At 39.0% G+C, this 65,336-nt stretch overlaps 1 protein-coding gene and 1 long non-coding RNA gene across 6 annotated transcripts; both read left to right on the forward strand.

The window, feature by feature from the left end:
- Positions 1 to 1,066: 1,066 nt before the first annotated feature.
- On the forward strand, positions 1,067 to 50,743 carry CSNK1A1 (casein kinase 1 alpha 1). Of its 5 annotated transcripts, none has more exons than XM_027545985.1 (11): positions 1,078 to 1,779; positions 2,394 to 2,500; positions 25,862 to 25,988; positions 29,196 to 29,294; positions 31,678 to 31,761; positions 35,663 to 35,802; positions 36,674 to 36,752; positions 37,696 to 37,770; positions 39,785 to 39,891; positions 40,938 to 41,086; positions 48,013 to 50,743. In XM_027545985.1, exons 1-11 carry the CDS (start codon positions 1,657 to 1,659, stop codon positions 48,018 to 48,020), a joined length of 1,098 nt encoding a protein of 365 aa, XP_027401786.1. In that variant the 5' UTR covers positions 1,078 to 1,656; the 3' UTR covers positions 48,021 to 50,743. The 5 variants fall into 5 exon arrangements, with proteins under 5 accessions (XP_027401791.1, XP_027401786.1, XP_027401789.1 ...); XM_027545988.1 differs by having other exon boundaries at positions 40,938 to 41,050; positions 48,013 to 50,740; XM_027545990.1 differs by lacking the exon at positions 31,678 to 31,761 and having other exon boundaries at positions 1,067 to 1,779; positions 40,938 to 41,050; positions 48,013 to 50,740.
- Positions 41,093 to 47,659, forward strand: LOC113895175. The gene is made up of 2 exons (XR_003511774.1): positions 41,093 to 44,695; positions 45,446 to 47,659. It is a non-coding gene; the product is annotated as an uncharacterized LOC113895175 (long non-coding RNA).
- Positions 50,744 to 65,336: the final 14,593 nt, after the last annotated feature.

The raw sequence follows: 65,336 nt of genomic DNA on the forward strand, positions 1-65,336 counted from the left end.
GATGAACCCCATTACTACTTGATCAGCTATCGAGGCTGCAACTAAGTCTACATTTTTGTCCGTTTTTACAAAATTATCTTATTTGGGATAGATTTTCTATGTAAGTTTTCACAACCGAGGCTTTGATTCACTCATCCATCAGGGCTTGATTCATATTGCAAATGAAACACCATTATGCAGCTTTCTTTTCAGATTATCATTACTACCAAGCCCAATTTTCCCAGTTTAAATTTTTCTAAATGAAATTGTGCTCAAGATTTGATTCTCTGACCAATTTTTAGTAAAAAAAATTCTATTGTGTAAAGTTTTAAACGTAGTCAGTTCTATAATGAAGTTATTTCTACCCTGTTTTTCGGTCCAGAATGTAGTTTTCAACAAGACCAAGATACGATTTTTCCACGTTTCTTTGTCGGGGTGGGGGTGGGGGTTGCGAAGAGGATAACCTTTGTATGTGCAAGTTTTTTCACGGCTCTAAATCTTATTTTCTATTGATTATGTATTGGTCACTAACATTACTCGGATTTTTGCCCCCTTTGGGTATCAAGTATCAGTGGGTAAACAACACAAAGACTTAGAGGGGCAGGGTTAATTCCTGCTCTCCCTCTTTTCGTCTCTGTTAAAATAGGGAATCCAACTCTCCCTAAAGCGCAGAATTCTAGTAAGACTCCTCAGCTAGACTGGTAAAACACCAAGCCCTGAACCGCCCGTACAGGCCTGCTTTTCTCTTTCTTTCCACCAGAGGCGACAGCCTCTTTCAAAAGATACTGAACTGGAAAGGGCCGGTTGGGGGGGAGTAGCCCCAGTAAAGATCAAAAGGTTAAAAACCGCCTCAAAGGTCAATACCCAACTCTTAAGGCCTGACGCACCATCTTCCAAGAAAAATGAAGGTGACTCCTCCCTAATACGCTCTGTAGGCTTGGGGCCGCGAGGCCTTTCAGAAAACAGGCGGGTCTGAGGTGATTAACAGGTAGTTCAGAGTGCAAGTCGACGACCGGAAGTGGAAATGGGCCCCGGGCGGGGATGAGAAGAGACCACAGCACGCTTGCGCAGTAAGCAGGGTTGCAGTACGCGTGCGCAATTGGGCGGTGATGGAGTGACGTTCAGAGCGTGGGCCGCGACTCTCACGGATCCGGTTCCGCCCTCCCTCTTGCTGTCGACCCTCCGGGGCTAGCGCTCGCGATCCCTTTCCCACAGTGCTCTGCGCTGTGAAGAAGCGGCTCCCGGGGACTGGGGGCATTTTGTGTTGGTTGGAGCCGGAGTAACAAGATGGCGGCGTCGGCGGAGTGACAGGGGTCCCTCCGGGCGGGAGCCGGCGGCAGTGGTGGCAGCGGTATCGCCGCCCTAGCTTCACCGCTCTCCTTTTCCAGCCCGCGGCGTCGCCGGGAAAGCGGGACAGCGGCGGCCGCCAGAAACAAGTGGCTCAGCCTGGTAACCGCGAGAACTCCTTCAACAATCTGCGGCCTGGCCAAAAAACCTGACAGCATTGGTGATCAGGTTCCCCTTGGCCGATTCTGGGCTCTGTAACGCCGAAAAAGAGCCATCGTTTTCTGTTTCCTGCCGCTCTCCACAGCCTTTCCGTGGTCGAGCCCTAGAGGCCTCCATCCTCCCTTTAGAGGTGTCGGGGCTTAGCCCCAGCCTCCATCTTCGTCTCTCAGGATGGCGAGCAGCAGCGGCTCCAAGGCCGAATTCATTGTCGGAGGGAAATATAAACTGGTACGGAAGATCGGGTCTGGCTCCTTCGGGGACATTTATTTGGCGATCAACATCACCAACGGCGAGGTAAATCACCTGGGGTGGGGTTCACGACTACGCTGCGCCTGTCCTCACTCCCCCGCCCCGCGAACTCTCGGGCCTTTTCCCACCGCACTCACGCACTGGGAAGTCCAGAAGGAGCCAGTTTTCCTGTCTTAGGAACCTCCCCCGCTGTCTTTCCCTAAAAGGAAAGAACCCGAGAGAAAGGTTGGGTATACTAGGAAGTTTCCTAGCTTGTTAAAAATACACCTTAATCGAACTTTAAAAAAACCGTCGTTTAAGGTGAGAGCGGCAGAATCTTATTTCTGGGATCCCCTCGTTTTCTTCCTGTATTTTTAGTTGACTGGGGTTCTTGTTCCCATTAGGCCAGCTCCCTATCTCCTGGTTTACTCATAACCCTCATTACGTTTTCTGGATGAATCATTTTCTTATACTTCAGAGGACGTGCCGCTTTCGTCACTGCCCCCTGAAGAGGCCTTTGAGGCTGGTTGCCTCGTTTTATAATTACAGAGATCTTTCTCTTCCCAGCCTCTCACCACATTCTAGCCGAGAGTTGGAGATGTGCTCATGTTTCCCCCTTTTCCCAAGTGACATTGAATCCATAAGGATGTTGATGCCATCATCCCCTCTTTCCCCTGCAGGAGGTGGCAGTGAAGCTAGAATCCCAGAAGGCCAGGCATCCCCAGTTGCTGTACGAGAGCAAACTCTATAAGATTCTTCAAGGTGGGGTTGGCATCCCCCACATACGGTAAGAATCCTTGAGCGAACAGGCGATCTTCTGAGGGAAGTACAGAATGGGAGAAAATGTGTAAGAGGCAGGCAATGGGACCGGCTGAATCCGGCTCTTGGCATTTTGAGTTACCTGGGTTTCCTGTGAAGCGTAAGTCACCACAATCACGGTAAATTTTAGTTTGCCAACTTAGTTTAGGATTTCAGTTTTTTGTTAACACTCTGCTTCGTTTAGCTTCCGTCATTCTTCCCGAGGCTTTCATTTGCAGTGAAAAGTATGCAGGTCATCTTTGATCCCAACGCGGAAGGGTTGCCTACTGCTTTCTTTCACCTCAGCTGTTCCTTAGGTTTGTCCAGCGAAGTGGATTTGAGGGTGCCGAAGTGACCGGGCTGGGCCAGTTCGGGTTGCTATTGGAGCTGGCTTGGAAATGGCTGCTCTTTTGTTGTGTTTTTGTTCCAACATGTCTTCCTCCTCCGCTTAGAAAATGGCGGAACGACGTGACTCAACCACATATTCCTGCCCTTTTCACTGCTTGGGTTCATAAGTTATGCTTCCTGGATTCCCTCTTTGGCGGCTCCGAGTTGATTAAACCTTTGAAAAGCCTAGAATAAAGCCGCAGGCAGTGGTGAGGTTCAAGGAAAGAGATGGCATAGTGACAGCCTGTTTGTGATCTCTGCAGCAAATGAGATGTGAAATTAAGTTTACTATGCAAAATCTCTCATAGTCTTTTCCAGAAGTGTTAAGTAACTCTGTAAAGAATGGTAATGTTTGTTGCATTTCAGTCTGTGTACGAAATTTTGTGGGAGATGACAAAGGCAGTTTGAGCAACACTATGTTGAAATTGACTCAGTTGTATTAAAAGGAAGCTTAATCATGTAACCGCAGTTTGACAAGTAACTTTAACCTGTTGAGTTACTTGGTCAGTAACTCCTCACGTCTGGGAAATTGTAGCTTTTTTTTGGAGATGGGATATTGGTGAAGGCAAATAGTAATAAGAATAGATGATGACCAGATGAAGACACTGGGTCCTTTTAAATTATTAAAGGATTTTATAATAGTTCGATTTTAAAGATTAAAGAATATCTTCCTAGGATAAAGACTAAAACACAGTTTAAGACCCAGCCCTTTTCCAACAATTATTTAATAATAACATTTGCAAGAAGATCCAGATATAGTGGAGAATTAAGTGGAATGGTATTTACTGTAGCCTCTTTTACTATCCTAGCTTTTATTCTTCAAATCTTGAATTAACTGGATTATATACATTAATTCTGATGTGAAAACAACCAGAGACACACCATCCTTAAAAAAATTTTCAATGGTCATAAACATTTTTAATGGAGAAATTGAATGATACAATTTTCTATTGGTTGGAAGTCAGAATAAATTATTAGGAAGAAAATACCAGGTTTATCTTACAAGATAAAGATTAATGTGAAATCTGAGATGATCAGATTTGAGATTTTTAATGGTTCTCATCCATTAAAAAAACCCTGCTGTGGAAAAATGAAAAACCTTGAGTAAAATACTATCTTTCTTCGTCACAGAATAAAAAAATTTGTGTTAGCCTAAGAATTTTAAATTTCTTTCCTTTTGCATATATTTTCATCTCTCCACCCTGGCCCTTGCTGATTTACTTCCCATTACTAGTTTTTCTTAGAATTAAATGGAAATGCAGTCATGCAGTATGAGGTCATTTGTGTCTGGCTTCACTGACCTAATGCTTTTGAGGCTGGGAGGTTTTATAAATTTCACAAATCAGGTTGAATTTAATGTAAAATGATTTTCACAAAAGCAATAAATATCTGGCATTTTCAGTGCTAGCTCCAAATTAAGTACGTGCAGTTTTATTTGGTAGCTTTTATTTAAGAACAGCACTTATACACCAATGAGGGCAGTAGTTAATATGGTGATTACCCACATAAATAAATGAAATTGACCTTTGAGCAAAATTCTCAGAACTTGAAAGCAGAGGGAATTGTGGAGTTACAAACTGGGTGGAGCTAAAGAGATTAACCTGACTTTCAAGCTAAGACTTCTTGGGAGAGGAGATGGGATTTCAGGATCTGACTGACTCTAAGGAAGAAAGCTTGGTGAACTGGTCAGGGAGGCTGTCCAACAGTGAAGTCTGGCTACTGGGAGTAGTTTCTAAAGCAGAATGTAGTTATTGAATGAGGGTGAGGAAAGAGTGAACTTGTTTTAGGAGTGGTATAGTCCAGGTACATAGAAACAAAAAGTGGATCATTGGTTTTAAAGTATGAGAGAGAACTGTTTGTCCACTGATGTGGGAAGGATAAGAAAGACTTATGCATAAGCTTTCTTTATTTTGGGTGGCAACATCATCTGCTCTGCTTAGTTTGTTCCCCACTATTTCCACATTAACTATATGCGTGTGTGTTTGTGTTTAGTTGCTCAGTTATGTCTGGCTCTATCGGCCCCATGGACTCCTCTGTCCATGGAATTTTCTAGAGAAGAATACTGGAGCGAGTCGCCATTTCCTGCTGTAGGGGATCTTCCCGACTCAGGGATTGAACCCGTCTCTTGTGTCTCCTGTGTCTCCTGCATTGGCAGGCGGATTCTTTACCACTACCTGGGAAGCCCAATAAATACACTCAATAAATATTTACTTGGGAAATACTAAATTAAATTGCTTATTAGCTTTTATTATTATTAAATAAGGCAGTCTATTCCCCATTGTATTAGAAATTTGACACCAAAATTTCTAGACCTCACTAATATCTACCTCCTCCTTCAATCAACCCTCACCCTGAAAGTTGTCTTAAGATTCTATGGGATATTCTAAAAGAAAGGCTGAAAATTACCGGGCTTATATATTATAGCATATCTGCCTTATCAAGTCCTTAGTTTGTAAGGACCTTATTAAGGGATCTGTTGTGCAGAAGCACAGCATCCAGTGAGTATCAAGAGCAAGAAGGGGAGGATGGTGTTCAGTCTCTAGATATTTTTAAGAAACTAAAAGCCTTTGGGACTTGTGAATTGACCTCTGGGAGCTCATTTTAAGTTACTTTGTTTCTGTTAACAACCCTCCTTTTTTTGTGCTACTTTGAACTGAATTCAAATCTGTTGTTCACTTCAAATAAGTTCTCTAAATCCGCCATGTGGTATTGACTGAGTCATCTGGGGTCAGTCAGTCCCTTAATCTTTTTGGGCATATCAGTTTCCTCTTTTTTGAAATAAGATTTTACCAAGTTGGTAATTTTCTAATTTTGTTGGGGTAGAAGTGTGCTGGAAAGAAAAGTTTGGAGAATTTCCTACTCTTCTCTTGGAAAAAGTTTTGCACACTGAGCTTTTTGGTAGGGTTTGTTTTGTCTTTAGCAGTTATTTTATTTTTTTGACTATGCTGGGTCTTCATTAATTGCTGTGCGTAGGCCTTCAGTTGGAGTGAGCAGGGGCTACTCTCTAGTTGCGGTGCACAGGCGTCTGACTTCAACATCTTTTATTGCCGCACACTGGGCACCAAGAGTGTAGGCTTCAGCATTTGCTGCATGCAGGCTTAGTTGCTTCAAGACATGTGGGCTCTTCCTGAACCAGGGATGGAACTTGTGTCCCCTGCATTAGCAGGAGGATTCTGTACCACTAAGCCACCAGGAAAACCCAAGTAGGGTTTTGTTTCAACAAGTTTCCCTACTTAAATAAGTCACTGGCCTAGTTGATCTTAGGACTTGTGGCTATGAAATTTTAAGATTTATTTTCAGATGATGGTAGCTAGAAAGCATTTCATCACAGTTTGGTGTTTAGTCTAGATCTTACCTTTGAATGATATTTTAGTAGTGAGATACCACTCAGGACCTTGAAAATACTATCTGCATCAGGTAAACCATCAGTTACTATTTAGGAGGAAGTAAATTAATGGGGACACTTTTATAGAAAATATGATAAAGAAAGTGGGAAAGGGCATAGGATAATTTTGGTTGTCTGGGTTTTTGTTTTTTTTTAACCCCTCCCCCCCTGTCTTTTTTTGCCCTCTCTGAATGTCAGAAATCCTGGGAGATATTTGTAAAGTATAAGTTAATCCTTACTGTTCAGTGTTAAAAGCAGCTTAAATTTTAATCTTAGCTTTTTGGCACTGAGCATATATCCTGTAAATAAGTTCTAATACTGTTATCAGAGAACAAAGATGACATCTACACTGGGTATGTCTTTGTTAGAGAGATAATGTTACAGATCACCACATGAGAAATGTGATTTTAATTCATAGAGTAACTAAATCCATAGAGTAACTGTGATATACTAAATCTGTGATATCCTAAAGGTACTTACATTGGCTTATGCTGGATTTCTAGTAATGGAATGATGCTTAGATAGCATTTGGAGCTGGATGAAACTTGAGAAATAGCCACACTCGATGATACAGATTAGACTATTGAGTCTTCTTCAGTACTTCTTACTAGATGTCTCCTAACTTAAAGTTTTCTTGGGGCAGTTTTCACCTTTATGTCAAGATCACATTATGTCTGCGTACATACCCCACACCTTTTCACTTGATGCTGCAGACCTATATTGTGCCTCCTTCCTTTATGGCATTTGGTCTCATGCAGAAAAACTGATAAATGTAAGTAACCTATTGTTTGCACTGTTACTCAATTGTGAAAGTGTTACTGTAGCACGCCAGGCTCCTCTGTCCATGGGATTCACTAGGCAAGAATACTGGAGTGGGTTGCCATTCTCTTCTCCAGGGGATCTTCCTGACCCAGGGATACAACCTTGTTCTCCCACATTGCAGGCACATTTTTTACCTTCTGAGCCACTAGGAAGCCCATTAGATCCTTATAATTCTTATAACCCTTTCTCTTCCTTTTGAGTCCATGGATTGCTGGATGAGAACTTTAATGGATGTTATTGATTTGTATCTTAAAGTGGAGTGATACTTGTAAACATTTGTATAGTCCGTGGATTTTACTGCCTTGGCTTTAGTCATTTTTTAGAGCTAGGTCATTTTGTTTCTGAGTATACTTAATCTGTGGGGCTTCCCTGCTGGTTTCGTGATAAAGAATCTGCCTGTCAATGCCAGAGATATGGGTTTGATCCCTCAGTCAGGAAGATCGCCTGGTGAAGGAAATGACAACCCACTCCAGTATTCTTGCCTGGGAAATCCCATGTACAGAGGAGCTTGGTGGGCTACGGTTCATGGAGTTGCAGAGTCGGATATGACTTAGTAACTAGAAAACAGTATCTAATACTTAATATGTATCTAAGATATGATTTGCTAAGGTTTTCTCACGATCTGTCCTGTTTAGCAGAAACTTCAATGTCAAGAAGTCTGTACAAGAGAATTTGAATTTGAAACAAATGTTAACTCATTTAATCTTTTTAACTTATTCCATTTTATTCTTTTTTGAAATATAATTTTGTGTGTTTATTTTTGGCTGTGCTGGGTCTGTGTTGCTGTGCAGGTAAACTTTCCTCTAGTTGCGGAGAGTTGGGCGTTAACTCTAGTTGCGGTGCGCAGGCTTCTTGTTGTGGAGCATGGCCTCTAGGTCAGGTGGGTTTCGGTAGCTACAGCATACGAGCTCAGTGGTTGTGTATGGCACATAGGCTTAGTTTCTTTGAGGCATGTGGGATCTTCCAGATCAGGGATGGAACACCTGCATTGGTCTCTTGCATTGGTAGGCGGATTCTTTACCACGGAGCTACCAGGGAAGCTGTATTCCATTTTGTTTTTAAGATCAGTCCTTGAGTTTTAACAGAATGTTTTCTGAAGCTAAATGAGCATCTTAATAGCTTTCATAATATAAATGAATACCTAGTCTAAATGATGTTTTCTGTACTGTTTTTATATGATACAAGTGGCTCTTAAAAATTGTGAAAAAACTAGTGATAACATATACTGATCCATGTCTTAATGGAATCTTTTTAATGAGATGTAATTTTCATACAGTGTAGTGTATATATATATAGATTAATGTATCATTGAATAAGTTTTGACAAATTCATACACTGTAAGCCACCCTCCTTATTGACATAAAGAATATTTCATTTTTTTTAATACTGCTAATCCTTGGTAGGCGACATTTTGTGACAACATAGGTTTTATATATTTTTTAATTGACCTTGTGAATTATTGTAACATTTTTCTGGATTTGATGTTGATTTGTCAGTATGTACAACTACAAGTTAGTAATATGTTTATCACCATGATGTATACTAACCTAATAAAATGACTGAGTTGGGTTGGTGATACTCAGTGGCGGTTGAGATCTTTACTTATTTTCCTCCTCTGAATAACTAAAATATTGCTTTTTCCTTGTCTGATAGTCATCAGTGGGGTATGTTTAATAGGGACTTCAGAAGTGCTGTAGAAAAATGTTTAGTTGGAGGGTACATTTTGATCTTTATTTTTATTTTTATATTTTATTTTTCTGATCCTCAATAAGAAAGGAAATGGAAAGGGCATTATATTGAGAGTCAATACTTAGGTTCTGTCTGTGGTGTCATCTAGATTTGAACCTTGAATGAATTCTATCATGAATGTCAGCTTTCCTTTATAAAAGGGATTTTGTAAGACTATCTCGGTCTTGAGTTTTTTTAAATGCATTATATAAATTAGTGGCATCCATCCACATGCCAAAAAAAAAAAAACCAACATCCAGGCATTGCCCATGGTCTCATTTAATCATTACAGGAATTCTGTAAGTTGAGTCAGAATAGTTAATTTGCCTAAAGTCACAAAGCTAATGTGATATTTGAATAGACTTTACTGTCTCAACAGTATCAGTGGTTCACAAACTTCGTAGCACGTTGTAATCACTTAGAAAACTTTAAAAAAATATTGACACCTGGCTTCTAACCTCATATTTTGAATTAATTGATTTGAGGGTATGACTTCTGGTTTAATTTAGTTTTGGGGTTTTCTTGGCTACACCATGTGGCTTACGGAATCCTTGTTACCCAGCCAGGGATTGAAACTGGGTCCCCCCCACAGTGGAAGCCCGGACTCCTAACGAGTGGACCAAATCTAGTATTTCTTAAGTGAACAAATGGAAACATGGCTGTACTGGTTGATTTAGCTTTGAATCCTGATGTAGAGATACTGACATATCAAAATGCTGCTGCTGCTGCTAAGTCGCTTCAGTCGTGTCCGACTCTGCGACCCCATAGATGGAAGCCTACCAGGCTCCCCCGTCCCTGGGATTCTCCAGGCAGGAACAGTGGTGTGGGTTGCCATTTCCTTCTCCAGTGCATGAAAGTGAAAGGTGAAAGGAAAGTTGCTCAGTCGTGTCGGACTCTTAGTGACCTCGTGGACTGCAGCCTACCAGGCTCCTCCGTCCATGGGATTTTCCAGGCAAGAGTACTGGAGTAGGGTGCCATTGCCTTCTCCCATCAAAATGCTAATGTATGTTAATTTCACAGTAAAGGCTTGCTAATGTGGACCTTTGTCAGCTTCAGTATTTATCCATGGTTTGTTGGCCTTTTGGAACTTCTTTTGGCTCAAACTTGGAATTTTTTCTACAGGAGAATTTTTTTTTTTTTTTTTAAGGAAGCAAGATGGTGACAGTGACTAAGCATACATGGTATATATCACATGTTTCATTTGTGCCAGCATTAAGTGTGCAATGACAGTGTTTGCAAATTAACCTGAAATTGAGGCTATCCTATATTTCAGGTCCTCTGGAGGCTGCTCTGAGTACTACTTACCCGTTACACTTTCTACACTGCCAAACTATTCTATCTACATGTAAGGTGGCTTTTATGGTGAGGGGAGGATGCGATCTGATTTAAAACTGCCTTGTTTGTTGGAAAGTGGTAGCATGAAGTTTTTGTAAATTTTGTTTCAAATTCCAAATTTTCAAAGTCTTTCATTTGCATACTTACCTTATTTTGCTTTTTTTTGTTCTCACTTGATCGAAATTATTCTTACTACTAAGCTTCCCTGATGGCTCAGCAGGTAAAGAATCTCTGTTTCAATACAGAAGATAAAGGAGACTTGGGTTTGATCCCTGGGTCAGGAAGGTCCCCTGGAGAAGGAAATGCAGCCCACTCCAGTATTCTTGCCTGAAGAATTTCATGGACAGAGGAGCCTGGCAGGCTACAATCCATAGGGTCGCAAAGAGTCAGACCTGACTGAGCATCTGAGCACATATATCTACTTACTGAAAACCTAGTGTTTTCATTTTTTAAGCCTTCAAAATATTAATACTTTGTATCCTTCTTAAGGAAGGGAGTGATGTTGGCTTTTTCTCTGAAAATTAAAGTTCTTTTCTTGGAGAGTGTCAGTGAACTTTACGGTACTTTCTAGAGAATAAGCAAACATTTCTTTTCTTTTATTCAACAAATACATGTGTACGTGAGTACTATGCAGTTTCAGATAATGGGCACATTTCAGTGAACAGATAGTTTTTGTGAGACCTACATTCTTTTTGAATATATATCATGTGCTTGACATATAGTTGTGACTTTGTCCCTTGCTGAAAGTTAGTGGCAGAGATATCTAAATTTCATACTGTGAGGACATAACCTTTCCTTAACATCAGACAGCATGCTGAGCTATCCAGAGATTGCCTTGATTGGAGAGGTCAGCAGAGACCCCATTATGTCTCCTTGTGAATCCTGCTTAGTCAACATTTCTCAAACATCAGCCATGCATAGTAATTACATTCAGAGCTTGTTTAAAATGTAAAGTTTTCTGCCTCACCCCCAGATTTGTTTGACCAGTACTGGAATGGGCCTTGCGAGTGTATTTTTGTCAAGTACCTCAGATAATTCAGGCTAAAGACCAGAGAACCACAGTTTGAGAAATACTGTGCTGAGGTTTTGACACTTCATTGTTTTGAGCTGTTGTAGGTAGTGTTTGATTATTTTGCTGAGAGGGCTCTGACTGTTGTAGGAGATGCTATTGTCTTGTTTGTTATTTCATAACTGTTGGGCAACTGCTTTTTGTAATGAAAGTAATCCTTATATTTGTGTAGTGCTTTTATAATCTCATATTTACTAGGAGATCTCTTGATAGATAAGTATAAAAATGTTTACCAGTGAGCAAAAATGGCTTATGCAGGTAAGAAAATGACAAAGGAAGAACTGAAACTTGTGTTTTTGGCCATCGATTGAGTCATTATTCTTTTCATTATATTGCATATATTGTGAGTTTAGCTAGCTTTCCATTCTCAAGTCCAACTGCTGGTTTATTGAGCCACTTTTTATTTGTTTATTCACTGAAGGGCATTTTTATAAGTACACGTTGCATAGTTCTATATTATTAGCTTAGATTTACATTGAATTTAATTTATGAAAAGATAGTCATGTGTTTATACATTACTTTTTTCTTTCAGCTTAGATCATTCTAGTAACTTGTGTTGCCTCTTCCATTTTCCATTTTCCCCTTTACTTGTGTTAACATATCAAGCTTCATTTGCTAATACAGAGAAATTTGAGTTGTTTTTAAAATATATAATCTACTTAACGAAGGATTTACTAAGCAAATTAATTAATGTAGTGTGTGTGGAGGGGGAATGTTTCATCCAGCCAAAATTATTTGTTCTCCTAGATCTTTATATGTAAAACTGTCTTTAATACAAATGATTCCTATATTGCTAAAAGTACCCTAAAGAAAGTGGTACACTATTTAGTCTCTAAATAGTGTATTGAGAGATACTTTGATTTCCGGACTTACTTACCCTAAGACTTTAATGTGTGTTTTCTCATACTTTCTTTTAAGGAGTGGAGGTAAATCATTTCAGCCTTAAGAATTTGAAATTTAATTTAGGAAGAAGGAAAAGGGAACCCAGTTTTGTTTTGTTTTTATTTGGCTGCACCATGCATAATGTGGGATCTTAATTCCCTGACCAGGGATCCAACCCCTGCCCCCTGCATTGGAAGTGCAGAGTCCTAACTGCTGGACTTCCAGGGAAATCCCTCTGGGGCCTAATTTTGATATTTTGAAAATAGCATTGATGGTTATATCTTTGGACATGTTGAGTTTAAGCTGATAGGATATCCCAGGCTTAGCTCTTGTATAATTAAGTTAGCAGAGATACAGACCTAAACCTCAGCTAGGGAATTAGGACTGGTGTTTATTCTTACACTGAGCAAGATCAGTGTAGAAGTGATAGTAGAGACAGGAAATTGAGAGGTAAGGACTGAATTCTTTGGTGGAAATGCAAAGTTAATCAAGGCAAGAGGAGAGTTGCCATAATGGGATGTTACAGTCAGTGGAAGCCAGTTTTAAAGGACAGGCAGAGGCCAGATTTTTGGAGTTTCTTATTGTATATGAAACTTTGCTTTTTTGGTGTATGTAATGGGGGAGGGATGAGAAATGGCACCACGAAACTGTAGAAGAGTGACTGAAACTAGGGGACTATGTAGAAAGGCATCTTTCAAAATTTAGCTCAGATGCCAACTTTTCTAAGAAGCCTTCCCTTTTATCTTCTCTGAATAAATTACTTAACTTCTCTATATTTCATATTTACTTTATTGTTGCTTTTATATTGTACTTGTCACCAGTTCTTCTAGACCTTAAGATGCTTTTGGCATCCTTTTTGGCAGTGTCACACACATAGCAGCTGCTTAATAAGTGTTGAATCAGACTTGAAGAGCAGATTTTAGTAAAGGATTTTTAACAGTTTTAGTGAGACTATATATGTAAGCATCATCAACTTAAAGTGTGCAATTCATTGTTTTTTACTATATGTACAGAGTTGTGCTGCCATCCATCACCGTAATACAATTAAAGAATACTTTCATCCCCTCCTGCCCCCCAAAAACCTTGAACACATTAGTGATCACTCTCCATATCCTATTAGGCCTAGATAGCCACTTGTCTACTTTCTATATGTTTGCTTATTAAAAAAGATTTGATCAACCCTTTAAGATTGGTATTGTGAAAACTACAGATGTATTGTCCTACTTCCCAGTGGAAAAGTATATTTTAATACTTGTATTCCCCTGGAGGTTCCAGTTCTTCACATATTGTCTTCCAGTACAACTGTATCCAAGGCTAGAGAAAGCAGTGACAGCAAGAACCATTTGTGATCTTTGAAATATAATATTGGGCAGTATGAAGAGATGAGAATGATAACCATTATACAGGGAACCAAGAAAAAAAATAAAAGTAAGATGGCAGATACAGACTAGATTTTTAATAAGTTACCTGTGAACAAGAAAATAGGGTGATCTTGTCTTACTATGTACCAACAATGCTGGCTGTTTGCAGTTTCTTGTGAATAACAAAGCTTAGTGTGTAGTCCTAACCCCTACCCACCTCTTTACCTGTCCATCTTCTGTTTATGCTTCAAGAATCAACTTTACTTGTTCATTGAAAGGTTTTCCCTAAAGCTTCCCTCTAAAAAATTGATTGGGTCCCCATAATTTGTACCTTTCACCATCAGTTTCTCTCATCATTTGCCTACACAGACTGTGGTATAAACTATGAGAGCAAAAATTACTTGGTTTTGTCTTGTTAGCCACCATAAATTTTGAAAGGGTAAACGAACAGGAACTTTCGTAGTAGGTATTTCCAAGTATCAAGGCACATTTGTTTGTGTTTTTAAAAATTGGCAGGTTAAGAAACGTCTATGCATGTTTTAAAGCAGAGGGCAAGGAACAGGAAGACTGAGAAATGGAAATCTTACAGCATAATTCAAAGATCTTAGGGGTCATATTGTCAGCAGAGGGTTAGTAGTAGCAGGTAAGAGGGTTAGGATGAAGAAGGAAAATGAATCATCTTAGTTGACATTATTATTGGCTGAGTGAAACGCGCTGCACAAGTTTTAAGATCTTAATCTACAGTCTCTTTACCTTAAAAATCTGTTTAGAGGGGCTTCCTGGTGGCTCAGTGGTAAAGAATCCACCTGCCAACACAGGAGACATGGATTCGATCCCTGATCTGGGAAGATCCCACATGCCGCAGAGCAACTAAGCCCCAGCACCACAACTACTGAACCTGTGCCCTAGAGCCCAGGAGCTGCAACTACTGAAGCCTGGGTATCCCAGAGCCCGCGCTCTGCAACCAGAGAGTAGCCCCGGCTCACAACTAGAGAAAAGCCTGCACACAGTAACAAAGACCCAACACCACCAGAAATTTAAAAAAAAAATAAAACTGTTTAGAACAGGGTTCTTAACTTGGTTCAGGGATATCATTCTTTCCTTCAAGAGATCAGTGAGTTGGATGAAAAAAAATTCCAAAGTTTATTTTCAAGTGCCTCACTAGTTTAGACAGTACCTGTGGCTTTGTCACCAATAGAAATCACAGATATTTTTGTATCACGTTGCATGAATCTCAAAATAGTCTTCATTCCCATCATACTTCAAAATTATAGTACTAATTAGACTTGCCCCTAAATTGTATTATGTAGTGCTTTAATAAAGAGCATGTATTTTACTATATCAAGATTGATTTTTAAAGTAATTTTATGGTAATTGAATCGCTCTAAAATTAGTTTCCTTTATAATGCTACATATTATGCTTTTAAAATACTCTGAGAAGGGATCAATAGGCCTCATTAGACAAAGATGTGGGGCGGGGGGAGTCCAGGACAACAAAAAAAGATTTAGAACTCCTGATGCAAAACTAGTGACTCCAACTCCCACCCACCCACATATAACTTATTTGAGCAGATTCTTGGTGAAACTGGAAGTTGCTCAGTCGTATCTGACTTTGTGACCCCACAGACTATACAGTCCATGGAATTCTACAGGCCAGAATACTGGAGCGGGTAGCTGCTGTCTTCTCCAGGGGTTCTTCCCAACCCAGGGATTGAATCCAGGCTTCCCACGTTGCAGGCAGATTCTTTACCTGCTGAGACACCAAGGAAGCCCAAGAATACTGAAGTGGGTAGCCTCTCCTCTCTCCAGTGGATCTTCCCAACCCGGGAATGGAACCGGGGTCTCCTGCATTGCAGGCCAATTCTTTACCGGCTGAGCTACCAGGGAAGCCCAAGTTCTTGGTCGTTGTGGCTAAATAAAAAACATTTGTTTGATGCAGGATTGGTCCCAGTTGGTGGATATCCACTGTTTTCTTTTCCCCTTCTAGTCTTGTTCAGTTTTTATTAAATTACTTCCATGCTTGTTAATATCCTCCCCCATGGGTGTGAGATTGTAAGATGGGAAAATTAGCCAGCTAAAGGCCTGGGGAAGTTTTGGGAAAGGTTCAGTGAAGTAAAGATAAAATTAATATCTAAAATTTCTTGAAATCATATCTACCTCTAAAACTATTTCTTTTGTTCTATCTAAACTTTAGTCTAAATTTCTTTACTAAACCTAATTTTCAGACTTCCTTGGTATGGTACATTTGGTTAAGACTCAGCACATCCAGTACACGGGGTGTGGTTCCATCCCTGGTCTGGGAACCCAACTGCCTGTGTGGCGGTGCAGCAAAGTAAAAAAACAACTTGATTTTCCAGTTCTGTGCAGTAGCCAAATAGCAGCATAGAGTATCATTCTCTAGTGAAAATCTTCTGGATCTCAAACCAGTTCAAAGGTATATCTGCAGGTAAGTCCAAAGGATTGTGAATAAAAATTTCGTGTTACTGAACTTGTGAAATATGAATTGTGTTTTAAATGTGAAATTGTGAGAGGAGGAAATAGATTGATGTTTCGAAGGCAAAATAAGTTTATATTATTAAATTTTAGGTGTCTTGTATTCAAAGTACAATGAAAGCCACTAATCCAAGGAACAAATAAGGGCAGAGAACCTTTCGGAGAATGATAGTTACACAATAGTCTTGTGTACCAAGTTAATAGAAAATCAGGAGATGCCCCACATTTAGTCCTGTGTCTGGTTCTCTTTCAGAAAGGCTGAAGAGTTACCATGAATCAAAAATATAGTCAAACTGGTGCATTATGGTTCTGTTTTTGTGATGAAAAATGCCATTAGTAAAATAGAGCATTATAAGTACTAACAGTTTTAGGTTAAAGGAGTTACAGTGTCTTAAGACTGAAGTTCATAGATGGTTCTACCTTTCAGTCAACTATTGAATGTAGTACTAGGAGGACTGGTAACTCTTGAGACTCAGGAATTTAAATTGAGAATTGAGGGCAGCCTCCTGTTGGATTCTGGTAATTTAGGAGGACAGGGGTAGTAGGAAGTGCCTTTCTTAACTGTCGTAAATGAATTGTTAATCCCGGTGCACACTCACACCAAAAACAAAACATGGAAAGAAAAGAAGTCAACAAGGCATGATTACGATGAGAAGCAAGAAGGAAGATACAGGAAAAGATGCACAAGAACTGACTGTAGTTAATTTTTTTGGCCCATGGTAATTTGGGTGCTATTGAAGGACAGGAAGAGCTGTCTATAATTTTTATAATATTATGAAAGGCAAAATATAATATATAGGAACAATGAAAGAAATTCAGACATGAGAATAGGGTGATTGGAACTGTTAGCAGTAACAACCTAAAGGGGGAATTCGAGCTTGTTTACTTAGAGTTGAGTGAGATTGTACTAGACCAGGTCCTTAACGTCTATCCTCATAAGAAGGAAGGTAAAGGTTGGAGGATGATGATGAGTTGGCAAGAGACTGAGTTTGAGATACAGTGTCTTGAGAATGTAGATGCTTTGAAAATTGGAGAAGGAAATGGCGACCCACTCTGGTGCTCTTGCCTTGAGAATCCTAGGGACAGGGGAGCCTGGTGGGCCGCCGTCTATGGGGTCGCACAGAGTCGGACACGACTGAAGCGACTTAGCAGCAGCAGCACTGATTCAGTGCTTGTACTTTCAGTTGTTTAGCTAGGACTCTGATTTGATAATCTAAAGATGGGAAGATAAATGGTATAGGAAGAGACATTTCCTTGTTAAGACCATCACTTTATAGTCATTTCAGTCACTCAGTTGTGTCCGACTCTGCAACCCCATGGAGTACAGCACTCCAGGCTTCCCTGTCCATCACCAACTCCTGGAGCCTACTCAAACTCATGTCCATCCAGATGGTGATGCCATCCAACCATCTCGTCCTCTGTCGTCCCCTTCTCCTCCTGCCTTCAATCTTTCCCAGCATCAGGGTCTTTTCAAATGAGTCGGTTCTTCGCATCAGGTGGCCAAAGTATTAGAGTTTCAACTTCAGCATCAGTCCTTCCAATGAATATTCAGGACTGATTTCCTTTAGGATTGACTGGTTAGATCTCCTTGCAGTCCAAGAGACTCTCAAGAGTCTTCTCCAACACCACAGTTCAAAAGCATCAATTCTTTGGCACTCAGTTTTCTTTATAGTTCAGCTCTCACCAGTCATCCATACATGACTACTGGAAAAACCATGGCTTTGACTAGATGGACCTTTGTTGGCAAAATGTCTCTGCTTTTTAATATGTTCTCTAGGTTGGTCATAACTTTCCTTCCAAGGAGTAAGCATCTTTTAATTTCATGGCTACAATCACCATCTGCAGTGATTTTGGAGCCCCCCAAAAATAAAGCCTGTTACTGTTTCCACTGTTTCCCCATCTATTTCCCATGAAGTGATGGGACCGGAGGCCATGATCTTAATTTTCTGAATGTTGAGTTTTAAGCCAACTTTTTCACTCTCCTCTTTCACTTTCATCAGGAGGCTCTTTAGTTCTTCTTTACTTTATGCCATAAGGGTGGTATCATCTGCATATCTGAGGTTATTGATATTTCTCCCAGCAATCTTGATTCCAGCTTGTGTCATCCAGCCCGGCATTTTGTATGATATACTCTGCATATAAGTTAAATAAGCAGGGTGACAATATACAGCCTTGATGTACTCCTTTCCAAATTTGGAACCAGTCCATTGTTCCATGTCTGGTTCTAACTGTTGTTTCTTGACCTGCATACAGATTTCTCAGGAGGCAGGTCAGGTGGTCTGGTATTCCCATCTCTTTAAGAATTTTCCAGTTTGTTGTGATCCACACAGGCAAAGGCTTTGGCATAATCAATAAAGCAGAAGTAGATTTTTTCTGGAACTGTCTTGCTTTTTCGATGATCCAACGGATGTTGACAATTTGATCTCTGGTTCCTCTGCCTTTTCTAAATTCAGCTTGAACATCTGTTATTTCACGGTTCACGTACTGTTGAAGCCTGATTTGGAGAATTTTGAGCATTACTTCGCTAGCATGAGTTCAATTCAGTCGCTCAGTCGTGCCTAACCCTTTGTGACCCTGTGAACCATGCCAGGCCTCCCTGTCCATCACCAACTCTCGGAGTCCACCCAAACCCATCTCCATTGAGTCGGTGATGCCATCCAACCATCTCATCCTCTGTTGTCCCCCTCTCCTCCTGCCCTCAATCTTTCCCAGCATCAGGGTCTTTTCCAGTGAGTCAGCTCTTCGCATTAGGTGGCCAAAGTACTGGAGTTTCAGCTTCAACATCAATCCCTCCAATGAATATCCAGGACTGATCTCTTTTAAGATGGACTGGTTGGATCTCCTTGCAGTCCAAGGGACTCTCAAGAGTCTTCTCCAACACCACAGTTCAAAAGCATCAATTCTTCGGCGCTCAGCTTTCTTCACAGTCCAACTCTCACATCCAGACATGACCACTGGAAAAACCATAGCTTTGACTAGATGGACCTTTGTTGGCAGAGTAATGTCTCTGCTTTTTAATATGCTGTCTAGGTTGGTCATAACTTTCCTTCCAAGGAGTAAGTGTCTTCTAATTTCATGGCTGCAATCACCATTTGCAGTGATTCTGGAGCCCAGAAAAATAAAGCTAGCGTGAGAGATGATTGCAATTGTGTGGTAGTTTGAACATTCTTTGGCTTTGCCTTTGGGATTGAAATGAAAACTGACCTTTTCCAGTCCTGTGGCCACTGCCGAGTTTTCCAAATTTGCTGTCATATTGAGTGCAGCACTTTGACAGCATCATCTTTCAGGATTTGAAATAGTTCAACAGATGACACCACTCTTATGGCAGAAAGTGAAGAGGAACTAAAAAGCCTCTTGATGAAAGTGAAAGTGGAGAGTGAAAAAGTTGGCTTAAAGCTCAACATTAAGAAAACGAAGATCATGGCGTCTGGTCCCATCACTTCATGGGCAATAGATGGGGAAATAGTGGAAACAGTGTCAGACTTTATTTTTTGGGGCTCCAAAAAAATATGTATGGATGTGAGAGTTGGACTGTGAAGAAGATTGAGCGCCGAAGAATTGATGCTTTTGAACTGTGGTGTTGGAGAAGACTCTTGAGAGTCCCTTGGACTGCAAGGAGATCCAACCAGTTCATTCTGAAGGAGATCAGCCCTGGGATTTCTTTGGAAGGAATGATGCTAAAGCTGAAACTCCAGTACTTTGGCCACCTCATGTGAAGAGTTGACTCATTGGAAAAGACTCTGATTCTGGGAGGGATTAAGGGCAGGAGGAGAAGGGGACGACAGAGGATGAGATGGCTGAATGGCATCACGGATTCAATGGACGTGAGTCTGGGTGAACTCCGGGAGTTGGTGATGGACAGGGAGGCCTGGCGTGCTGCGGTTCATACGGTCACAAAGAGTTGGACAGGACTGAGCAACTGAACTGAACTGAACTGGAATTCCATCACCTCCACTAGCTTTGTTCTTAGGGATGCTTTCCAAGGCCCACTTTACTTATTATTTGACTTCTTTGAGCCAAAGATGAGTAGATGCTTCCTGGTGACTTTATACTTTTAGTACAGGGAGTATTTTTTTTTTATTCCTTGCTTTGTTTTTCTCATCTGCAACGTCAGGTGTGCCCTAGCCTCTTAAAACCTCTAATACAGCTTTTTATTTTTTAATTCAGCAAATGTTACTGAGTATTTCCTGCTTGTAAGGCATTGTGCTGAATGCTGGAAATACAGAGTTGTGAACAAGACACTAAATGGCTCTTCCTATTATATTAGGACTCTCTAAAGGAATTGAACCAATGAGTCTTGTATACAGGCATATCTCAAAGTTATTACAGGTTCAGTTCCAGAACACCACAATAAAGCAAAGTCACACAAATTTTTTGGCAAGTATGTGTATTAATTTTGAAATACCTTATTGCCGAAAAGTGCTAGCCTATCATCTGAGCTTTGAGCAAGTGGTAATTTTTTGCAATAATAGCATCAAAAATAAAGATCATAGATCACCACAACGATATAATAATAACAAAAATATCAAAATAGTGAAAATGTGACAGACACAAAGTGAGCACGTACTGTTGGAAAAGTGGCGCCAGTGGATTTGATCAAGACAGGGTTGCCACAAACCTTCAGTTTGTTAAAAAAAAAAAGTGATACCTGCAAAGAGCAATAAAGAAAGATATGCTTGTATTATACATAGAGTTTTATTATGAGGGATTGGTTTACACAATCATGGAGGCCAAGAGGTCCCGGGACCTGTGGTCTATATGAGCTGGAGGCCCAGGAAAATCAGTAGTGCATTTCTGCTTCAAGCCTAAAGGCCTGAGAGCCAGGGGAACCAAAGATTTAAGTCCCAGGTGAGTCCTAAGATCTGAAAACCTCCTAGGAGCATGTATGTCTGAGAGCAGAAGGTGATTATTTCAGTGCTAGCAGAGAGGGAATTTTCTCTTCCTCTGCCTTTTTGTTCTGTTCAGAACAAAAGAGAGTGATCTTCTTTACTTAGCCTGTCATTCTGATGCTAATCTCTTATGGAGCCAACTTCACAGACACCCCAAAATAATGTTTTACAAGCTATTCCAGAATCCCTTAGCCCAGTAAGGTTGACACACAAAATTAACCATCACACTAATCAAGCCATAAGAGAAGGCCTACGTTAAACAAATGTTCCTTTTTCTGTTATTGTTCTAGTTATAGGGATGGAACATATTTAGGTGCTTTAATCTGAACTGAGTATTTATGATGATTACACTGATTTACTATTCTTGGAAGTCATTGAGTCTCAGCAATATTGAAAATATTTCATTTCATTCTTTTTTAAGATACTTCTATTTTTGCAGAGATTTATTAGGGAAAAGAAAGAAACCCTTAGCTCCATGTCTTCTAATTGGTCTTCATGTCATTGTCATTCCTTTTACTCCCCAGGTTCCATATTGCATACTGATACCAAGGCCAGCTTTTAATATTGACTTAATTATATTAGGTCCTAGACATAGCCTATTGATATTTTCCCGGTTATCTATAAAATTTAAAGCACATTAGCCTGGCATTCAAGAGTCTATATCAGTCACCTTGATTCTCCCCTTTATACGAACCTGTGTCTGTTCTTGCCGCCTGCTTAAGACATCCTTTTCTACCTTCCCTATCGAAATATTATCCCTCCTTCAGGATCTGACTGGTAATAGACCATTTTCACTAGGTTTCTTTCTTTGGACAGATGTAGTTCAACCCATTGTTTTGTCTTGTTTTGTTTTGTTTTGTTTGCTTTTCTGAATTCTTTTAGCATATTTTGGTCAGCCCCAGTGACTTGTACATATGTCATCTTAGGTTTGTGCTTTTTACATGTGTCTTAATTTTTTAGCTAGAATTACTTTAGATAGGGGTTTAGAAGAACAAGATGAAATCAGAGATGGACCTTGCCTTCTGCTAGAATTTTCTTCAGACCTTAAGGTACCTTTCTTAATGCTCTCAGTAAGTAACGATGATTTTTTTGAATTGCAAGCTCATTCTCTGGCCTGTTGCCTTGATTGATCAGGCAACACTGAGTCTAAAGACATTTGAAACAGAAAATGAGACCTTGTACTTTCGTTTTTACTTTCATCCATTAAATTATTTGATTCTTCTGCATGTTTTGAAACTAAATAAGGTCCAAATCAAACCAGTCTTTTTTTTTTTTTTAATCTCATAAATTCAGAGTTACCTATAGTGTGCACATTACCATAGTGTGAAGTGAAAGTGAAGGTGTCATTCGCTCAGTGTGCAACTCTTTGTCACCCCATGGACTGTTGCCCTCCAGGCTCCTCTCTCCATGGAATTTTCTAGGCAAGAATACTAAAGAATACCATTCCCTTCTCCAGGGGATGTTCCCCACCCAGGGATCAAAGCCAGGACTTCTGCATTGCAGGCAGATTCTTTTCCTTCTGAGCCACCAGGGAAGCCTCTTACCATAGTGTATGTACTTAGTAACAACACATTGTTATATACATTAAAAAATGTCTAAAGATAGGACCTTGAGTTTCTGGTCGAAGGCAGAAACAGGAGTGAGGCTTTCACTTTGGTGTGTTTCAGGTAGTTTGCAAACTTAAATGATCTCAGAGAATCAGGTTAGTGCTTGCTCATTACCCAGGTTCTGTGAAGACTTAGAAAAAACAAACAGTAAGCCCTGTATTACCAGGTGGAGAGAGAGAGAAGCACCAGAGTAACAGTACCTGAATATTTGTACTTTCAAAGGGTTAGATCTTGGATTCAAGCAGTAGTTAGTGGCTATGAGAATTCTGTGAAATGAGAGATCTGTGTGAGACAGGCTACTTAAGGAAGATTTCTCTGACAGCTGGATATTAGGATGTTGCGATTGAAAATGGAGAGTTAGAAGCTCTCAGAATAAAAGGAAAACATGGAGGTGAAGGTAGAAACTGAATGAGTATGATCTGGGTAAGCAGAAGACTGTTCCTGGCGCCTAATCTGTGTGTAATAAGGTCTGGATGGATTGATTGCACGGGGGGGGAGGGTGTGAGGTCTTAAGTTTTGAGAAATTAGTTATATATTCCTTACTCTCCAGGCTCCTCTGTCCATGGGATTTTCCCAGCAAAAATACTGGAATGGGTTGCCATTTTCTCCTCACAGGGTCAAACCCAAGTCTCCTGCGTCTCCTTTATTGCAGGTAGATTCTTTACTGCTGAACCAGCAGGGCTTAAACTCATACACTTAAAACAATAAGGAGAAAAATACCTGATGACTTGATTTTTTTTTTTTTAAGTAAATTTCTAAATTCATCTGATTTTTGTTTCTAATTATTCTGTATTCTGTTAAAGGCCTACTTTGCATATGAATTCTCAAAAAGTACTTTGTAAAGTTAGGTGATGACATGGCGATGTGAAGAATGAATTTGTGCCTTTGACATGTCAGGTTTGTAGTTTGGGTTGGATGCTTGTAAAATTTACTTTATTGTAATTTTGTTAGGAAGCTGTTGGTACAAATTTGTTGATGTGCTTGTGAGATGTAGTCTTATGAGAGTTGATTTGTGCTTTCTCTTTTGCCTTTGACTTTTAGTGACTTCCCCTCACTTCCTTAGCATTTTCTGTACTTTGTATTCTTGATTAGAGTCATTTCTTTTTCTTTAAAACCTAGCTAAATTAGATTTGTATTAAAAATCTGCCATAATTCTTAGTATTGGATATTTATAATGTTAAGAATTGGTTTTGAAGTTCCTCATAGCTTCCCAGCACAGATTTGCCTCTGCAGTTAAGTACAGAAAGGATAAAAAAAGAGAAGGAAAACAAAATCGAGGAATCAGGAAAGGAGAACATAACCGTATTTCATTTTATCACTTATTTTTCAATTTATTATTTGTTTTGTTTTACCCATCTCTTCCCACCTCCACCCCTATCCCTCACCCTCCAAAAACCCACCACTGTGACCTTTTTTGTGTGTGAGAGAGCTTTTCTTCAAAGTAAAATGTGAAGAGTGTTGAATTCTTGTATGGAAAACAAAGGATTGAAAAGAGAAAATTACAGAAGCTTTGAACACGGTTTTAGATACAATCTCAGACATTAGCAGATTGGCACTTCTGTTGCTTTTCGGGCACAATCTCTGTAAGGTTAAAAAAAAAACTCTTTCCCAGCCAGGCTATCTTTTTCAGCAAAAACATGTGAAAATGAATTCCTCTTTGTGTGTTTGATGGTAGTTATTCATGTTTCCTGTTTGCAGAGTAATCCTCAGGAACAGGTGGAACAAAAGTGTAGGAAACAATGTGCATTTTTTAAGTCTAGCCCCTTTGTGACCTTTTACGTAAAATTCTAGGGATAATATTCGTTGGACCTGAATATGGGACCACACTTACATAGGACATCAAGGAGATCAAACCAGTCAGTGCTAATCCTAAATCAAAGCATCTAGTCAAAGCCATGGTTTTTCCGGTGGTCATGTATGGATGTGAGAGTTGGACTATAAAGAAAGCTGAGCGCCGAAGAATTGATGCTTTTGAACTGTGGTGTTGGAGAAGACTCTTGAGAGTCCCTTGGACAGCAAGGAACTCCAACCAGTCCATCTTAAAAGAGATCAGTCCTGGATATTCATTGGAAGGACTGATGTTCAAGCTGAAACTCCAATACTCTGGCCACCTGATCCGAAGAGCTGACTCATTTGAAAAGACCCTGATGCTGGGAAAGATTGAGGGCAGGAGGAGACGGGGACGAAAGAGAATGAGATGGTTGGATGGCATCACTGACTCAATGGACATGAATGAGTTTGAGCAAGCTCTGGGAGATGGTGAAGGACAGGGAAGCCTGGCGTGCTGTGGGGTCACAAAGAATCGGACATGATCGAGAAACTGAATAACAACAAAAACACTAGACGTTTTTTAAAACACGTAAACTTTGCAAATGGTAAATCCAGGTATAATTTCTTATTAGAGTTTTTAAAGATATCACTTCAGTACAGCTTTAAAATAGCTTCCTCTTTTGTTTGTTTACATTTTAGATAAAAGCCAGTTTTTTTTCCAAGCTGGTGGTGGTTTTATTTTTTTTTTGGCTGCACTATGCAGCGTGTGGGATCTTTAGTTCCCTGACCAGGGATCAAACCCATGCCTCCTGTAGTAGAAGCAAGGGGTCCCAACCAACCATGGACTGCCAGGGAATTCCCTCAAGCAAAATTCATAATTTAGCTAAGTTTAAAATAAAAATGATAGTGTGTATTTTTCGGAAACCACCCTTATCTGATCTAGAGACATACAGAAACTTGCAATCACTGCAGTGATTCCTAGTCCTTGGAGTCTCTGAAATTAGTCATTGATATTCCTAGAGTTATTGGGGATAAATGTGTATCCACAGAAACATAGCAATGGATAATTAAAGCATGATCCTTCCAATAAAAAGTGAATGTCATCCTTGTGGTAATAGGATTATTTTCTGTAATCTGGAACTAAGCAAAAATATGACTCCTTATAAATGGAACTTGGTAGGAAGTGGAACAGGAGTTATAATAAAACGGATATTTACTCTCTGAAACATTTTGGAATGACTGATAAAAATCTCCTTCATTTTTTCAATTAAAAAGTAAGACCAGGTGAGGTTTAGAAACTTGCCCACAGTTACAGGAATTAATGGTGGATGGATAGAGAATTCACCTGCCCTGCTTAAGAAGCATATTAAGGCTGCCACACAAGTACTAACTTAATGGGACAGTGGGTTGCTTGACAGAAAAAAATCTCTTTATGCATTATTTTGTGTTGGGCAATGTAGTCAGTAAGTGGGGTCATCAGCTAAATAGAGGAAAACAACCTTAAATAAAAACCTAGAGGGAAACTATCTTATATTTTTAAAATTTGATGATGTTTTTAAAATTTGATGATGTTAAGTGATAATCAGCTTTTTATAACGCCTTCCTCTTTCCCTCTTTGTTAGGTGGTATGGTCAGGAAAAAGACTATAACGTGCTAGTTATGGATCTTCTTGGACCCAGCCTTGAAGACCTCTTCAATTTCTGTTCAAGAAGGTTCACAATGAAAACTGTACTTATGTTAGCTGACCAGGTATGTGAAACTTTTATGAGAATAAAAGCTAAGAAATGCTACTGTTTAGTACTACTTAACTATAATTTCAGTGTAGAAACCAGAGTATTATAACCCTGTATAATAATCCTTGGGTTAAAAGTATAGTCATTCAAGTTTGTTGCTCTGATAAGTCTTGTAGATGTTTTCCTGTGGTATAAGACAAAAATGAATTACACTGGTTTATTATTCACCTGTAGACTAAGAGTTTTCGAGCTACTCCCATCATATAGTGTATTTGCTTTAGTGCTGAGTATAACAGGTTTCTTTGTAAGATTTTGTTTGAAGAAAGGATTTGGGAGTGTTTGTGTGTGTGCAAATATAAATAAATATGTATATATTGAAATTTTGATTAAAGCAAACTGAATGGTATTATGTGTTGAACCCTTATAAAAGGTATATTTTTGAGGAAAATAAGGTACTGAAGTAATTTAATGAACAGTTTTTGACCAAGTAGATGCTTCTTACAGGATTCTCAGCTATTGGTAATATTTAAGCAAAATCATGGAAATTTTTATGTCATGAATTGGATTTATGCATTGATTGAGGTTAGATGAAATTGTTTTAAAGCCCAAGGCTAGATTTATTTTTTTAGCTAAAGGTAATAAAAAAGAAAACCAGTTTTAAAGAATTTTAAGATGGGAGAATGGGGTCAGGAACAGACCTTGAGGAAACAGATATTATGGTCAAAGATAACAGGTAAATGTCAAGGACCTTGCATAAAACATGACTTCTTAATATGCTTTAATTCACATGTGAGCGAATCTTAATAAAAGAGTTTGTATTCTGTAGGCTCAGTAACACATAGGCATACATGCAGTGAACATTTATTCAGGATCTGCCACTGTAAAGGAGATCAGTCCTGGGTGTTCATTGGACGGACTGATGTTGAAGCTGAAACTCCAATACTTTGGCCACCTGATGCAAAGAGCTGACTCATTTGAAAAGACCCTGATGCTGGGAAAGATTAAGGGCAGGAGGAGAAGGGGACGACAGAGGATGAGATGGTTGGATGGCATCACTGACTCAATGAACCTGGATTTGGGTGGACTCTGGGAGTTGGTGATGGACAGGGAGGCCTGGCATGCTGCAGTTCATGAGGTCGCAGAGAGTCGGACACGACTGAGTGACTGAACTGAACTGTACTTAGCACTGGAGTGTACAAAAAATAAGAGCTAGTTTCTTCCCTCTTTTAACATAGAGTTAGTGGAGAAAAATGGACAGGTTCTGTCGTAAAAGTCTATATTGGATACTCTGGTAACATCAGAGAAATAATGTAATTTAGGGAAGGGGGTTGTAGAAAGGCACTTGTTTAAGAAAGAACCAGCTGAGTCTTGCTCTGTAAATGACAGGCAACACTTGAGTAGTCTGTAGTTTGTGCTGTTAATTTATCTTTTGCCTGACCTTCCCCCTGTGAGTGAATACTCATAGTTTAATGATAAGTATTACTGGGCTAGAACAAATACTTTATGTACTTGACTGGTACAAAAAGTGAGACAAATGTTTTGTTTTACTTATTTAATATATGAATTGCTGCTGTACCTAAAGATGGTATTTGAACATTGTATACATCTTCTTCCTTGAGTGTATAGTTTAAGCCAGAGATTACAATTTGCCTTCACAAGCCGTTTGCCAAGGTAGAGGAATAAGAGTTAGAATTTATATCCTTGGTGATAAAAGCTGTAGAGAAAACGCAGGCAAGTAAAAATAGAGTCCTGACGTACACTACTGAGAAGAGCAAAAACATATGGGCAGAAAGATAATGTTGGCAGCCTTTGGACATGGAAAACATTTTCAAATACAACTTTTATTTTATGGAAAAGGTAGACATAATTGATAACTTAGAAATTTAAACTATTACAGAAGAAAAAGTTTAAATCTGTTTACATAACAAATGACTGATAAAAAGATTGTCTGTTGTATGCAAAGAATTCTTAAAAACTGACAAGAAAAGGACAAGCCAAAAAAATAATGGAAAAGTATGGATTGACTTCACAGTACAGTACTAAGTCCAGAAGGTCAGTAAAAGTGAGCAGGTTTTTTAACTGTTATGAAATTACAAGTGAAGTCAGTACCTGTGAAAATGGGCAAGATTTAGAAAAAACTGAGATAACTGCTAGTGGGAAAAAAACACTAGTGCTGAAAAAATGAGCTGTTATAGGCTATTCTGAAGGCAATCAGTTTGCCTTCAAAGCAGCAACTCCCCCTGCAATGATAGGGGAGGTATAACCCATAGAAATAGAAGTGCTAATAGATAAGGATATATAAGTATATTAGTGTTATTGTTTATGGTGAGAGAATATTGGAAATAATGAGCATTAATACTGTGAGTTGGGATAATTGGGGAGTACTTCCATCTATGCCTAGAATATTTATCTCCATTAAAAAGAATGGTAAGACCATACCACTTGACTTGGCAGAATTTCTGGGAAATTAAGAAAAGCTTGTTACAATGCCATGTTTGTTAGTTTTAGGATATGATCATACATATATGGAGAAAAATCATGGGAGAGTCGGAAAAGCATGCCAGAAAGGAAACCCAGCATGTATATGTCCCCATTTGCATAAAAGTTACATGCTTACATTGTATGGTACCAACTTGTAGAAATGTTTGGGATAGAATTAGTTAAAAACAAGTGAACAAAAATAAAATGAGTAGACTATTTCTATTGTAGTTTAAAGCAATAACAGTGTATAACTGTATCTGTCAATTGGTCAACATCCCTGTACTCTGAAGCACATGTAAGTTTGTGTGTGTACATATAGAAGAGAATAAAAATAGATCTGAGTAATACCAGGTACCTCAAGGGGCATAGTATTGACGTTTACTTTATATAATTTTGAACAACTGAAACAATTCTAAATTTATTACTTCTGTAATTAAAAAAACCAGTTCTTTCTATCAGGTTCTGTCATGTTTATAATCATTCATATTGAAAGAATAAGCTCAAAGGAAACTGCTGGTTTATGCTTGTATATCCATTAGTCTGGAGGTAAATGCAGAGCTGGTTGTCCTTTTTAATTTTGTCTAGCATTGTCTTTTTGAACTCTAAATGAAGTTAATAAAGTATACTTGTGATCTTGAAAAATGATTGACATATTGAAATAATTGAGACACAGTATGTTGCTTTCTTTTGTTTCTTAGTGCAAATCACTTAACTTGATTTTCTCTCCTCCCCTTTTTTCCAGATGATCAGTAGAATCGAATATGTGCATACAAAGAATTTTATACACAGAGACATTAAACCAGATAACTTCCTAATGGGTATTGGGCGTCACTGTAATAAGGTTAGTCACATGTTCTTTGCATGAAAGGACAAAGAATAAAACTTCCAAGAATTGCTTTGATAAACTTTGGTGAACTTTTTAAGTCTTTTAAAAAGTCATAGTAAGTTGAATTTGCTATTGATAATTGTTTTAAAAGATTGTACTTGAAGGCTAATCCATTAACTTAGTAACTTGAAATAAATTATCTCCAACTTAACCCAACCAGTTAGTTATTTATATGGAAATATGAAATTCCAAGGGCTTTATAATGAAATGTAATCATCTATACTATTGTATCTATTTTTCATTCATTCGAATAGCAAACAAACAAACAAAAAAACCCATATACCCATATACTTTTCTTCCTGAATGCTAAAAATCAGATTTTAACCTTTCTTTCTGAAGTGTGGGTTTTTGCAATATATGTGCTTGTGCCAGTGTGGGAACCACTGTCCCACCCATCTGTCACCATGGCGTTAACATTTGCTGACTGAGCAAGGTTGATAATGAGAATTCTTCAGTCCTTGGATTTGTGTATTCAAAAGGATAACTTTTGGACCTGTTTCAAAAGTAGTTTGACAGTTTATTTGGGTGCCAAGTTGAGTGGGGTCTCCACCCCTCTTCTCTCCTGTTCAAAGGAAAGTGTAGACAAGTGAAATGAACTTTCATACAATGAAATTAGTGTTCATTGGGGGCCACAGAATGGTTGAACTTACGGGGTGATTGGGTTTTAGCCAGTGACGCATGATTGCAGTTAGAAACTAATTGTGTTGACAATTTTCTGCAATGATTAGTTTTACTGAGTGAATTGCTTTTATTTTCAATTGTTGAGGTCGGGCAGACAGGCAGCATTGGCAATGCACTAAGCATGTTATGATCTGACGATCTGATAGAAATTCTCAACTTCAGGACAACTTGGGGGTTTTTTGTGTTTTTTGTTTTGTTCTGTTTTTGGAAGGAACATTCCTATTTATTTTATTTAGTCATTAGGGAATGTTTGATGTTTTTAGGTCTAGCTATAAATGTTTACCTTTGTTTGCCTGTATGAATGCCAACTTGGAGCCATTACCATTAGAAGTGGTATTATTTGTTAATGCGTGAGACATTAATGTTGGTCTGACCAGGTTTTAGGAGTTAAATTTTATTTTTCTTGAAAGCTGAGCTTTAAATGATAGAAGGTGTTTAAGTCTACATGTAACCTTTCTTGCCATTCCCAAATCACATCTTTTTTCTTTTTTTAAATATTATGTGGCTTCTCTCTTTGAAGCATCCAGGTTCTTGTTATTTTAAAACCTGGTAATTTAATTGAACTATTACTAGTCTTAATTTTGGCAGGCAGTTTTGTCAGAATGACCCTGATCTTTTGACCATTTCCCAGCCTTTTCTTCCCATTTTCTTCCTGCTAAAGGCCTTCTATCCTCATGTAATCCATGTTCTGCATGTTGATGTTGCAGTACATGGTTTGTCTTAAACTTAATGATAGTCCAGATGATGTCTTTGCTTCCCCACCCTGCCCCAAACAGCTTATTAATCACTTAGTTGTGTTAGGAAGTCCAGATTGCCCAGTGATATGTAAACCTTTTTAGAATCTTGTGTCCTCTTTTAGAGATACTAAAAAGATTGTGAAATTGCTTTGCTGTTACACAGATTCAGAGAGACCCTAGGGTTAGAAGTGCAGTGTTTTACCTAAGATTCTGAACGTTGTTCTTAAACATTTTAGGTTAGTGTTTGTTTATGTAGTTGGTTTTTAGTGTTTTCTGTATTGTAGTTTGAAATACGCCAGTTGTATGATACTGGATTCTTTGGTCAGCTCGTTGTAGTAGTTTTCTATTTGTGGGTAGAGTTGGGGGTGGGGGGGCATTTGAGGTTGATTTTTAAAATCAAATTTCTTATTTGGAAAATTGTTCTGAATTTGATATTTAGGAGTAGTCACTCCAACCGTAGTGAATTTGCTCAACTCTTCCAGTAATCAGCCCTGCATGCTTATGAAAATAAATTTTAAGGTGACTAAATGCCTTCTACCTCTTCCTTACTGAAGATTTTTTTCCCCCTGTGCAATCTTTTTTTAGGGGAAGGGCAGATTGTGGTGCCAAAGATTGCAGATCCAAATTCCCTGTTTTGTATTAAAAAATTAAAGAGCCAAATGTCACCATTGCTATCCCTGTTTCAGGCAGTGACACAATATAGTGGCATTAAAAACCTGAGTACTTTCCAGAATTCAAATGTTGTTAAGCATGTGATTCTTATTTGGAAAAGTGAGAACCTACAGTGCTTGGTGGAAGAAGGATGGCATTTGGCTACCCTGTTCTTTCTCTAATGCCTCGGTGTTGCCTGTCTGCGCCGGCCATTGTTGCAATGTAAGCAATACTGTTTGATGCACTGCCACCCTCTATTGTCTGTTTAGTGTTTAGAATCTCCAGTGGGGAAGAGGAAAAGAAGCATGACTGTTAGTACTTCTCAGGACCCATCTTTCTCAGGATTAAACCAGGTCTGAAACTGTCTCCTATTCCAACCTCAATCCCAAATTCATGTGCTTTTCTTTCTTATTGTTTGATTATTTTTGTTTGTTTTAATTCTGGAGAATATAGATCTTGCTCAAGCACCTCTTAACGTTGGCATTATTCAGACATACTTGGCAAACATATAACATTACTAAGATATTTCTTTATGGCTTTTGCGTAAAGCTTGTAAAACTTAGAGAAAACCTAAATGAAAACAGGATTATGTTTAGATTTCTAACATCCACGAGAGGAGATATGTTGGTCTAAAATTGATACTATTTAGCTAATGCTAGATTTAAGATAGACTGTTCAATTTTTTTAAAATAATTTGGAGTTGCATCACTGCTGAATGATGATATTCTGCCTCAACTCTTCCCATTCCCTAATGAACTTTAGGAGTTGTGTAGATCAGATTTCAGATCTAGTTTTTTTTAGAATTGATTGCTTCAGTATGAGAATTCTCTCATCTTCAACCAAGTAGCATAAAATGCTTAAAGAATATTATATGCTCTGGAACTAGAATGCACTGCATTCTAATGATAACATAATTGATATCAATTACCATTAATAACACATAAATAAGATAAACAGATGTATAACCTAATGATTTATGTTTGGCAGGCTAGATAAAACACTCAATATTTCTAAATTTTTTTTTTAATGTAAGGAAATTTTTCACTTAGTCTTCATTTACTATTGAGAAGCTGGCTTTATTTACTGTATGAATTTTCAGATAAACAAGGGAAAATAAATTAAAAAAAAATCAGCACCACCTAGGTACTTAATTTTTGAAGCTCCTGAATGAATGAATCTTTATCAGTAGTATACACTGAGAAGTAAGTGTTGACATAAGTATCAAAAAAGGAAAAAATTTGCATTTGATATGTGAGCATACTTTGTAATTTCTTTATTAAACCACACGTATCATCTGGGCTATCATTTAATCCTTCTCCAAACTGCCCAGCTTTATATCAGGAACTATGTTCTCCTGCTGTTAAAAAGGTTTTAGAAATTAGATTTTATTATTATTCACAGACAAAGAAATAACCAACTGTGGTAACTAGATCTTGACTGGGCAGAGAGAGAATGGGGGGTAATTAGGTACATTGTAAGGCAACTTTACTGCCCTATTTTTTCTTATCCATATACATTCACACATTTTACTCATACTTTACAGCATAATTACTTATAGGTTTTCTGGGTTGTAAGGAAAAGTATTCCTGTGAATTCTTGAAAGGGCAAGGAAATATGACTACTGGTGAAGAGAAAAATGGTTGAAATACCAATACCTGAAATTGGCATTAGTGTTTCTGAAGAAAATACACCTCTGCTGAATGAGTTATCCCATTATACCCAACATTAACTCATTTCCACATGCCTTTGAAGAATATGCTGCTTTCTTTAAAACAGGCACAAATTTTTGAACATGTAGTTTAAAAATCCACAGAAAGGCAGCTTGCCCACCAAAGAGGTTAGATGTCGTCTCCTTTGTATATGCAGACCTATAAAAATACATTACTTTATGACATTGGATATTGACTTTTCCTTGTTTGGTTTTACATATCTGCGGCTATTTTGGTTATATCCTTGGTATCACATGGTTTCATGTAAACAGTTCCCATTTATGTAAACAGTTCCCATTTATGTATGTTTTTATTCATTTTAAATTCGATGCATGGAGAGCTACTAAAGAAGCATGCATGAATAGGTACCATTAGATAATGAACTATAAAGAGATTTAAACTTAAAATTTTAAGTAGTTTTCAGTTGTTTTGCTCTTCAAATGGAATACCTGTTTATCAGTGACATTACTTTCCCTGACTTATTTTCAGTTTTTATAGGAGGAGAAAATTTTAAATTCATTTGCTTTGTAATTTTTTACTTTGATACTGAGACTCAGATACTTAAGAAGATAGTGTGTCATTTTTGTTTCCTTGATAAATTAGATTTTGTCCTTTAGAGTTGTGGAAGGAAAGAACTCTCAGAGTCTTCTAGTTGTTAAGAAAGTGGTTATTGAGTTGCACATGAAGCTGTTGAATCTAGACATGAATGTAACTGGCAGACTTAACCCTCTCAGAGTTGGCTATTGTTTTCTCCTCTATTTTGGAGTACTAAAGAAAGCAATCTCAGAAGATAGTCCTTAGAAGAAAATCTGTCCCAATCACTTTTTTTCATAACTCACATAATTCTTAGAGATAGTTTTTAAATGCTGTGAAAGTGGGTGTCCGTTTGTGTTTGTTTTTCCTTTGTTTTCTTTTCAGTGTGAATCTGTAGAACTTAGTCGTTTTGCTTACCAGACGTATATATTGCTCATTTTAATATTTGAGTACTGAGCCAGTTTTCATATCAAAAGAAACTTAAAGCTCATACTTTTAAGTCTCTTATTTCTCTTAGCGATTTATAGCATTAATTTCTCTGTTCCTATTTTATAGTAACTCAGTTGTTCAGTCATTTAATCATACTAAAGAACTTTCATTATTAAATCTGTATTTAATAATTTAATCTTTATTCTTTGTAATAGACTAGATGAAAATAAGTATTTCAATGTTAACATGGTTACAGAAGCACAAATCTCACTACCCAGTGTCTTAACTGAGGCTAGATTGTAGTGCCTGCCTGCAATAAGTATTTTCATCTTTCTAAAAGAAGCACTTGGTGGTATCTTTTCCACTTAAATCAGTAACTTGCTTTATTTATATTTTGAGGCAGACCCTAACAGACTAGGTGATCATGTTTCCCAGTACATCCAACACTGTAAACTGTAGCAGAAGGGGCCCAGTGTCAGCCTAATAGGAAGAAAAAGTACCAAATTGAGGTATAACTAGAAAAGAATAGTGTAGGGCCACATAGTATAAGAGCACATAGATCTGCTTTGCTTAATAAATTTTGTAGGCATAACTTTAAATAAGTGATTTTATGGTAAAGGCTAAATAAAGTTTTTAGTTAAGATTATTTTGCTTTAGAAGGTAGGTAAATATGAACATATTTTGGGTTTTTTCCCCTAAAAATACTTCTGCTTTTTTTTGTTCTTCTTATAAAAGTTTTAATCATGGAGAATAAACCTGAATTATTTCTAAAAATTAGCTACATTATAAATGAGCATCTTATTCCCTGTGTATCATATAAACAGAACAGCACTAAATGTTATTTTGTTTTGAAATACTATTAATACTTTGGTTTTTAGTTAGCTCATTTAAGCTGCTAATTGTAAGCCACCTTGACTTAAGTAATAGATCAACTTGTTATATTTTCCAGAAGCTTAAGCTGATCACACGTGTAAATGTCATTTGGGAATAAAATGAAATGTATGCTTGTTTTAAAGTACTCATTTATTATAAATAAAAATTCTGGTTTTGTTGTCAATATCAAACTTTCAGAGTTGTCTTATTTCAGATAATGAGCATTCTGTTGGCATACTAAAGAGTGGCCTTTGTAGAATGGAAGAGTTCCAGGTGGCTTATGTCTAGTTTTTTTTTTGTTTTTTTTTGTTTTTTTACCCCCCTGCTTGTTTACCACTAGTAACAGGATGTCAGGCTTCATTATGGCACACAGCACACTTGTCAGCAACTCTGCTATCGAGCACGTGTACATTTCTCCACTACGTTGGAGGTTCCAGAGACAGGCTTCTGAATGTATAATGAGCTATGCCTGTGAAATTGTTCAGCTGACAGGGATCAACTGCTTGATGTAACTGTATTTTTTTAAAACCTGATTTATTGATGAGGTATAGTAAAAGCTTATTGGAATGTTAAGTTTGTTCATTATCTGTTCTGCTTACAATGCTTTATTTTGATATAGTTGAAAAAAATAGAATAAATGCCATTTAATAAATAAGCAGTTTGACTGAGTAAGCTTGGGAATCTAATGTCTCTTTATTTTCTTTTAAAGTTATTCCTTATTGATTTTGGTTTGGCCAAAAAGTACAGAGACAACAGGACAAGGCAACACATACCATACAGAGAAGATAAAAATCTCACTGGCACTGCTCGGTATGCTAGCATCAATGCACATCTTGGTATTGAACAAAGGTGAGTTTGTAATGAATGCATTTATCAAATCTATAGCAAAAGCCATTGATGGGTTTTTGAAATATTTTAATTAGTTTCTTACAATATCTAAAGATGTCTCTTGGCTGAAGATTTGAAAGACACTTATTAATCCTTTAACCTGCTTCTTTAGACAGTGCAGAGAAGCCAATTAAATGAGGCCTTTTTGTTTTCTTTGTTGTAACTTGTGTCTTGGGCAGGAAATATTGCACCTTGGAAGTTAGAAGTGTAAAGGCAGCTTTATTTTTGCAGCTAAAAACAATACTTTTTTCCTTAATGGTGATCTTGTGCTTTTTATATATTAGTGATGCAAGCTGAGTTTGGGGAAAGAATGTATTGGTTATTTTTATATGGAAAATATTATATAATAACTAATGAATCAAAATTTCATCGGTGGACCACCCTCTGTTCTCCTCTTCCACCCCTACCTAAAGGATTTGGTTTAAACATGGTCATAATTTCTGTGCTCTTTCTGTTTTTTGACTTGAATTCTAGTTTTTCTTCTGCTTTCATCTTTTGTCAATGCTTTTTCTTTTTGCCCTTTAAAATAAGCATAGAAATGACAAATTATACACTTCCAGGTTAGGGGACTTCATGAGAAGAAAGTTATTTAGCTAAATTCTTTTTTCTCTGTAAAAGTTAAGTTGCAGGATCATGTTGGATTTTATAATTTTGGATTCTATGAGAAAATTTTGTTTAGAAGTAACCCATTAGGAACTTTTAAAAATTACTTGCTCATGATACCAAATTATTCTCTTTCCTTGCTTGGGAATATTTCTCCTTGTATACCTGGCTTTCTTTCACATGTTCTTCATAATAACTTCAGCTTATAAATTTACATTTTCTTTTCTAGTCGCCGAGATGACATGGAATCATTAGGATATGTTTTGATGTATTTTAATAGAACCAGCCTGCCATGGCAAGGACTAAAGGTAAACCAGATTCAAATTGCCTGCTTTTTATTTTAGTGTGTTGGCATTATGTTGAAAATGTCTACTTTTATGTACAGTAGAACTAGTTTATCCAGTAATTCTATATTATTTGATTGTCCTAACATTTTACTTGTTTCCATTAATTAGGAGTTTTGCCATTACTTTTGTATTCGTAAATTAATGATAAATTACTGTGTTCAAGAATTTAATGACTATTTAGGTACTTTATTGGTTCTTTCAAGGTAAATAGTCTGTATATTTATTGAGTACCTGTAAACTTGACACATTGTTTGGTGTTGTATGGGTAGCTTTATTCAATGTGAATATTTTTACACTGGAAAAGTAACAACAGTTGTGAATGTTAACTAAATGATGGGCATATTTATTTGGTATTGATCTGCTTATACCTTTGCCCTTGCTGAATATGGGTTAAGAAATCTAATTTAAAATTTGACTCCACCTATTTTTACTTAACCCCTATCCTGGTGGCTCAGACAGTAAAGCGTCTGTCTACAATGCAGGAGACCCGGGTTCGATCCCTGGGTTGGGAAGATCCCCTGGAGAAGGAAATGGCAATCCATTCCCAGTACTGTTGCCTGGAAAATCCCAGGGACGGAGGAGCCTGGTAGGCTACAGTCCACGGGGTTGCAAAGAGTCGGACACAGCTGAGCGACTTCACTATTTTTACTTAAATCATACATTTTGATGTTCCTGTTAGACTCACTCTTTGCTATTAGCTAAAAACATTCTTGAAGCAGAAAGTCATATGAAAAGTTAACAGCTTAGGGGGAAAGTTTTAAATGTATTATGCTTTCATTCCTCTTTTCCCTAGGTTATGATTCCTCTTGAATCTCAAGTTTACTTTTATGTGTAATATGTTATACTAAAAGAATCTTTCATAATATTGAGTATGTCTGTGTGGTTTGATTCTTATTCTCCACAGGCTGCAACAAAAAAGCAAAAATATGAAAAAATTAGCGAAAAGAAGATGTCCACACCCGTTGAAGTTTTATGTAAGGTAAGTGTACACTGATGATTTGTTTAAAAATATAAATGATCCAAAACCAAAAAGGAACAGTTTATTTCCCAGCCTCAGAACTTAAACTTCCTATTGAGTAGCTGTTACTGTTTTAACTTTACTTTTGGTTGATTCTTGGTATCTTTAAGAATGACTTGAACATATGAGTCATTTTAAATAATTGTTTCTGGTTTACATGCTATGATCCGTTTTAAATTAGAGGAAAAATAAGAGAGCAGGTAAACTTACCTAATAGAACCTCACCGATCTGTGAGAAAATTCAATTAAGAAATATTGTTCTTATTCCTAAGCTGGTGCCAGAGAAGAAAGAATATCCACAATTGGCATATTGAGGCGTTAGAGAAACAAAGGCAAGCAGGTTAGAACAATCCAAAAATAAGACATGTCCAGTAGTATATAGATGGTAGTTTTAATCAGGCTCATTTCTCTGAAATCTCAAACATTATAGACAGAAGCATGTTAGTTGAGAATAGAAAGATACTTGTATCATGATGTCTCTTCCATAGAAAAAAGACCACATGGTCATCTTTGTGACAGTTGCATACCTAAAATAATTAGGAAACAATGTATAATTATATATTTGTCTGGTAGAAGGGAGAAATCAGCATGAGTTGAAATAGTATTTTGTGGAAGGGTATAAAATGGTGATATCTTTATGTCTCTCCCCACCTATAAATTGGCTTTCACCTTTTCTGCATATCTGCAGGAATGGAGGGGATGGGTTGAGAAAATAAGACCCTTTCTGAGAGTCTTTGTTTTAAATTATGAAATAAATTTTAGGCTAATGAGTAAAATAGTCATTATGTTATATTTCACCCAAATAACTTACCAGGTAACACTTACGTTGGTAGTTTTCGTTTGTAAAAGAAAGTTCATATGATAAATGTGGAACACTATTAATACAGACTGTGAATGTATGTTAAAAAGTGAAAAGCTCTGTTACAAGATTTTTAAAAACTGTCCACCAAAAAATGAAATAACATAAAAGTACTTTGTAAAAATTAAATTTGTTTCTATCGGTATAATCAATAAAAATAAATGTTATAGGTATACACATTCTATCCTACCTTCTGTATATGAGAAATTTCTCAAAACCATAAGGTTGTGGGAAGAGACTGCCTCTGTAACTCATCACCCTTCATATTCACCTTTACTCAAGGGGAAGAGACTTGGGAGTTTTTGTTTTAATAGTTTGCATTTCTACATTCCTAATGGCAAAATCCTTTTGGTGACTAATATCTATAGCCTTAAAAAATGTTTATATACATCTTTGAGAATCTTTGCTGAGAAACTGAACATGGAAAAAATTTATATCCATAGATGTACTTATTAGTATAATAGAGAAAAACTGGAATCCTCCAAATGTCCAATTATAGGGAACAGGTTAATTAGGATATGTTCAGTAGGTCAAATAATATCCAGCCATGAACTTCTAAATAGTTCATGGGGAGGTTGGAAATAATATAGAAGAATATTTTAATGGATTTCTTTTGATGGAAAAGAGAATATGTATATGTGCAATATGATAACAGTTACAGGAAAAAATATATAAACCCAGTTTATTCATAGGATGAAGCATTGGATTGATCTGTATCATAATTTTGATTGCTCTGTATGATTGATTGCACTCTTGGTGGTTTTACTTCTCTCTTAATATAGGTCTATACTACTATTTTTAAAAGTAATTTCAGAATGGAGAAAGAGTACCCATTCATTGTCCTGTTCTGGCAAAGAGAACATTACAGGCCTCATTTTAGTTATTCTTTGTTGCCATCCAGTTACTGGATATTAATAAACTAATAGGTTAAGAAGTGTGATATCTAAATTATTTAAGAACCTGATACTGTAAGAAAAGGATAAACATTTCCTTTACCAGTACTAAAAGATACTACACATAATAAGGTGGTCTGGATGATGAAATTCTGTTGAATTCATGTGGATAACAAGTCATATAATTGTTTTTAATTTTATGTTTTAACTCTTGAACTTACAGGGATTTCCTGCAGAATTTGCCATGTACTTAAACTATTGTCGTGGGCTGCGCTTTGAGGAAGCCCCGGATTACATGTACCTGAGGCAGCTATTCCGCATTCTTTTCAGGTCAGTTTTAAGACTATAAACTCCGGTGAGGGAAATTAGTTCAATCCACCCAATGTACCTGTTCTGACAAGTAGCAGATAAAAGTGGATTTAACCAATATTAATGAAATGTTAAGGAACTGAGTTTGACATTTTTCTATTTCCAAATGTCCTTGAAGTGTTGTAGTTTCGGATGGAGAAACCATTGAATCATGCTCAAAGTAGAATGTAAGTATTAGATACAAGTAACTGTTGTTGGAACTGGGGACTCTCCAACTTGGTAGAGAATCCTGTTTAATGCCAAAATGAATAACAATTAAAATATCAGACAAAGTTTATGATACTGTAGAGGTAGGCCCAAACTCTCGGGTCCCTAGGTAAACAACCCATAATTGGTCTTGAACAAAAGGGAAAAATAAAGTACATGTGACTCAAAAATCTTAGTTGGAAGAGAAGAATTAGGGATAATGCTGTAATCCTACAAAAGTCTTGCATAGACAAAGTCAGCATAGACATCTCTCTCTCAAACTTTAACAGTTCCATGTCTACTCTGATTTGTCTTCAGGGGGTACCATCTTGTTATAAATATTCCCCCAGATAACTGATAGCTTGACTCAGTATTTTTGTTGTTCATGCTGCCGTCCTCCTGTTTTTTTGGCTGCACAGAGCAGCTTCTGGGATCTTAGTTCCCAACCAGGGGTGGAACCGCCCTTGGCAGTGGAAGCACGGAACCCTAACCACTGGACCATTGGGGAGTTCCCTCATGCTGCCCTTCATTCCCACTCTCCTGCTCCTTTCAAAAAAGTTCAAAGGCAGCTTCTTTTTGAAAAGGGAGAGGATTTAATTATTCTTGAATACAGCAGACCAAAGTGGTGACATTTCCCTCCAATCATAATGCGTAAAAAGTAGAATTAATTAACCAAAAAGGAAGTCAACTATAGGGAAAGAAATCTTATAGGAGCTACCACAAAAGAAAAAAAAAATGCTCTCACTATTTTGAAAGTTCAGTAGAGCATTTAAATTGGACCTTGTTGTTAATGGATTAACATATAATTTTATATTTTCTAGGACCCTGAATCACCAATATGACTACACATTTGATTGGACAATGTTAAAGCAGAAAGCAGCACAGCAGGCAGCCTCTTCAAGTGGGCAGGGTCAGCAGGCCCAAACCCCCACAGGCAAGCAAACTGACAAAACCAAGAGTAACATGAAAGGTTAGTAGCCAAGAACCAAGTGACGTTACAGGGAAAAAAATTAAACACAAAATTGGGTAATTCATCCATTTCTAACAGTGTTAGATCGAGGAGGTGGTTTTAAAATACATAAAAATTTGGCTCTTTGTTGTTAAAAAAAGACGTCCTTGGAAAATTTGACTACTAACTTTAAACCCAAATGTCCTTGTTCATATATATATGTATATGTATTTGTATATACATATATGTGTGTATATTATATCATTTCTCTTGGGATTTTGGGTCATTTTTTAACAATTGCATCTTTTTTACTCATTCATTAACCCTTTCCAAAATAAACATTCGGTGTTGGGAATATGGTATAATCAATCAATCCAAAATCCTAGACCTAACACTTGTTGATTTTTAATAATGAATCTGGTTAGCCATGGTATTTTGACTTTTCAACTAACAGTGTTAAGAATTTTCTGCATGTTAATGCTTTAGCATTTAAAATGGAACATTGAGAACATGATCTAATTTCAAGGGTAGAGTCTGGCATTGCCCCCGGAGTGTCTGTCTGCTCAGTTGCAGAGCACCTCATTTACTCTCTTAAATGCTCAAATAACTGAAAAGCTCGACACATCCTTTCTCATCACAAAAATAAATCTCTTTTGTTTTTAGTTGCTATTTACCAACATGTGTTCTTAAAATGAATTTTTTTCCTTAGGGCTCCAGTTTTTTAAATTGTACAAATATTCAAGATCTAAAGGGGGTCTACTGTAGAACTGAATTCTGCAGTTAACCTCTTGCAAATTGGAAAAAAAGGAAAACTGGGGCGAATGCCACTTGGCTGCTAGTCTAGTTCCCTTCTCTCTCTGGCATTCTTAGTATCTCTAAGGAGTAGAACTGTTAGGACACAGTACCATTTCTTATCACTGTTGCCACACAGTTCAATTCCTGTGTTTTTTGTCTGTTTTTCTTTTCCCCTTTCTGGGCCTTAACTCCTGATACCTGCCTACTTCCTAAAAGTGTAGTGGGTGGGTAAGGTTTGTTTGGGGTTGTTTTGTTGTTGTTGTTTCTAATTATGTAATTTCTGAATGACTGCTCTAGTCTGAACTTGATCTTTTTGGTCCGTGTTATTAGTGTTGAATTTTAAAAATTTTGTAATATAAAAACAGGCTCTAATCTGAGGATACTGTTCAAGTAGTATAGTTAACTGATGTCATCCTCATCCCAGCAGCTCATCTATTAGAATGAAGTTGAGGTCGTTCACTTTCATGTTTCTGTATTTGGGAAGGATCTGGAGTTGAATGTTTGATGTAGTGGGAGTTCTTAGAGATGGCAAACACTAATGCTTGTCCAGTGCTCTGCCTCTGCATCATAGTTGGGATTTAATTGTCCCTTTCTAATCATAGTGTCAACAATTTCTTAATGAGGTAGGTAGCTAGCTAGTATTGCTAAGAAGTAGTTCTGCCATTTAGGTAAGACCACAGAGACTCTCTAAACTGAGGACCTGACACCTACAGTATATTTGTGCTTTTTCTACAAAATGAAACAAATTTTTGCCTAAAGCTAGCTGGGGTAATAGGATGATCACAAGTTGCAGTTTCTAGAACTAAAATTAGATTGAAATCTTACCTGACCTAGAACATCTTACTTCAGGCATTCAGCAGCCTTCAGAAAGAATAACCTTATTTTGAGCTAGTTTCGTTGTTAGTTTACTGTGTCTCTTACTCAATAAACAAGCAGAATTTTTGTCCTGCCTTATCCAGGTCTAAAAGATGAGAAGTTGGATCCGCTGAGTTAGTATGTTTCCTTGGAAAAAAAATTGTAATTAAACTGAAGTTTGATCCTTATTTTGTATGGTAGCCATTTTTCATAAAAGCAACTTAAAATCTTGTACAAGTTTCATAGCACTCTTAGACACTGGGGTTATACAAATACCACACAAACATGGATGTTTCATAAAACATACCACATACCACCGCAGACTACTAAGAACAAATTCTTAAACTTGTTTTATTTGGTATATAGAATGTAGTGCACTAACCAAATCTTACACAAACCCATCCATATATAAAGCCATGAAAGCATAGCACGTTTGAAGGTGGCATGAAATGGAGAATCTATTCCCTTAAGTAATCTTACCCACAACTCCGTTATCTGGGTCATCCAGTAAGAAATCCCCTGTGAAGCCTGGAGTTTGTAAGTAATAAAGGTGTTTGAAGGCATCTCTTCTCTTAGGATTCCCTACTGTACGTTTTTAGGTAAATCTCTGTATTGCAGGCACATGCATTCCTGGGGGAGGGGGAATCCCCCAAATAGTAGCTTTTACTAATATGTTTTATATAATAATATTGGAAAAATCCACATCTAGTATTTCTTCCATCAAAAGCTATAACTTGTTTTAGTAGTTGACTAGGAATGTGCAAAGACTTGAAAGTCTGACTTAGCTAAGATGGACTTCCTATGTGTAGTAGACTTCTATTTACTTTTGTAAAGAAAAGATCTTTTGAAATACTCCATTGCAAAGGCCATCAAAAGACTAAGAAACAAAGCATCTCCTGTAAAGCTGACTGTGATCGCTACTGTTTTTAAGTGCTCAGGTGCCACAAGACTACAATTACTGTTTTTATACACATTAAAGAGGAAAAGATTTACATCTGGTACAGTTCCAAATGCATTTCCACTCCCTTTTCTTCAACTGTATTGATTATAGGGAAGGTGCTTTTAAGGACATTTAAGACATAGTAAATGGCAACCCACTCCAGTGTCCTTGCCTGGAGAATCCCAGGGACGGGGGAGCCAGGTGGGCTGCCGTCTGTGGGGTTGCACAGAATCGGACACGACTGCAGTGACTTAGCAGCAGCAGTAGCAAGACATAGTAAAGGAAAGAAATATTTTTAGGACATTCAGAATTCACCTAAGTTCACTGTTTCTTTAGTATAGGGCAGAGATGGGGAAGATTTCAGAAGGTAGTGAAGCCAAAGGTGCATCCTCTCAGAATTCTAATACTCTCATCATCTTAACCCATCTGTTTACTATTCCACTGGCTACTAAGCATAACTGTATCATAGTGTAAATGGATGTCAAATTGTTGGCATTTAATAGATTAGATATAATTTTTCCATCTCCATGATCTTCCTTGAATTATCTTCCAGTATTTACTGGGCTTCACTTAACATTTATGTCCAGTTTAACTTTTTCTGGCTTCACCAATTGCTGCTAGGAACGTGGCTGGTCATTCAGCAACGTAAACCAGATCACAGGGGAAGACCTTGAAATATCTGGAGAGACTGCTTTGCTCTGAATACTCTCAATCCAAAGGAGTGGCAGGGAGCTGCATCTGTTTCAGCTGCTGCTGAAATTTTTATCAGGTGTTTTTTCACCGCGGACAATAAAGCTGGAGAAAAGAGAACCAAATAACCCAACAGGAAATGAAGATGATTGCTTAAGAGTTGATTTGACATGATCTAAAGCCCACATCTCTAAGGCTTGCTGGACCTATCAAACTTTTCAACTTGTCAGATTGGAAACAACAGAAGACCTAGAACAACAGTCAGAAGACCTAGAAGAGCACAGTGCTGCCGACTCAGTGGTGTATAATGCAGACCATCTACCAATTGGGGAAGGAATCAGTTGTAACAGGTATTTTAAAATTCACATCCTTCAAAATCTGTAGCAGAATTAATTGCATAAAAGAAAAGACAAGAAATCAGATCATCAGTCTTAAAATGCAGTGTAAGGATGATGACAACTCTATACTAAGTTGTCATCTATTTTGTTTGTAGTGATAAAAATGTTTCCCTTATCTTTCCCAACTGAATACATTTTTTAGTTTCTGTGGAAAAGGAAGAATTATTGTAGCTCTTCTTTCTTTGAAGTTTTGGTTTTTGTTTTTAACTTTTATACTGTCAGTCTGATTCAGAATTCTCCAAGCTTGATTCTGATTGTGCACAAACAAAAAAACTGCACAAGCGTGTTATAGGAAAAGGGAAAAAGTTAATTAATATAAATGGCATTCATAGTGAATATAAATATTATAGTCAATTTTTTTGTCAATTAATTTTTAAAAGTAATATCTTATTAAGGAATTCTAAATTTTAAAAGCTCATCATAAACTTCCTGGCCTTACTATTAGATAAATATCTCTTTAAACTAGTTTGTGATTCTATTGAAAAACAAAGGTTAATATGAAGTTAATTTACAAATAGGATCAAATGTATACTTTGCAGATATCAGACTGAGGGATAGAATCTCCTGGTTAATTACAAATGAGCATTTTTTTCTCCTTTTGCAGATTTGTTAAATCTTAAATATAGCTATTAACTCCTGAACTTGTCACATTAGTTCTCCAGCCTTGTTTTAACTTTTCCCTCCTCCTCTTTTTTTTTTTAGGAACAAATGGATTCAGTCCTTATTTTAACTGTTGTGATGAAGATGGGTTTTGGACTTTGAGAAGCCAGGAGACACCACCTAAACAACCACAAGAAAAACCGAGGACTAGTGCGCACTGGGGAAAAGAATACTTGAAGACTGAAGATTGAACACCTGCTGAATGCTCCTATTGAGATTTTTCCTAAACAGACATCTCTAACATTTTAGGACGATTTCACCGGAGAAACATTGATCTCTGGGTGGAACATCCTACCATTGGCCCGTCTGAAGAGTTGAATCTGGATTTGACTCCTCTCTTCTACCAGGAATATTATTAGGCCAGCCTTTAACCAGTCCCTAAATAATTGTAATCATTAATTAACCCAGAAGTTCTTCAAATATAAGATTAAAAAGATGAACAGATATAATTCTTACCCTTATTAAAGACAAAAGAGTTTTCTAATATTTTGACTGATGATGTAACTTATGTTTTCTTTTTAGTTTGTTAGTGGTTTTTATTTTAAAGCTGTTTGGATATTCAGCATAGTACAGGTTTGCCCTCTACCTGAAAGTAGGGTGTTCTTAAAACTTTTCCAAAGCTACAGTGGCATAAAGTGAAAAAACAGTTACCTTAGGATACATGTTGCTGATACATTGAGATAATGCTTAGATGCTAGCTGACACAGTTCAGAGCTGTGGTAACTTAAGGGCTGAGAGCAGTTCCCAGGGAAAGAACTTGGTGGTGCCATTCTTAATACTCAAGGTGCATACTACGTCTAGATCTGCTGAGAAACACTGAGCGCTATTTTGATTTTGCTTTTTTTTTTTTTTGGAAAAGCAAAATACCTTTGAATTTCTTCTGGTTAGTTAAAATAGGTACTAATGTAGGTCTTTCCTATATCAAGTGGCATACAGTGAACTTTTGAAAAGTTAAGGGGACACTGGTAATTAAATTATCTGTAATATAATCATGTAAGAAGCTATGGTAAATGAAGACCCAACAATCTTAGTGGCTGTGAAAACATTTTTACTGTATTTTTCAATAATTTCAAAAAAAATAATTGCAAGACTTGAAACCATCAGGTACTCATCAGGATAAGTCTTATTGCTATTTAGCTAACCCATAGTTTCAATTTGCTTCAAAATATTCTGTATTTTAACATTGAAACTAAGTTAAAACTTATGGTCAGAATTTGTTTAAATTCAGGTTTGATCTGACAGCCTTTTTGTGGTTTTACTGCTAATCCTGCTTAATATGCATCAGCAAGGTGGTATTTGTTGCGATAAACTACATTTTCAGAAAGTTTTATCTTTGATTTTTAGCATTTACTTTGTGAACTTAGTACTAGGATGGGTGGCAAAGGCCTGTTTTCACACCTATTTTGTTGTTAGGCATTATGCAGAGATGGAGAAGTAGTCACATCTTTGTCTTCAGAGCTTGTCACAATCTAGTTTTTAGGTGAATAAAGATGACTTTCTGCCCTTAAATGAAAAAACAAAGACATACATGCAGAAAAAATTACAGAACTGTTTCATTTATCGCACAAAACCTGTCGGAGATGGTCCTAAAAATGTTGAAGTACCAAAAAAAAAAGCAGCTTATGATTGGCAAAACAATTTGTGCTGAGGAAAAGTAAGTCAATGGAGTAAGCTAGAATGATATATATATTTATTGGCTTTAAGAGGAGGGATTGGACCAAGAGGACATTGATGCCTCTAGGTGAGAGAAGGTGCTGATAGGATATTCCTGATGCTGAGAGACAGTATATTCCTTTTAACTACAGATAAAGCTTATAGGCATTAGAGGTAGACATATTTGCTCTGATTCTCTTCAGCTGTAGGTAGAACATGGCAATTATATACCTGAAGCCTCCTCCTATTCAAGCCTACCTGTATGTAGTAGCCCTAAGGTCTAATTTGTGAAACAGGAGTGGTATATTTACAGAGTGGGGAGGCTTGAAGTAAAGCCAGAAGGCCTCACTCATTTACACATCAAATCAGTGGTAAAAATTAGTGTTTTTAATATAACTGATAAAGAATTTTTAAAGTCTGTGGTTCTATGGTAATAAGTATATGGTTTATACTTATTACCAGATTTGTGTTCAGTGAAATAACTCAGATAATTGTGCCTTTAATACATTTGTTATTAAAGCCTATTGTCCCTCATTTGTAAAAGAAATAACGTACAGAAAAGTTCTTGCTCATAGTGTGATTAAAACTATATTTTCTAGTTGATAGAGCAATCTTTTTTTTTTTTTTACTTGACAAACACATATAATGTATTCTAGGTACTAGAAATACAGAAGTAAAGTGAATAGGCTTATTGGAATTAACACTAATTCTCCATCTTGAGGATTGTATGCTGGACTGGAAGGCTTTAATTCACTGTATACTACTCCTGCCTAGAGGCATCCCGAACAGAAGTTTGCTGTTTTCTTAAACAGTTGGGCTGACCTGGTGATTTTCAAATAGATGAAAATAGCATGAGTATCATTCTAAAGTAATTATTTCCCTACTTTGGGTATGGTTAAGAAAATTTACTTGAATTTTAACCTGTTTTTCTGTTTTGATTTTTTTTTTTTTAATAGGTTTCTAAGCATGAATCAAGGAACAGAAGAAGCAGAGCAGATGATCGGAGCAGCATTTGTTTCTCCCCAAATCTAGAAATTTTAGTTCATATGTACACTAGCCAGTGGTTGTGGACAACCATTTACTTGGTGTAAAGAACTTAATTTCAGTATAAACTGGCTCTGGGCAGCATTGGTGATGGATGCTGTGTCCTGAGTTGTAGCCGCTGTAATTGTGAATATTAACTGAGATAGTGAAACATGGTGTCAGTTTTCTATTGCATTTTTTCAAGTGGAAAAGTTCACTAAATGGTTGACACACACAAATTGGTGGAGAAATTGTGCATATGCCAATTTTATGTTAAAATCTTTTATTTTGAACTATACTGCTTTGAGATCTCATTTCAGAAGAACGGCATGAACAGTCTTCAGCCACAGTTGTGATGGTTGTAATTGCTCACAATTGTGCATTCTTAGGGTTTATCCATCCCTGGGGTTTGCAAGTTGTTCACTTAAAACATTCTTAAAATGGTTGGCTTCTTGTTTGCAAGCCAGCTGATACGGTAGCAACCAAAGATTCCAGTGTTTGAGCATATGAAAGACTCTGCCTGCTTACCTGTGCTAGAAATAACAGCATCTAAAGTGAAGACTTTAAGAAAAACTTAGTGACTACTAGATTATCCTTAGGACTCTGCATTAACTCTATAATGTTCTTGGTATTAAAAAAAAAGCGCATATTTGTCACAGAAATTTAGTTAACATCTTACAACTGAACATGTATGTATGTTGCTTAGATAAATGTAATCACTGTAAACATCTATATGATCTGGGATTTTGTTTTTATTTTGAAATGGGAGCTTTTTTGTTTACAAATTCATTAAAAACTATAAACTGTTTCTGTAAGGAAATGAGATTTTTTAAAAAACAAAAAAATGCCTTGCTGACTCACTATGAAATCAAAATCTCCCCAATTTTTTAATAGACTACTTCAAGCCATTTGTTACGTAATATTCCTTTGGAAATCATTTTAGATTTACTGTCATAACTCTCAAATTTTTTATTAAAAAAATTTTTTTTCCCTGAAGCGGAAAGGCATTCTTTCATTTTTCTTTCTTTTTTTTAATGACCTGCAGACACAATACCTCGTGCTGCAGCACCTGCCAGGACTTGGTATTGTAACTTCTGCAGCTTCAAACTAACCGCTGGACTGATTTTGAATAAGAATGAAAGCGTTAAAGGGTTTATCTATAAAATGAAGCTATTCTTTAAATTCCTGGTTGATGGGCAGATTGACTCCTAATCTTGGAGAGCATCATACCATGAGAGATTCTTGTGATGGGTGATCCTCCCCAGCCCCTACCCATTTCTATAAATTATCTGCAGTTTATCTCTCAGTCTTACTGTGGCTCTTTTTCTGACCCAAGAAAAAAGCTTTCTATGATTAATTCTTTAGTGTAGCGTGAAAGTTGCTCAGTCGTGTCCAACTCTTTGCAACCCCATGGACACAATCCGTGGAATTCTGCAGGCCTTAATACTGGAGTGGGTAGCCTTTCCCTTCTCCAGGGGATCTTCCCAACCCAGGGATTGAACCCAGGTCTCCCGAATTGCAGGCGGATTCTTTACCAGCTGAGCCACAAGGGAAGTTAGTGTAATTTATTCATTTATAGCATGTCAGAATAAATTTAAAAACTTCTGTCTGAAAATGCTGCCAGGCGCCTATTGTGTAAATGTAGGTATTTTGTAAAAAATAACCTTGAAATTGTAAATTGACATGTGTTTGGTCAGATTGTGTCAGGTTTGTTTCCTTCCTTTTTTTTTTTTTTTAAATTTGAAAACTACATTAGCAATAATTAATTCAGTGATTACCACATTCTGCCATTAAAGGATATATTAGCACCATCATACTGCAGAAATCTTAATGAATATGAACTTCGGGGTAGGCAGCTTCTTTGTTTTCTTTCTATCCACCCGTGTTGGTTAAGGTATTTGTTTCTTGACTAATAAACCCTTTGATACTTTTAGCCAGAAATCAGTCTCATAAAGCTATTTTTGAGTATAGTTTGTGTAAAATAAAAATGTTTAGCTTTGGTAATAACTTTTCCAAGCTGAACTCCCTCTAGCAAGATATTTTTCAGTGCTTTTATTTACTATGCACTTAGACTATGCACTTTTTCTGAAATATTTTTGTAACACTTAACTTTTTTGTATTTTTGCCATTTGAAAAGGTTGTGGTGTAGTTGGTCTGTAATTAAGTTGCAGATTTAAAACTGCTGTTAGCTTTGTAAATCAAAATATAGGTGTTTTTGTCCTGGTATATTGTCGTTCCATCTGCAGCTGGAGTTGGAATCTCATTGATCTTCTAGCTACCATTCATTTTCTTCACAGTTCACGAAAGAAGAATGTGAAATTCAGTGAATGCTGTTATTAATCCTGTCGGGAGATGAATCTCATTTCACCAAAATTAAATTATGTTTTTCCACTAAAATGATGATACAAGTTGAAGACACATCACTCTGAAATTGGAAGACCTCACCACTTAAGGCTCCGCAGTGGCTTACTCAGCTGAACTCTAGGTTACTACTCTTTACTTTGTTCACCCATTGGGGGGTGCAGTTTTTTTAAATGTTGGGAGATGGCCATTCTAACTACTGTTGAATGTCTCTGTTTTGGGAAGGTATAACAAGAAAATAAAAAAGAATATATATGAAGGGAGAGACTGGTTATCTCCTCCCACATGGCTGTGCTCATGCTCCTATGGCCTACGAGTGGAATTTTGGAGGGTTGCTTTTGCTATTATTTTCCATCAACAAATACTAAGAGATTTTTTCCTGTTTCTACTAGTCCTTGCAGTGTTTTGAGCAAACTATACTTTATAAACTTAATTCCATTGTAATAAAAATACCAAGCAAAAGGATTTTAGAAGCCAAGCCATTGAGCTAGTTTTCTCTAACATTTGCTGAGATACCAGTATTACGTTCTTGCAACTTGACTAGAATGAACCTTGGAAAGGGGCGTCCTAGACGTTTTCAGCTTAGCTCCTAAAAATTTGTCGGTAGTCTGGGAGATAGTTGCCTTTTTCTGAGCCAGACTGAAACTTAGCAGTCTTTCAGATTTTCTCTTTGTCACATTTTAGACATTGATAACTGTGACCAATGATTTTATGAATCTGAGATGTGCTGGTCCCTTTGAAGTGAGACTGTAAGTACATTATGGTTGCTCACAACATTTTAGGGATTCCCTCCCACCTCAAAAACAGATAACTTCCACTCTTCTCTGGAATATATTTACTGACTTTCAGTATACCTCTCATCTTTTGAAACTGCCTAAGACAGTAATGAATTAGGTGTAACATGACCTGAATCTATGCTATGCATTTTGTAGTCAGTCATCAAAAGGTATATTGTTCAGTGCTTTCTATTCTGAAATGACCTATTAGGCCACTTTTGAGGATGTGCAGATACACAGTGGAAATGTTGAGCAATATCAGAGCTGTTAGAGAAATCAACTGTCTCAAGACACATTTTAGGTTGGTCAGATTCATTTGTGTCTTGCTTTTCATTGATGAAAGGAATTACCCATTTATCTACTAAATAATTAATACAGTCATTGTTCAAACTAAGAAGCCAGAGCTTATTTAATGCTAGATCATCTTAATGAGCTGAATCAAGGCTTTACCCTGTGTTAATGGTCCTTTGGTTGATGAGGTGCTTTTAAGCATTTTAATTTTGTAATTTATCTTGATATTATTCAAAGCAGAATGCTCTTGACACAGCTTCAACAGTTGTTAACATTTTGCCCCATTTACACTTCTGTTTGTACATTTGCTCTTTTAACATATACTTAGCTATTTGAAAGTAGATTACAGAGTCATGATCCTTTACACCTAAGTGTAGAGTTCCTAAGAAATGAGACATGTTTAATATTGACCCAGTTTTCTAGGCCAGTCTATTCAGTTTCATCAGTTACCCTAATGTTTCATAATTTTTTTTCCCCCGAGTCCTGTCATGGATCCAACAAAAGGATCATTTATCTGCTTTGGTTTGTGTGTGTAGCATTCTTTAATTGGGGACAGTTCCTTACCCTTTATCTTTTGTGAGTTTAGTATTTGTGTGTATCCATGTAATGTTTCCTTTACTTGCCAGCTGTGTTCACTGAGGGCCTAGAAGACATGATACTGCAGTCACAATGAGCACTAAGACCTCAGTCTTGATTTCTAAATACTAAAAACATGGCTGCTTGGAGAAATGTCTGACTTCAGGGCTAGAGCAGAGAATGTACAAAATGAATCTGGAACTTACTATTGTGGCAGAGAAGAAATCTCAAAAAGTGTTGGCTATGGGTTGGAAGGACACAAGACTCACTTGAAGGGTTCTTACTGGCCAGGTCTATCACTTACATTATCAAAATAATGATAGCAAGTTAACTTACTGAACAAGGACACATGATTTCCATATTGATATAGAAAATGAGAAGGGGGAGCACGAAGCTAATAAAAGACGAATGATACATTAGAGAAGGCATTTAGCTAAAAGTAGCAAGTACAAGTTTGATGAGAGTAAACCTAAAAGTGCAGAATTGAGTTTACGTAAAACTTAATGATTTTTCAAAATTATGTGCAGCATGTCAGTTTTCTGAACTGTGTGAAAAAGTTACTGTTGTTCCCATTGGGTGACTGAGGACAGTGGGACTACCTTAGGCAAGACAGCTCAGTAAGTTTTGCAGAGCAAAGACCTAAACCTGATAACCTTTAGTTTTTCATCCTGTTGAACCGTGGTGTCCCTAAAAATCTAATATAGCATTTCATCACCATTTTAAACCCTGAGATTGGTAATGTTATTTAGTGCTATATGCCAGTCACTTTTCTAAGCACTTTACCTGGATATGCCTAACTTGCAGCTTCCCCTAAGGTAAGTTGTCTCCATTTACTTTTGAAGATAATGAAAGTAAAGGATTGGAGGGGGTATTTATGTTTCTATTAGCTTCATAAGTGAGAGCTAAATATACCCCTTATAATTTATGGTCTGTGTCTTAAATGAGTATCAAACAGGATGGTAGTGTAGGAGGAGTTAAAGTCCAAACTGATAGGTTTTCATAAACAAGTCATCCCTTCAACTGTTGGGGCTATTAGTCGAGTCCATGTTTAGGACCAAATACTAAGTAGGATGCATTAATAAAGTCTGCATTCTACTGAATAAGAAATTTGATCAGGTTATTTTTACCTATGGTAAATATTTTATTTACAATTTTGGAGCATTTCCATGTAATCAGGTTTATAGAGGTATGCTATTCTAATGTATTAGTATATTCACTGACAGGATTTTCTCACCCTCTAGTACCATAGTACATTCGTAGTCTGATTATTTATGGAGTAGAATGTATTAGGTAGAAAAATGTGGCCCTTTCTCACCATTACCATATTAAGTCAGCCTTACTAATGCAGGGATGTGAAATAGTTTGAATAACCATTGGAAACAATTTTGTCAGGCAGGCATCCATTGGTTCTCTGCCAGTGAACAGTGACACAAATCTTGGTGATGAAGTGCTATATTAGATTTTTAGGATTGGAAGAAAGGTGGGAGGTGGGTATTTTTAGAAACTGCTCTCAACAGTTGCTAAGTAAATATTTTTTCACTAATTGCAAAACTGGTTTGCACTATGCTAACATGCGATTCCATTTTAAGTGTAATGTTTTAGTCTCGATATAGACAGTAAAAAGAAAGAAATTAGTCTCTAGATAGTGTGTGACCACCAAAAAACATGAAGGTTAATACAATTTTTAATATCCTTGACTATACTCCCCCTTTGCAAAATGGTGAAGAAAGTGTTACTGCTTTATCTTGAATTTTATATGATGGTGTAATTTTTTAAGGTTGCGTACAAAATTTCGAGTTTTGTACAAACAATAGGGGTTAATATGGCACCCCACTCCAGTACTCTTGCCTGGAAAATCAGGGACGGAGGGGCCTGGTGGGCTGCAGTCCATGGGGTCGCTAGGAGTCAGACACGACGGAGCGACTTCACTTTCCTTTTTCACTCTTCCTGCATTGGAGAAGGAAATGGCAACCCACTCCAGTGTTCTTGCCTGGAGAATCCCAGGGATGGGGGAGCCTCGTGGGCTGCAGTCTATGGGGTCGCACAGAGTTGGACACGACTGAAGCGACTTAGCAGCATACTAGAAAATAGATTAATGTTTAAGAAATATTTAATGGGTTTCTTAAGTGCCAGGCACTGTGCCATACCCTGGGGATTCGGGGATTGACAGTTCACTTGAGACTGCGATATGGGATGTTAACCAAGATGGATTCAGTACTAGTGGTACAGGTGGCGCGGTCAGAGAGGATAAATCTCTGAATTGCATCTTGAAGGATGAAGCAAATACCTGAGGGAAATACATAAGTCATATGTAATTTTTTTAAGCAAAAAGTTGAAATTACACAGAAGTTTAGGGAGAAGGCAAAGTTCCGTGCAGCCATGTCCTTATCCAGATAGTTAAACAAGCCTTTGCATGACCATTAAGGAGATCTGAGAACAACAATAAGATAAAGGACCTTAAGTGGTAGAAGCAGAGGAGGGCGCTAAGTTGTGAGAAAGTCCAAGCAGCAACATGTAAGGAAATGCGTTGGGCCACGTGGGTGGTCGATAGGATGGTTTCAGAGCAGTGCCAACAGCAGTAGAGTTTCTAACTAATTCCCTTGCGCCAAGTCCAGCCCACTACAATGTTCGTGCACAAAGCTAACAGTTGCTTAGGTAACAGCGTCATGAGTTAGTGGTGGTGAGGACTCCAGGTTCTGTTGTATATTAAAGCAAGTCTTGGTAGGATTTTAAGGTTGTTAATCTGTTCCTGTAAGATAAATACTTTGTAATGTCTTAAAATGCCACTTGTCTAGTTTTTATCTTTAAAATGTGCTATATCTTTAACAACATCAGGAAGGAAAATGCCATAGTACACAATGTACACATTGTCAGCCAGGAAAATATTAAGTCTTTTGGATATTTTGCTGCTTGTGACATTTGGAGGTACCCAGCTCTGCTTTTTTGTCTCTAGATAGTACACATGGAGTGATAGCAGGCTAAGATGGATAGATAAGAAAATAGCAGTACATGGAAAGTTAATAATAAGGTCACTGAATCTTGAAGCGCTCTGATCTCCCTTTGAATAATACCCTGTTCAAGGTTACAGAGCTGATTAGCAGCAGAGCTAGGAAAGAATCCAGCTGCTTCTCTTCACCACTCCACGTTGGTGACATGGTGACCGAAAAACTGTTGGTAAATTAGAAAGCTTACGCACCATTCCCAGTCCGTTTATCAGTATACCACTGGTTCCACATAGCAGTTTATCTAGTTTCTTTGTCCTCAGATCTTGAGTTAAAATTGGTGACTTAGTGACTGAGGTAGTAGAATCTCTTTACGTTGAAAATTTAGGGAAGAAATTTGATTTATACATCTTATTAGGACTTCACTCTATCTAAAACAATTATCCACAAATCCTTTAAAGCCCTCCAGGAGTGCATGTGTGCATGCACACACACACACATTTGCGCTCACGTATTTTGAATAGCTTTTAAGGCCAGCAGTGCCCCAAGCCAGAGATACTTGGACTCAACTGTTGATCTGAATGTGATGAGGGTTGAGCACAGAACTTTGGGGTGACAGTATAAAGAATAATGAGTTACTGAAGAAAAATGGGGAGCAGTCACAAAGGAGGACATCCAGAAATTCATCAGGATCATATGGAGGGGTCAGGAAGGAAGCTGCATTGTTTACTAGTCAAGGTACTTGGTGTTGCTTGCTGCAAAAGACAAGGTGTGGAGTAATGACTTTATGCAAGGATAAGTTCTCTGTGAGGAGAGAAGACTTCATCCTCCCAGGTTGATGCATCAGGGGCCAGATGCTGGAGGCACACTAGCAGTGAACTGCCTCAGCAGGATTGACATGTATCACTTTTCCCTACAGACCATTGACCAGGACTGGTCAGGCTCAGTCTGTCTGCAGAGGAGGCTTATAAACTCTGGGGCACAAGTTGTTTGCAAGTTCTGTGATGGAGAAAGCTGGGTGTGTCACCAGACTCTGGCCTCTGTACTCTCAGGTATCCAGGCTATATCTTCCAGGAAGCCAGAACTGGAGCCAGTAAACTCTGATGGCTTCTCTGGCATGGGTTCCTCGCCTCTCTTCAGGGCTTGTCACATAGGGAAACAAGCCATGAAGTCACTGTTGCTAGGAAATACATAAACACAGCAAGAAATAAACTTGCTGAGGGTTTAGCATTGCAACTTTCCCATAAATGACCAACAGCTGTTTGCCCTTTTGGGGAGATATATCCATGTTGGCATAGGAATAAGGAAGAAGAGTTTGTATGCATCCATTCTCTTAGAAAAGGGGTTTCTTGTAGAGCAGAAGCCATAACTTTTTTCCCTTGTATTCCTAGTTTGGGCTTGGCTCTGGTAAAGCATCTGCCTGCCAATGCAAGACTCACAGAAGATCCCAGGGTCAAAAAGATCCCTGGAGGAGGAAATGGCAACCCACTCCAGTATTTTTGCTGGGATAATCCCATGGACCGAGGAACCTGGCAGGCTACAGGCCATTGGGTTGCAAAGAGTTGGACACCGATGAGTGACTGAGCACATATGTACGAATTCCTAGTTTAGTACAAGATGATAGTTGGTAAAACCGCTGTTGAATATTAATGAAGACTCGGATAGTATTAGCTTTCTTTCAGCAGTAGAATGCTCTTGATTCATTGAATTTGTGGTCATTTAAAACCTGCAGTATCTCTTTTTCCAAGATCTGTTGCCAGGCCACGTCTATTTTGGACGTATGCAAAAAAACCCCTATCTGCTGCTGATTTTAGATTCAAAGACTTAAGATGACTCCACCATTAATCAATACTACTCCCAGAAGAGATCAGGAAGAACTCACCAGATTAATAGAATTACCATATCCCTAACTGTAAAAGGAATTTAACCAGTACTTGATCTGGGGTGTATGTGTGTGATGTTGTGTTTTCAAGTGGTCAGTGTTGCAGGCCTACTTAAATCTGACAACTTTATTTTTTTTTTTCCTCCGAACTGTGCTGACTCTTCAAGTTGACGTGAAAACCGAAGTGCTTTCTTATGTTTGCCTAATGCTTGCTGCTGCTGCTAAGTCGCTTCAGTCATGTCTGACTCTGTGCGACCCCATAGATAGCAGCCCACCATGCTCCCCTGTCCTTGGGATTCTCCAGGCAAGAACACTGGAGTGGGTTGCCATTTCCTTCTCCAGTGTGTGAAAGTGAAGCCACTCAGTCGTGTCCAACTTGTAGCGACCCCAGGGACTGCAGTCTATGGGGTTCTGTCCATGGGATTTTCCAGGCAAGAGTAATGGAGTGGGTTGCCATTGCCTTCTGCCTAATGCTTAAGAACCTGCTATTCCTCTACCCCTTCTTTCCTAAAGTCCGTGAAAGATGACTTGAAAACTTATTTGGATGTGTTTAATATTGGGCTTCAGAGCCCACACTGAAGGTGGCTTGTTACTTTAGTAATATTGTGTACCTAATGATTTGCCACATATAGTGTGTGAGAAACTCACCTGTGGCTTTTGTGTAACCTTAGGTTCAAGATTCATGCATTGCAATGACTGAGTGTCAAGACTGATTAACTGTGTCTACAAATGAACCTACTATTTTGCCTCCTTAAACCTATTCTTTCAATTGTTTAAAAAATCTTAAAAAAAATCCTTGGCTGTGCCAGGTTAGTTGCTGCATGTGGATTCTTTAGTTGCTACACATAGAGTCTAGTTTCCTGACCAAGGAATTGAACCTGCCCCCCTCCCCACTCCACCCCCACCCCCACATTGGGAGCTCGGAGTCTTAGACACTGGACCAGCAGGGAAATCCCTAATTCTCCCTTGAATGGAAACTCCCGAACAGCCCTGGGAGCCATCTTGACTCATCTCTCAAGTCCATCTCCTCACTTTCCTCATTGGTTCTGCCTAAATTTGGCCTGTATCATCTCTCCTCTGAACTCTTAGATTAGCATCTAATATAGTCTCCTTACCTGGAATATAACTTCTCCAGTTCACTCTCCACTCCATTCGTGAGTGTGCCACCCCTTTCCCCCCTTACTTTCAGGATAATGACCAAACTCCATAATCTGTCGCCTGCTCATCAAGCTATTCAGCCTCATCTCTTGGTTTCTATCCCCAGCCCCAGTTTCCATCCCAACACCCTACACTCGAAGTTTCCAGCATTCACTGTGCTTTCATATACTTCTCTGTGCTAAAAACGCCTTCCACTTTTTTCTCCAGTATGTCCACTTGTTCAGTTCAAACAGCCCTAGGAAGCTGTGGCACCTGGTGAGGAACTGGGGCCCACACTCTAACTGAGCAGCTCTGCTTGCTATTGTCCTTTGAATAAAAACACCTGGACAGATGCCAGTCAGAAGTTTTACATCATTCCTTTTTCTCTTTGAACTCCTGTTTCCATTCCTTTTTCCCGACAGGATTTTATCATGCAAGCAATTCATTTTCATGCCTTGCTGTTTTTTAATGATTGCCATGTTATATTTCTTTGAAACAAAAATATGCATTTTCAATTTTAATTTCTTGTGACCATAACCTTGAAGTGTTATTTCTTCTGGTAGAGTTGCCATTACAGTTATTACACCTAATTGATCACAGTCACCTAAGTGCATTTTGATAACAATTTGAATATGGAGAGTTAAATGTTATTTATTGAGAAGGATTAAAAAAAATTTTTTTTAATGTTTATTAGAAGTCTTCACAAAATTATATGTAACTGGAAGACGTTTTGTTATTGCGGTGTCACTCAGTTCTTTGCAATCTTTCCAAGATACATGCCTAAATCACTTAAAGATCTTTTACTGAAAAGTGAAAGTGAAGTTGCTCAGTCCTGTCCAACCCTCAGCGACCCCATGGACTGCAGCCTACCAGGCTCCTCCATCCAGGGATTTTCCAGGCAAGAGTACCGGAGTGGGGTGCCATTGCCTTCTCTGCTTCGTGGGTTGTTATTGGTGTAACTCACTTCTTTGCAATCTTTCCAAGATACATGCCTGAATCACTTAAAGATTTTTTACTGAAAAGCAGTGAACAACTCAGAACTTTCTTCAATGTACCATGGCAACCTCTTTTCTCTAAGGCCATTCCCCTGAAGGAGCTTCTAGAACAAGGAAGAAAAGTTTTACAGTATGCCTACTGATTGGAGGCTCATGGGGCTTCTCAGGTGGCTCAGTGGATAAAGAATCCACCTGCAGTGCAGGAGACATCGGAGATGTGGGTTCCATCCCTGAGTCAGGAAGATCCCCGGGAGGATGGCATGGCAACCCACTCCAATATTCTTGCCTGGAGAATCCCATGGACAGAGGAACCTGGTTGGCTACAGTCCATGAGGTCTCAAAGAGTTGGACATGACTGAGCATGCACACAAGCACATGGAGGCCCATGAGAGTGGAAACTTCCAGGGCAGGGCTCCCCTCAAGGTCTCAAGCCCTAAGCCCACAAGGGGTCACCAATAGTTTCCTTCTAGCTCTCACTTTACTCCTTTGCCTCTCCAGGTTTGAATCTCTGCATCTGGTGCCTGAAACTCTCTTGGTCTGAGTACCTGGATTGTATTCTTCCTCCCACTATTAACAATCCCTCTTCCTGAGCTGACTATGCAGGACAAAGATTCAACTGGTACAATTAGCAGATCAACTCTAATCTAAAATGATGGTGCTGACAACATCCACAAAAAGATGGCCTCTGCCGGCTGGCCTACCACATTCACTTCCCAGGTTCAAAATGATGTGCCTTTTAAAAGACAAGTTTGCTGAAAGCGTTCAGTGTCAGCTTTGTGAGCCATTTACAATCAGCTCTTACACAATGTAGGAAGCTAGCAGGCTCTACTCAGTTCACTAAACCACTCTAGAAAATTGTGTGGTGCTGGCCCCAACTTGCCTCTGTTAGCGTTTTAGTTCAGGGCATTAGCTTTGGTTTTGAATCTGAGCCTACTTGGATTCGTGCCTCTTTCTGACCACATTCATTACCTCAGGTTCCACCAGGGCCCTCCTTTTGGCTCACTCCCATTTCTAATAAAGATGGAGTCACAACATCAAAGCTGTGTACATTGGTGACTTCCTCCAGGTTTAACCTTTGCTGTGAAACAGAAACCAGAATCCTCTGTGTTGTTGGAAGGTGGCTTGATGCCTCAGAAATAGCACGGAAGCTGATGGGAGACAGAAGACCAAAGTTAAACTCTCTAGCTACAGTTAGACATAACTTCACTCTCACCCATAGTTGCCCCGGTTAGCCTTCCTTCACCCCCGACACTTACTGTATCTAAACAGTTGGATACAGTTTTTCACTCTGTTTTATCCTTCTACCCAGGATCAAGGGAAAGGCAAAAGTTGTGCCATATTTTGCTACAACAGTGCCAAGCACACAGTCGACTGTGTCCTCACTATCTCCATAAGCCCATCATCAAGGCCTGGGCTGGGGGGCACAGGCTGCTTCCCCAGGTGGGACCAACCCAGCTGGTTTCCACAGCTCTTGGGGCGGGTGTGGGTGAGTCACAGTAGCCACATGTCTGGGCAGCACTTAGCCTACCTGTCTGGTGAAGGAAATGCTGAGGACACCTGGGAGAGCCCATCCTGCCCCAGGGTGGCTACCCAGAAAAGCCTGCACTCCCAGTCCCGAGGCGGATGATAGAAAATGGGCCAGTGGACCAAGGAAAAGACATGCTGGACAACCATGGCCCACACCAGGGTGGCTGAGGAGGCCCAGGCCCCGCCCTCAGACAATGGTGGTCCTTCCAAAGCAGAGACCCATCTGTAGACAGGGGCTGGGAAAAGCAGTGTGGATGGTCATCTCAGCGCTGAAATCTCAGATTCGAGTGTGGCTTCTGGCCACACAGCCTACTAACTGTGTGTGTGTGTGACTTTAGGCAAATCATTCAACCTCTCAACTCTGAAGAAAGGGCTGATATCTGTCCCCTGGGCTTTTGGTGAGAATTCAATGACATTTTGTAAAACCCACTTCAATATAAAGGTCTCTGCAGATGTCTTTCATTGGAAGGACTTGCTGAAGCTGAAGCTCCAATACTTTGGCCACCGAATGCAAAAAGGCAACTCATTGGAAAAGACCCTGATGCTGGGAAAGATTGAGGGCCAAAGGAGAAGGAGGCTGTAGAGAATGAGATAGTTAGCTAGCATCGCCAACTCAAAAGACATGAATTTGAGCAAAATCCTGGAGACAGCAGAAGGACAGAGGAGCCTGGCATACTGTAGTCCATGGGATCTCAAAGAGTCAGACACAACTTAGCATCTGAACGACAAGCAGATGCCTAGCTGATAGAGTTGGAGGCCTTCCAGCCAAAGTTGAATTAAGGGCCTGAGGCTGAGAAGTGATGTTCTCCTGAGAGTTGAGGAGGCAACAGAGAAACTCAAGGGGGTGGGTTTAGGTGAAGGAGGGGCAGGAGGAGTAGAGGAAGGTGCCTTAACTGTGGGGGGTCTTGAAGACCAGGTTGCAGAGACAGACTTCTACTCTTTAGGCCACAAGGACTCCTTGAATGTGTCTGGAGAGGGTAGGGATGCCTTCAAAGCACTGGAATGCAGAGCAGTACTATATTTTCAAGTGCAAGTTTTGGCACTTTTCCTTGGGGAAGTGACAGGGGAAAAGAGGACAAGGCAAACCATGAGCCTACCTGGGCCACACCCACAAGCAGGGATCAGCTTCATACTTCACCCCCGGGGGAGGTAAGAAGCCAATGGGTGGCCAAGGTTTCACTCCAGGAGTCTCTGGCTCTGAGCTCCCAGGAGGCCCAGGCCCAGTTACACACTAGGCTCTCTGGTGTAGAGCTAAAGAACCAGGAGCCTCTGGCCCTGCCCTGCCATTTTCGAAGGAGAGAGAACAGGCCAGAGTGGGAACTTTAAGTGCACAAGTCACACAGCAGGCAATCACAAATGCAAAAGCTCCTCCCTTCACTCCAGCCCCGACCCCTGTAAATCACACCCCACTCCACTTGCTGCCCCCACAGCCAGTGGGATCCCACGCCCACCCCAGGGAAAGGAGGTAAGGGCAGCAGCTCTCAGAGCAGGAGAGGAGGGTGTTGCGCTGCCTGTCATGGCCTGCCTGTCTCCACCTCATCTCTCCCTCTGGCTACGGGCTGCTGCTGCTGCCATGTTGCTTCAGTCGTGTCCGACTCTGTGCAACCCCAGAGACGGCAGCCCACCAGGCTCCCCCATCTCTGGGATTCTCCAGGCAAGAACACTGGAGTGGGTTGCCATTTCCTTCTCCAATGCATGAAAGTGAAAAAATAAAGTGAAGTTGCTCAGTTGTGTCTGACTCCTAGCGATCCCATGGACTGCAGCCCACCAGGCCCCTCTGTCCATGGGATTTTCCAGGCAAGAGTACTGGAGTGGGTTGCCATTGCCTTCTCCGCTGGCTGCGGGCAGGAGCTTCTGATAAACCTTGCTGGGCGACCTTTGCCTCCTTGGAAAGCTAATCACAAGGAAACTGCCCATGCTTGCATTCTGTGTTCTCCAAAAGCCTTCATGCTCTCTGTCCAGAGAGGCTTGGGCCGCTCCTCACCCACTTTCCAGCCTGTCCTGGTAGCCTCCACACACAGGGAGGCCTTTCTCCTCTCCGCCACGCTGGATGCAGTCACGGTCCACCAGAGAAGGTGGAGTAGGGAGAACAGGCAGTGAATGAGCCTCGGGACTCGCCTCTCGTGGCCCTCCTGCAGTCTCCTCCCAGTGCAGCAGCAACAGCCTAGTTTCCCTCTACAGATATCCAGCCATTCACATCAGCCCCCAATCAAAACCCCACCTCTGTCTGTGTGAAGCCCAAGTTTACACAAGCCCTGCCCTCAGGCCTTCTGACACCTCCCTGACCTCATCTCTGTGGCTCTCCCTTAACCTCCGTTTCCCTCCTCTCAACCTCTCACTGCCAGCTTCTCAGGGAGAAGGCCTTCCAGGACCATTCTCTTGGCAAATGCAGATCCCCTTTCATTCCTCACCCCTCTCCCTGCTAACATACTGGCTGGGCTTCTCTGATGGCTCAGTGGTAAAGAATCTGCCTGCAACGCAGAAAATGAGGGTTTGATCCCTGGGTGGGGAAGATCCCCTGGAGGAGGAAATGGCAACCCCCTCTGGTATTCTTGCCTGGAAAATTTCATGGACAAAGGAGCCTGGTGGGCTACAGTCCATGGGGTCTCAAAGATTTGGACACAACGGAGCATGAATGCAACATACTGGTTATTTGACTTAAAATTCGCACTGGCTATTTTACTCATCATTGTAAAGTAACAATCATCTCAGCCCCAGCTATGATGACCGCAACATGAGAGCAGATGTCCTGTCACCACTATATCCTTGGAATGCAGTCCCGTGCTCGACCCACAGCAGGCCCTCCACGAATGCCTTTGAGCAAGGGGATGCAGAAATTAATTAAGAGAACACCATATGCTATTTTGCTCTCCCAGGCAGGGGAAGTTCCCTCCTGGTTATGGAAATCCTGAAAAATGCCAGATGTGGACTTTTGTAAGAGAGAAGGGGCCAAGCTGTGGGTCAGGATCTTAGCTGATAAAACCACCGAGTGCAATCATTCACTCCCCAACCCCATCCAAACACACTTTTATATATATATATATTTTTACAGAGCGCTTAATCCGCCCCTTTGGACCCAGTTGTCACTCTTGACTGAATTATCTCCAGTTTTTTCTTTTTTTTCCCGCATCTTTTTAATCATGGGTTCCATAAAAGGTACAGATCTGAAGCCTGCAGCTTGGTGAAATTTTACATGTACACCCACCTGGGTGACCACCACTCAATTCAAGATCTGAGCCGTCTCTCCCTCCGCACGAGGTCTCCCTGCGGGCCCCCACCCTCCTGACAATAGAATACAGCATGGCACTTTTGTGTCCAGCTTCTGCTCAGCATTGTATCTGTGAGGATTTCCTACATTCTCCTGTGTTACAGAAGTCTTTTTAATTATTATTATCGCTGTTTATATTCCTCTTCACGGCTTCTTGAGTGTGGATTACACGTTGTTGTTGTTTTGTTGTTTTTTGGCCGCACTGTACTTCATGCCATGTCTTAGTTCCCTGCCCAGATTGAACCCCTGCCCCCTACAGGGGAGGCTCGGATTTCTAACCACTGGACTGCCAGGGAATTCCCTTGAGCATAGATTTTAAGATCTGGACCAAGTCTTTCATTAGCCTCACAAAGGACATGTGGAGGCCCCCACACTGGCTCAGCCCTCTGGTCTCTGGCTTTTCGTGGACACACAGGCTTGAGAGAGACTCAGTTGCTCTGCTCCAGACTTGGGGACCTCATCACAGACCATGGGAGGTGGACCAGTGTTGTGGGAAAGGGCTTGGGCCTTGGAATCAGGTCTGGGTTCAAATCGCTAATCGTCACTTCTCGGCATTGTGACCTTGGGTGAGTCCCTAAACCTTTGTTTCTTTTCTTTTCTTTCTCTCTCTCTCTCTCTTTTTAAATATTTGTTTATTTATGTACTTGGCTGCACCAGATCCTAGTTGCAGCACTGAGGATCTTCAGTCTTCGTTGAGGCCTGCGGATCTTTAGTTGTAGCATGCGAACTCTTAGTTGCAGCTTGTGGGATCCAGTTTCCCGACCAGGGATTGAACCAGGGCCCCCCTGCCTTCGGAGCACAGAGTCTTAGCCATTGGACCTGCAGGGAAGTCTCCCTTTATTTCTTCTATTCAACTGTAAAATGGAAATATAATTACATTACTGACTGTGGCACTGCTGTGAAGATTAAAGAAAATGACGTGTGAGTCTGGTGCTCAGGGCATTGTAGACGCTTGATAAATGCTAGTTGTTTTTATTACTGCTCACACCACCTGACGCTCGTCCAGAGCTGTCTACCAGGATCTTTGCCCCACAGGCCAAACTGTAGCTCTTTCCTGGCCCTCTCTCCTCAGCCCTGCTGGGCTACCTGCTCAGGCTTCAAGTTTCCCAACTTTCAAAGTACTTTTATAAATTGGGACAGGGAAGCAACCGGAAACCAGAAGGAAGAGGAGGAAGGACACATATACGTTTACAAGCACCATAATGAAAGCTTTGTATCCTCACTGGCTTAGATTCATTATCAGGTCTTTCTGGCAGGACTTTGAACTTGAGCTCCGCAAAGTGCTGAGTAAAGAGGTAGCTTAAGTGCAGGAGGCAGGTAGCAATCTGAGATTCAATCTGCCCCCCACCCCTCTAGGGAGATGCCTGGGCTGCTCCCACCCACCCAGGAGGGGCTGTTGCCTCCCAGCTAGAGAGCTGTGGTCCCCACCTACATGGCCACACACGGAGGGGGCTGGGCACGTTATGGGGTTCCCAAAGTCACCCCATGACTCAGCTCCTGGG

The sequence above is a fragment of the Bos indicus x Bos taurus genome, chromosome 7 (genome assembly GCF_003369695.1).
Source record: "Bos indicus x Bos taurus breed Angus x Brahman F1 hybrid chromosome 7, Bos_hybrid_MaternalHap_v2.0, whole genome shotgun sequence".
In the NCBI taxonomy this organism is placed as follows: domain Eukaryota; kingdom Metazoa; phylum Chordata; class Mammalia; order Artiodactyla; family Bovidae; genus Bos; species Bos indicus x Bos taurus.

Bases quoted from the DNA above. Each gene is read 5' to 3' on its own strand.
- CSNK1A1 (XM_027545985.1), top strand. From the start codon at position 1,657: ATGGCGAGCAGCAGCGGCTCCAAGGCCGAATTCATTGTCGGAGGGAAA. The intron at 36,753-37,695 runs GTAAACCAGATT...TATTCTCCACAG, and splicing joins TGCCATGGCAAGGACTAAAG to GCTGCAACAAAAAAGCAAAA. The intron at 39,892-40,937 runs GTCAGTTTTAAG...TATATTTTCTAG, and splicing joins CTATTCCGCATTCTTTTCAG to GACCCTGAATCACCAATATG.